A 72089-nucleotide genomic window follows, 5' to 3' on the forward strand; every position below is an offset into this window, starting at 1 on the left:
AATCCTGCTAGTGGATTAGGCGGAGAAACTAGGGGTGCAGGTGGTGGCTGGCGAGGTGCATAAACAGGTCGATCAAAAATCTCTCGCATCATGTTCCGGAGCTCTTGCATCTGTGCACGAGTTTCAGCAATCTCTTCTGTATGAGCGGCAACATGATTCTCTCCAATTGGCGGCTGACCTTGCTCACCAACTTGGTGTTCTATGGGGTTTGCAAGACGTCTTCCTCTTCTGTTTGGTGCCATTCTCTGCTTACATAAGATCAAAATTCAGAACCCCCACACAAACAAAAACTTTACTGAAACAATTCTAAACGCAAGTCGACTTCTTTTGGTCTTTTTTTTTTTTTTTTTTAGAAAGTACAAATCCCCTTTTTAAAATGCTATTAAAAAAGGTGTTTCTTTAAAAAAAAAATCATTTTAAAAAGTTAGCCTTCCGGGTCAGAACTGACTTGGCTTTAACCTAGCTCTGATACCAATTGTTACACCCAACTCCCAAAATACACCAAAAAGAAGTACAAACTTGCGTAGCTATTCACATTTCTCTCCTGACCTGAAGAAGGGAAAAGAGAAAGGGGTGAGTAAAACGAGTTTACTCAGTGAGGAGATCAACTCTGCCCACTGGTCATAGAGCAAACACGTTCTAAACATAGACACGATTACTTAGCATAAAATCAGAATGTCTAACCATCAAACAATCATCACATCGACGATATGCAACACATAACTCATTTATACTCTTCTTTATCATGCAATCATGCAACTTAAACATCACACTCAGAGCAAGGCCCTTGCGGCACAACTACTCCCACACTTAGAGCAAGGTCCTTATGGCACAACTACTCCCACACTAACATTCTCATTCTCGTTCTCTTGCATATGCTTATGCCATTCATAAACTTGTCTTAACATATATCCTTAAACATTAACATCACACTTTCAAGTTACTAACAAGCTAACTTCAACATGTAATCACAAACCACCCAAAGACTATTCTCGAACCTATACTTAGCAACTATCGAAGAATATATAAGGAAAGAGTCTGCTGCATAACCGCAAATACCACCCTCACCTGACTCTAAGCTGGCAAGAACTGGAAAGAAAGGCTGAAGCAGCTAGCAACAATCTGAAACTTGCAGCAGAAGAAAAACTGTTCAACACAGATTAGGGTTTCTAGGTTTTGACATAAGCAGATGATTTTTGACCGACAAGCAACCAACGCATAAGCTAAGGGTTACCTTTTCCGGTGATAATGATGGCTCAGGTGGCTTTCCTAACACCCCTTATATCTGTAAAAACTGTCGAACTGGCTTGAACTGCTCAGGTATCGCCGGAATTCTTCCACCAAAACCTCAAGTCGAAACTGAAAACTGATTCTAACGTTTACTTAATTTCTGGGTTCAGAAACCAATGATTTTTCACCAACTTGTTACTGCGAATGGAGTTTACCTTTTAATAAATAACCGAAAGTTACTACTTCTTCCTTGCATCATGATCTATCCAACGACACCAAAAGCGTGATTTGGGTCCTTCGGATCCGACGGTAAACGGAGCACCGAAACCCCTACTTGACAATGTTTCTGAATTCCTCTACTTCACTAAAACCAATTATGGAATCATAAATTACAATCTCAGTAACTAATAGAGCCATACTCAATGTAATAGACGATATATCCATGAAAGGTTTGCCTTACCTTAATGAAATCGGTGTTAAAAGATGAAAACGAGACGTCCGACCCTTCTCCCCGCTTAACGTGAACCGAAAAAGAAAAGGAAACACAACTTCAACTCTTGATCACTAATGATAGCGATGAAGGATTGAAACCAAGGAGATCTAATGCTTTAGGGTTTTGTGTTTGATATGCCAAGAAGCGGCTAGAGGTAGAGGGAGATATATACACCGTATATATACATTTGTACAGAAGCGCACGTAGGTTTTGCGATCAAAGTGGTTGGGCCCTTAGTGGGCTGGATTAGGTCTCACGATTCTCCCCCACTTCAAGAGAATTCGTCCCCAAATTCAACATTCTTAGCTCGGTTAGGCCTTCATCCTTAATAGGTCATGGTATCAAAACTTGTCTTATAAAAATTTTAAACGATTCAATTGACCATTAAAGAATCGAATAAAACATACGGTCTCAAAACCACTTAAAGCAGTAAATCAACTTCATAGAAATTCAATAAATAAATGGAGTAAGAACCCTAAACATATAGTCCCAAAAAGAAGAAACCGCAAAAGAAAAAGAAAAGAAAGCTTAAAGCCTGCCTCTAATGAGCTTAAATCTTCTGCTTTTAAACTTTAGTTTTTAACCTAGTCATGTTCTAGGGAAACGTTTGGGGCGACACCCTGATTTGATGTAGCAAACACTCCAGGCCCTAAAGCTTCCCTCTTCGGAGGTGGTGGAAGGTTTCCCCGATTTTGGTTTCCTTGATGCTCCCCTCTTTCAAGCATAGTACACTCTCGTGCGTAGTGGCCTTGCTTACCACACCTCCTACAGTCTCCATTTCCGATGGGGCAGTTCTTGACCAAATGATCAGTCCCCCCACACCTAATGCACGCCCCTGTGGCCTCCCAACATGTTCCACCATGCTGTCTGCCACACGTCACAAACTTTGGGAGACAGTTTCGGCCTAGGCCTGAGTCATTGTTATCCCAAATAAGCTTATGAGATTTTTCTTCCTTAGTTACCCCCTCATTAATTCTTATGAGGTGCTCAGCTTCCTCCTCAATTCCTCTTTCAATTGTAGCATCTTGCTCTACTAGCTCAACCATGCTAGTACATCCTCGAATAGAACACCGATTTTGAATATTAGCTCTTAGTCCTCTCATAAATCTACGAATTAGTTCCTGCTCTCCATACTCTCTTCCAATAAACCTCCTTAGAGGAGTGAACTCAGCATCATACTCTCTGACCGTTATTCTGCCCTGACGAAGCTCCAAAAACTCACATTCCAGCTGGACCATAGCTTCTTGAGGAAAATACTTCTTATTGAACTCCTCTCTGAAATCCTCCCAAGTAGGCACATAACCGACATGTAAGCTCCTCCCAACATTCCTCTACCAATTGTCTGCATCTCCACGTAAGTAATGCACTGCAAGATCTTTTTTAAACTCCACTGGACATCTAGCTGACATGAGATTTCTCTCTAACGTCTGCCTCCAATCGTCAGCCCGAACTTGATCATTGCCACCATTAAAGTACTCCGTGCCCATAGTACCCATGAGCTTCATTGTCTCAAAATAAGAAAACTGAAATCCTGCTAGTGGATTAGGCGGAGAAACTAGGGGTGCAGGTGGTGGCTGGCGAGGTGCATAAACAGGTCGATCAAAAATCTCTCGCATCATGTTCCGGAGCTCTTGCATCTGTGCACGAGTTTCAGCAATCTCTTCTGTATGAGCGGCAACATGATTCTCTCCAATTGGCGGCTGACCTTGCTCACCAACTTGGTTTTCTATGGGGTTTGCAAGACGTCTTCCTCTTCTGTTTGGTGCCATTCTCTGCTTACATAAGATCAAAATTCAGAACCCCCACACAAACAAAAACTTTACTGAAACAATTCTAAACGCAAGTCGACTTCTTTTGGTCTTTTTTTTTTTTTTTTTTTTTAGAAAGTACAAATCCCCTTTTTAAAATGCTATTAAAAAAGGTGTTTCTTTAAAAAAAAAATCATTTTAAAAAGTTAGCCTTCCGGGTCAGAACTGACTTGGCTTTAACCTAGCTCTGATACCAATTGTTACACCCAACTCCCAAAATACACCAAAAAGAAGTACAAACTTGCGTAGCTATTCACATTTCTCTCCTGACCTGAAGAAGGGAAAAGAGAAAGGGTGAGTAAAACGAGTTTACTCAGTGAGGAGATCAACTCTGCCCACTGGTCATAGAGCAAACACGTTCTAAACATAGACACGATTACTTAGCATAAAATCAGAATGTCTAACCATCAAACAATCATCACATCGACGATATGCAACACATAACTCATTTATACTCTTCTTTATCATGCAATCATGCAACTTAAACATCACACTCAGAGCAAGGCCCTTGCGGCACAACTACTCCCACACTTAGAGCAAGGTCCTTATGGCACAACTACTCCCACACTAACATTCTCATTCTCGTTCTCATGCATATGCTTATGCCATTCATAAACTTGTCTTAACATATATCCTTAAACATTAACATCACACTTTCAAGTTACTAACAAGCTAACTTCAACATGTAATCACAAACCACCCAAAGACTATTCTCGAACCTATACTTAGCAACTATCGAAGAATATATAAGGAAAGAGTCTGCTGCATAACCGCAAATACCACCCTCACCTGACTCTAAGCTGGCAAGAACTGGAAAGAAAGGCTGAAGCAGCTAGCAACAATCTGAAACTTGCAGCAGAAGAAAAACTGTTCAACACAGATTAGGGTTTCTAGGTTTTGACATAAGCAGATGATTTTTGACCGACAAGCAACCAACGCATAAGCTAAGGGTTACCTTTTCCGGTGATAATGATGGCTCAGGTGGCTTTCCTAACACCCCTTATATCTGTAAAAACTGTCGAACTGGCTTGAACTGCTCAGGTATCGCCGGAATTCTTCCACCAAAACCTCAAGTCGAAACTGAAAACTGATTCTAACGTTTACTTAATTTCTGGGTTCAGAAACCAATGATTTTTCACCAACTTGTAACTTGAACTGCGAATGGAGTTTACCTTGTAATAAAGAACCAAAAGTTGCTACTTCTTCCTTGCAGCAGGATCTATCCAACGACACCAAAAGCATGATCTGGGTCCTTCGGATCCGACGGTAAACAGATCACCGAACCCCTACTTGACAATGTTTCTGAATTCCTCTACTTCACTAAAACCAATTGTGGAATCATAAATTACAATCTCAGTAACTAATAGAGGCATACTCAATGGAATAGACCATATATCCATGAAAGGTTTGCCTTACCTTAATGAAACCGGTGTTAAAAGATGAAAACGAGACGTCCGACCCTTCTCCCCGCTTAACTTGAACCGAAAAAGAAAAGGAAACGCAACTTCAACTCTTGATCACTAACGATGGCGATGAAGGATTGAAACCAAGGAGATCTGATGCTTTAGGGTTTTGTGTTTGCTATGCAAAGAAGTGGCTGGAGGTAGAAGGAGATATATACACCGTATATATACATTTGTACACAAGCGCACATAGGTTTTGCGATCAAAGTGGCTGGGCCCTTAGTGGGCTGGATTAGGTCTCACAACTCCACTTCCGCTCCAGCCACATATTACAGATGGGACCTGGCTAGGCAAGCTCAAGTTGCGGCTTGCTTCTCATACCACTTCCTAAACCTTGCCTTCATCCTCGCCTCAGGCTCCCAAGTCTGCTCCTCAACACCATCACAGTCCCAAAGGACTCTCATCAAAGGAATCTTCTTCTTCCAAAGGTCCTTGATCCTTCTCCTAAGAACCCTCACTAGTTTCGCCTCCAAAGTCATGTTAGGCTGAAGATCCTCAGGAATCTTAGCCAACAACTGATCATCCTCACGGAGACACTTCTGCAACATAGACACACAGAAAACCTTATGGAATGCTCGCATAACCTTAGGTAATTCTTGTCTATATGCCACCGGCCCATATCGCTCAATCACTCTGAACGGACCCATATACCTCGGGCTCAACTTAGTCTCAGTCAATGACCTGTTCGGACCCCGCAACATAGCCATCTTGAGGTACACTCTATCTCCAACCTGAAACTCAAGATCTCTCCTCCTCCTATCGGCATAACTTCTCTGTCGATCATGAGCTTCCTTCATGTTCGGCTTGAGAACCTGAATCTTCTTCGAGGTCTCCTGAACAAAATCTGCCCCGTACATACTCCTCTCCCGCACCTGAGTCCAGCATAATGGTGTACGACACGGTCTCCCATACAAAGCCTCATAAGGTGCTATCCCGATACTCGCCTGGTAACTGTTGTTATAAGCAAACTCTACCAAGCTCAAATGATCTGCCTAATGGCCACCTCAATCAAACACACACATCCTCAGCAAATCCTCCAACGTCTGGATCGTCCTCTCTGACTGTCCGTCTGTCTGGGGATGATAAGATGTACTCATATGCACATTAGTGCTCATCTCTGCCTGAAATGCCCTCCAGAACACCGAAGTGAACTTGGAATCCCTATCAGACACAATACTCGCTAGCACCCCATGCAACCTGACTATTTCCTTCACATACTTCTTAGCCAAGACCACTGCTCCATCAGTCTTCTTAATGGCCATAAAATGTGTCGACTTAGTCAACCGGTCCACAATGACCCAAATAGCATCAAACGTCCTGGACACTGGCAAACCCACCACGAAGTCCATAGTAATCAAATCCCACTTCCACTCTGGAATGGGAAGACTCTTCAGCAAACCACCTGGTACCTGAGGCTCAGACTTCACTAGCTGACACACATCGCACCTCGCAACCCAACTAGCCACGTCCTTTTTCATCCCGACCCAGTGATAGTACCTCTTGAGATCTTGGTACATCTTAGTCGCTCCTGGATGAACAGAGAACATGCTAGCATGAGCCTCTCTCAGAATCTCCTGCCTCAACTCCTCATCCTTCGGCATACAGATCCGCCCATGCACCAAAATAGTACCATTAGCCAAAACCTGATACTCTGAATCAACATCCTTTGAGGCATTCACCAGCCCCAAATCCTTCTCCTGAGCCAACCGCACTCTGCTCAACAAGTCTGCTCTATTAGCTGCAACCAAACCCAACGGCTCTTGAGAAACCGCACACAAGCTCAACGCACTGATCTCTCCTACCAGAGAATCCATATCCTACACCTGAGCCGAAGCTGCCCGCTTCCGATTCAAAGCATCTTCAACTAAGTTAGCCTTACCAGGATGATAAGCTATCTCCATATCATAATCCGCCACCAGCTCCATCTACCGCCTCTGCCTCAAGTTCAGCTCAGGCTGAGTGAATAAGTATTTCAGGATCTTATGATCTGTAAACACCTGTACCTTTGCACCATAAAGATAAGATCTCCAAATCTTCAGGGCAAAAACTACAGCACCCATCTCCAAGTCATGAGTAGGATAGTTTTCCTCATGCTTCCGCAACTGCCGCGAAGCATAGGCAATCACCTTCCCATGCTGCATCAACACACACCCTAGACCAACTCTGGATGCATCCGTATAAACCACATAGGGTTCTCCCTGCTCAGGGAAACACAACACTGGAGCGGTCGTTAACATCTCCTTCAGGCTTGCAAAGCCCTCCTCACACTCATGTGACCAGACAAAAGGAACATCCTTCCCCGTCAACTTAGTCATGGGACGTGCTCTGCTCGTAAACCCCTGCACAAATCTCTTGTAATACCCTGCCAACCCGAGAAAACTCCTGATCTCCGTGGCATTTTGCGGTCTAGGCCAATCCCTGATAGCCTGAATCTTCTCCGGATCTATAGAAGCCCCATCTGCAGACACAATATGACCTAGAAAGCCCATCTCACGCTGCAAGAAACTACACTTGCTCAGCTTAAAAAACAACTTCTACTCCCGCAGCTTCTCCAGAACTGCCCTCAAATGCACTGCATGCTCTTTAGAACTCTTATAATAAACCAGGATGTCGTTGATGAAAATGATGACAGACACGTCCAGAAACTCCTGAAACATGCTGTTCATCAATCTCATAAACGCAGCTGGTGCGTTAGTCAACCCAAACGGCATCACCACAAACTCATAATGCCCATACCTCATCCTGAAAGCAATCTTCCTCACATATGTCTCATCTATCGGGATCTGATGTAACACGACGCTAGATCTATCTTGGAGAACCAAGTAGCACCTCTCAACTGATCCAACAACTCATCGATCCTCGGAAGAGGGTACTTGTTCTTCATAGTGACCCAGTTCAAACCCCTGTAATCAATACACAAGCGGAAATTCCCATCCTTCTTCTTAACGAATAACACCGGCACTCCCCATGGTGATACACTAGGACGGATGAATCCCTTGCTCAACAAATCCTCTAGCTGCTTCTTTAGCTCTGCCATCTCTGCTGGAGCCATCCTGTAAGGAGCCTTGGATAACGGTGTCATCCCTGGTTCCAGTTCAATCATAAAAGGATCAGACCGAGAAGGTGGTAATCCCTGCAATGACTGGAACACGTCTTCAAACTCCTCTACAACCTGAATACCGCTAACAATAGACTTCCCCACTGACTCTAGCATAGATATAGTAACCAAATAAGCCTCACGGCCCTTCTCGATCATCTCTCCAGCCTGAATGGCCGAGATCACGAGACTCCCCGAAGTCGGTCTAATCCCCTGATAAACCAACTTCCCTCCTGAGCGCTCAAAATCCACTCTAATCCGATGACAATTCAGATGAACCATATGCCGATGCAACCATTTCATCCCCAAATACATACTACTCGGTTTAATACTGCTGAACCCTATCTTGTTAGCAACTGATAGCGAGGTGATGTTGACTGAAGCTCCCAGATCGCACAAGCAATTGTTGAAAATCCTAAGGCCTATTGAACATGGCAGAGTGAAAGAAACAGGATCTAAGCACCCTTTACTCCTCAATATTGCATTCCCAATCTCTTTGACAGTTTCCTTAACCTCAATCTCTAGCTGAGCTGTCTCCTTGATGATTTCCTCTCGAAGTTCGTGTGGTGGCAAGAACTTAGGAGGTGGAGCTTTTTGCTTGGCCATACGCTCTGCAAGCGCCTCTAATTGGATGTCAAGAGCAGCATTGAACCTTTCCTCTAGTTCCCCTTCTACTCCTTCATGCAATCTAGGTTGATCTGTCATCTGAACATTTACTCTATGTATCATCCGATCACCACCATCAGGTGAGCATCGGGTTCAGCCTCGGGTAGTTCTTCAGATTGTGGTTCTCAAACCAGTGCTCGATTATCAACTCGATCATTCTCCTCGGGTGAAGGCTCGAGTTCATACTTGGACATGTAGTACTGATACTCATTCATCCCATAATGATCCATAGCCTCCCCATCTTGAACATCACTGTCTTCAGTGAGGTAGTCCTCATAATCATCATCAAGGAAAATGGCTTGAGCAGTGGCATAATCCTTTGAGTTCTGAACAGCTTTACCTGGAAGCTCGTTGATCTTTGGAGGTGGTTGGTTGTTGTGGTGGCCCTCTAGGTACCTCAGCTTAGTGTTGAGGGAATCATACTTGGCATTCAAGTCGTTGTATCCAGAATCGATCTTGTTGCTCATCTCGGCAAAACGTTTGGCATTGTCCATTGCAACCGATGCTTGACTCTGTATCATTTGTTGAATCATTCCGCATAGATCAGCTTCTTGGGATTGGTTCTGCGGACCTTGCTGTTGTTGGAAACCAGGTGGGGCGATTGGTTGATTGTAGTTGCTAGAGTACTGCTGCTTAGGAGCATAGCCTTGATTATATTGGACAACACGCTTTTGCTGGCCTTGGTTCCCTTAGACTCCGAATGGGTAGACTTGGTCTTGAGGATTAGCAACGTTGGGGTTACGGTAGGGCAGGTTCGTGTTTGGTTTGTAGTTGTTGTACCCCTTATTGTAGCCTCCTTGGTTGTTGATGTAGTTCACATCCTCAAGGTGAGCATTCTCCCCATCTTGTTGCAAAAACTGCTCTTCCTCTGAGATGGCATGGACATGCTGCTGCTGGCTTAGGAGCTTATCCAACTTGTCATTTAGGGCTTTCATGTCCCTCTTGTACTTGGCATCTTCCTCACCAGTAGATCGCACAGTGCGATCGTACTCCTCATTGTAATGCCCATCAGATTGAGCCAAGTTCTCCACTAGATCCCAACCTTCGTCGACATCCTTGTTGAGAAACTTTCCATTGCTTGTGGTGTCCAGCAACATCCGTATCTTTGGGACCACTCCTCGGTATAGTGTACTTAGAAATGAAGCATTTCTAAAACCATGATGAGGGCATCTAGTAGTGTATCCCTTGAAACGTTCCCAAGCTTCGTTGAACGTCTCATTACTCTTCTGAACAAAGCTGGAGATATCATTTCGCAGCCTTGCAGTTCTGGAGTTGGAGAATAATTTGGCTAGAAACGCCTTCTTGCATGCTTCCCAGGTAGTGATGGACTCCTTGGGGAGTGATTTCTCCCAGATGTGTGCTTTGTCTCCCAAAGAAAATGGGAAAAGCCAGAGCTTGAATCGATCTTCACTAACTCCATTTATCTTAGTTAGGCTACAGAGCCTATCAAACTCATCCAAATGGTCCAATGGGTCCTCCATTGGCAACCCATGAAACTTGTTGCTCTGTATCATCTGGATGAGACTACTCTTGATCTCAAAGTTGTTGTTCTGGACAGCAGGTGGCACAATGCCATTCCTTTGAGTGTGAGTAGATGGAGCATCTCCTGCTCCTATGTTGGTCCTCACTTGAGGAGCTGGTGGACCATTCATATCCTCCTCAATTGTTGTTGGTTGTGGTTGCTGGACTTGTTGTTGATATAGTAGCCTAGGTCTGTCGATGTTGTCGATGAAAGGACTCAAGTGTTGGCTATCTTTTGATCGTGTTTGCATGCACAAACAGTTGACCGAGTGAGTACAAGAGGGTCAACTCGATCCAGGTGATCGAGTGACGGGTTGGGTGGGTACTCGGGTTGTACCTGAAATGCAAGACAAAGAAATACGAAAGTAAACAAGTCAGTAACTAACCAAAGTAAATTATAGAACTTGATCTAGCAAGTGCTGAAATCCTAAACGTAGCAAATTAAATTCAACTAAATGGCAACGGCGCCAAATTGACAACAAGATTTTCACCCAGGGTATCAATTCCCTATGCAATTGTAGTACAAAGGGTTATCAATCCAAATGGTTGATATGCTAGCAGATAAGATGCGATCAGAACTATGCAAGTCAAGCCAAGCAATAAATGGGTTTGATCTAACAATCCTAAATTAAATAAAAGAAAGCAACTAAACAAGAATGAAACATGTTATTTTCTATGTGTGATGATGATGAATGACGGTAGAGATGATGGTTGAACAGGTGGATGCAAGGTGTTTTAATTACCCTTATGTTGTTGCAGCATAAAAGATATCAATCCATAATGGATGTGATGCAAGCACTTAGGATGTGGATACTTATCTAAGTTAAGCCAAATGTGATGAATGTTTTTATCTAGCAACTAATGATGATGAAATGCAGAATGTAAAGATACTAAAATAAAAAGCTCTGGATGGAGCTCGAGCAGACACTCGATCGGATGCTCGATCGAGTGGTTGGTCGAGTTGGTGTGTGGATGTAAAACAGAGACAAGACAACAATGAAAACAGAGTAAGACTAAAGTAAATCAAACAAGGAACAAATAACAAAGCTTGAAATAGAGAATCAATAAACAAGGAAAGGTCCTAAGGATGGATTCATGGGCTGGGCTTAAGCAATGGTTATCTAGATTGACCAACAAACCTCAATCAACAATGAGCTAATCTCTAGACAGTGATCTTCCAAGACTTGTTATTCCATTCTCATGGTAATGACAATGGAGCTTAGATACTTATAGACTAGCTCTCACTAGCTATTACATATAAAAGCAGGCATTAAAATCCAGATCACTATTGTCAAAAGTCAAACAAAACATCTAATCTCTTAGCATGCTTAATGATAATCTCTAGACTTAGCCTTATCTAGCAACTTAGACATTGGTGTGATGCTAAGAAGCTTACGATCTGTTCTTACCTTCTCAGTATAAGAACAACATAGAGCTTATCTAATCTAGAAGATATCTATAACAATAAAGCTTGGTCAATCTAAAAGCCCATAACTTTTACCCAGCCTAATCCATCCTTAAGATCCTAAGTCACTACTCACAATCACTAAACATGATGAACATAATCATAAACCCAGAAAATGATGAAACTTGCATGACTAGAAAGATGAGATAGAGATCTACAATATTGAAGAAGAAATCAAACCCAAATTCTTAATACTTAGAAAGTTATGAAACAAGCAAGTATCAAAAGATTATTGGTTTTTGGTACAAAAGCGGCTAAAAATCTTAACAAAAAGAAAGGAAAAAGTAGACAATCCCCAAAAGGGTAAAATACTAGGTTCTAGATATTATTTCTGACTCTCTCTGACTTGTGGGTGGCCATGAGGTACAAGTTACTTATATAGGAGAGAGGGGAAGTGAAACAAGTTTATATTGTGGTGTGAATGATGATGTATGCAATGGTGAGATATGAATGGAATGATGGATGGGTGTTTCAATTCCCCTTATGCTATTGCAGTACAAGAGGTATCAATCCTAAATGAGTGTTTCTGAACAATTAAGATATGCATATGAATCTAAGTTAAGATAAATGTAAAGATTGTTTTTCACTAACAATCCTAGGAAGAAAATGTAAAATGCAGAAAATAAACTACAAGAACTAACAACTAGATGCAAATGAAACTGAATGATTGAAACAGTGATAAAGCAAGAACAGAAACAGAGACTACTACTAATGAACTAATGCAAGTTAATTAATGAACTGAAAACTAAATGTATGCAACTGGAATGAAACAGGAATGAAACAAGACAAACACAAATCATAGACACAGAGTTCTGGGGATGAACTCGAGCAGCACTCGACCGAGTGTAGGTCGAGTGGGTGGTCGAGCTAGACTAGACGCAGAAACAGAGCAATGCAATAAAAACAGAGTAATGCTAAATCCAATCAAACAACAAGCAAGCAACAGGATTAAGACTAAGATTTCAATAAACAAAGAAGGTCCTGAGGATGGATTCATGGGATGGACTAATCATTGTGGTTATCTAACTTGGTCAACAAATCTCAAGCAAACTTTGAGCTAACCTCTAGACATATTAATCTAAGACAAGTTTCTCCCACTCTCATGGTCAAGAAACAATCAAACCTATGCAATTCTAGACTTGTTCTCACACAGTAAAGAATCTACACAAGCAGGCATTAAGCAATACATCTCAAACCAAACAAGACCTCTAATCTCTTAGCAAGCCTAATGGTAAGCTCTAGATCTAGCCTTATCTATGCTTCCTAAACATTGGTGTGATGCTAAGAAGCTTGAAATCAGACTCTACCATCTTAGATATAGAATCAGCATTAAGATCATCTACCCTAGAAGAGATCTACAACAATCAAGCTTGACCAAGTCACACAAACCACAAGATCAATCCATCCTAACCCATCCTCAAGATCCTAAGGAAACTACTCACAACAATACATGGTGATCAAAGTCAAAAACCCAGAAAATATTGAAACTTGCATTATTAGAAAGATTAAACAAAGATCTTCAATATTGATGAAAGGATGAAACTCAAATTCTCAATATCTTGAAAGTTATAGAACCAACAAAATATAAGAATCTAGTCTTCTTTCATAAGGAAGTACAAGATCTTAAAAATAAAAATGCAAAAGGAATAAAACTAAAAAAGGTAAAAACTAGGTTTAGGGAATATCTAAAAAGTTGCACACTTTGGTGGCTGCAGGTACAAGGCCTTATATAGGTGAGGAGGTGGAAGCCCTAAAAATAGAAAAAGTCAAAGTAGTCAACGGCTCGGTCAACTCGACCAGTGCTCGGTCGAGTCCATGGTCGAGCTGGCTTCTCTCGTGCACACTCCACTCGGTCGAGTCCATCTACCCACTCGGTCGAGTGCTTGGTCGAGTTGGACTCTGGACCTTGGTTCTTCAGCCTTAACTCTCTTGCTTTCCCTTCAAGATTGCTTCACTTCTCCTCAGGATTGTTTCCATGCTCCTTAAGCTCCAAAATCACCTGTTTATGCATTAAAAGATGCAAATGCAATGCAACTAAACTCTAATGCATGATTAGTCCTAAAGCTACCCAATAATGATGAAAATGGCTAGCAAAAGATGCAAAACATGTGAATAAACTAAGGGAAAACATGGTAAAATATATGAACATCAACACCCCCAAACTTAGTCTTTGCTTGCCCTCAAGCAAATAAACAAGACATAAGAAGGTAGATGAGGTTTGAAAGTGGGATCTCAGCTCCTAAAGCTTGCAAATAGACTATCTAGAATCAATGTCCAAGTTACTAGTACTATGATGCAAGTTGGATGAGCTATACTTAAAGACTTTAGACAAGCATAACACAACCTTCACTGATTTGAGCCTTAGACATCCACATGCATTCAAATCAACCATTTCCTTTAACATTCATTAATCAAGAACATGAATCAATTCTATGCAATGCTTAAACTCATTTGGCTTGGCAGTAAAAGGTTTAGAGACAATGATGGTCTCTTTTTAGAGTAGGGCTTATCAATATCAAGGTTCTCTCATAAAAAAATGGATTGAGCTTTAGAAGAATGCTAAAGGTAAGAACACTTAGACACATACAAGAACAAAACCTTGTCTACCCAAAGGCTCCCAAAGTGTTTATCCTATCAATCTAAACCCAATTGGTCCTAGTGCTACCCTTTAACTTCTTTTCTTCTTTTTCACCATTTTCTCTTTTGGTTTTAAAGTCTTAGGAGAGGTTTCTTATTTGATCTTTCTAGTGGAATGGGGGATTCTTACTTATTTGCTATGGTTCTCTTTTCTTCTTATTCTTAAGACATATAAGCATTTTGCTAGACTTCTTTTTTCTTTCTTTCTTTTCTTTAACTAGAACCATCTTTAAACAACCTTATTCTTCCCATTCTTTCACTAGACTTTAAATTTTCTTAAACACATTCCCCTCCTAAAGACTCTAATCTTTTCTTTCTCTTTTTCCTCTTTTCTTCTCATAATAGCCAAGTCCCAAACCCAACAAGTGAACCACCTAGTCCTATCTAGTTTGAAAAATGCAAACTAGAACTACACAAGGCTTTACTCTTGTCAGTTCAAACCTAACACTTTCTACCAAGCTCAATCCCAAAAATAGGCCTCACACACACAAGAATAAACATGGCTTGAAAGAAGGTTTGGTTAGGGGTAGGGAAACTGATTTAAAAGTGAAATCAGCTACTTGGATCAACAAGAGTGGCAAAAGGAGAAAGATGATCCAAATAAGTATATGGTATCCATGAGTTTAAAGCAATGCATACATTGATAATTAACAGTCAATATTAGGTTCTTATAGATAGGAAATGGCATCAAATCACAACATGCTTCAATTTAGACCAAATGCAATTCAGGAATTCAAGGCTTGGTTCAATCTTATGCTTCTAACCACTCAACTAGCATCAAAGTACTATTAACTTGGGCATTGATCCTAGTCTAGTGAATTAAGCAAGCTAACAAGGAAAAACTTATTATAGATCCCTAATGCAAACAGTCCTATATGCTAAACAAAACTCTTAAATATGCAATGCAAACTACATGAACACTCTTTTTTTTATAAAGATTTTTGCAAAAAATTTTCAAATTTTTATGGTTTTCCTATGCCTTAGATGATTATGCAAGTGCTAACATGATGATGATAAAAATTTGAAATAAGAAAACAAAACACAACATCAAATGCTATCTCAAACCCTCCCCCAAACTTAAATCACACAGTCCCTTGTGTGAAAGAAATTTGCTTGAGGATTCAAGACTTAAAACAAAACACAACATATGAAATGCTATGGTATATACAATGGTAAGGTGATAATGTTACCTCAAGGATTGGAGAAGAAGCTGTCCACATCCTCCTGCATACTATCAAAGGTGTAGCTGGGGTCCTGCTGGTGACTGGAGGAAGGTGATTGGGGCAGCTCGACAATGCCAATCGACCGTGACTCGGTCGAGTGCATGTCCGAGTGGGGGGTCGAGCTGGACTGCGAGTCTATTTTTCCAAGTCCAATTCTCTCCAAACCTATCTACACTCTCATTAAACAGCCTGCCCAACACAAACATAAAACAAAAATATCAAAACTACAAGGAAAATAAAGCATATGTACAATGATACCTTAGGGACTTCCTCCCTAGTGAGCTTGTTTAAAGTCACTAAGCTTGACTTTTGATGCCTTTTCAAGCTTGTTTTAGAGACCAAGGAGGTGATGAAATCCCCCCTGGTTCTATTTGGTAACCTTGGTGTTCCTTCTTGATCACTACTTCTTTAGCACTTGAACCATGTTTCTTCTTAAACTTGAGTCTTGGTCTTGCCTTCTTCAAAGACCTCTTGGTGAGCTGAACTTGAAGACCCTTCACTAAACCAGCTAACACTTGAACTGAATCCTTGAGATGTTGAACTAATTCTTCATGAGATGAGACCTTAGCTTTTGAAGTCTCTTCTTCTCTCAAAACCTCAAAATCAGCCTTATCTTCAATCTTAAATGGTTGACCTCCAATGGTTGGTTGGTTAGATGGATCTGTAATATCAAAGTTCATGGTCAAACCTTCAGCTATGTTCAACCTTATCAACCCCTCCTTAACATCAATGATTGCTCCTGCTGTGGCAAGGAATGGTCTCCCAAGCAAGATTGGATCCTCTACCTCCTTATCCATCTTTATTATGATGAAATCAGTGGGAATTCTTGCCTTGCCTATCTTGATTAGGAGGCTCTCAAATTTACAACCTACATCTTTGTGTGAACCATCAGCTAGACTTATGTAGTGGTTGCTTGGCTTGAATTCAGTGTGTCCAAGCTTTTCTGCTATAGAGTAGGGCATGACACTAACAGATGCTCCAAGATCACACAAGCATTTGTTGAAGTGAAGGTAGCTGATGGAGCAAGGTAGATTGAATGGACCTGGATCCTTAAGCTTGTTGGGATAACAGCTTTCCCAATCTCTTTTAAATCCTTCATGTCTTGGTCTTGAGCCTTCTGCTTGGATAATTCAAGAAGCATGTCCTTAAGTGCAGGATGGTGAGCATATTTTTCCAAAGGAGGTCCTCTATCTTCCTCCTTCTCCTCAATGACAACCTCTTGTTGAATGGCCAATACTTTCTCTTGTTGCAAAGCCATCATTTCCTTTCTCTCAATGATTTCCCTTAGTTCCTTCAGCTTCTGTGCCTTGAAACGTCCTGAGAATGGTAGAGGCGGTTTGTAAGCAGGAGGAATGTACTTAGCAGGCTTAACAGTTTCTGTGTCCTCAGCTCGATCGACCACTCGATCAGGCACTCGGTCGAGTGCTGGCTCGAGCAGATGGTCGAGTGCACTACCGGATTCAGTCTGCTTTGCACAAACTTCACTCTGAGCTTCAAGAAATGACCAATCCTCCCCAGCTTGAACTTCACTGTCCTCAGTGACTTCTTCATCAAGGATATGAATGGCTTTTGCAGTGAACTCCCGTGGGTTTTGACTAGCTTGTTCAGGAAATTGGTGGGGCTTAGGAGTTGAAGTAGAAGCAATGGAGCTCTCCATGTACTGGAATGTAGAGGTCAGACTTTCAAGCTTGTTACTCAGGTCATTAGAATAAGAATTCAACTTCTGGGTCAGCTCTTCAAACTGCCTTGCTTCCTCAATCTGCTTATTGGCTTGCCCAAGCAACAGCTGTTGCAGCATAGCTCTTAAGTCAGGTTGTTGGGCTTGGTAGGTCTGAAACGCTGGAGGGTGACACCATTGAGTCTGGAAACCTTGTTGATGGTGCATGGGTGCATAATGGAACTGACTGCTTTGAAACATGGTTACAGGCTCGTACGGACACTCGGTCAAGCACTGGCACGAGTTGAAGGTCGAGTAGACTGAGTTGTGAAGTCTATTTGAATCCGGCTTCTGACTCGATCAAGTACTCGATCACGCACTCGGTCGAGTGGTGGTCGAGTTGGTGGTCGAGCTGATACCTGAAACTCAATCACAGACAAGCAGTAGAAGAAACGAGATCAGTAGTGAACAAGTGGATAAACGAACTTAATCTTAGACTTCTTTTGATCCTAATTGTCACAAAAACACACTCAAATGGGCAACGACGCCAAATTGAAACAAGTTTATATTGTGGTGTGAATGATGATGTATGCAATGGTGAGATATGAATGGAATGATGGATGGGTGTTTCAATTCCCCTTATGCTATTGCAGTACAAGAGGTATCAATCCTAAATGAGTGTTTGTGAACAATTAAGATATGCATATGAATCTAAGTTAAGACAAATGTAAAGATTGTTTGTCACTAACAATCCTAGGAAGAAAATGTAAAATGCAGAAAATAAACTACAAGAACTAACAACTAGATGCAAATGAAACTGAATGATTGAAACAGTGATAAAGCAAGAACAGAAACAGAGACTACTACTAATGAACTAATGCAAGTTAATTAATGAACTGAAAACTAAATGTATGCAACTGGAATGAAACAGGAATGAAACAAGACAAACACAAATCATAGACACAGAGTTCTGGGGATGAACTCGAGCAGCACTCGACCGAGTGTAGGTCGAGTGGGTGGTCGAGCTAGACTAGACGCAGAAACAGAGCAATGCAATAAAAACAGAGTAATGCTAAATCCAATCAAACAACAAGCAAGCAACAGGATTAAGACTAAGATTTCAATAAACAAAGAAGGTCCTGAGGATGGATTCATGGGATGGACTAATCATTGTGGTTATCTAACTTGGTCAACAAATCTCAAGCAAACTTTGAGCTAACCTCTAGACATATTAATCTAAGACAAGTTTCTCCCACTCTCATGGTCAAGAAACAATCAAACCTATGCAATTCTAGACTTGTTCTCACACAGTAAAGAATCTACACAAGCAGGCATTAAGCAATACATCTCAAACCAAACAAGACCTCTAATCTCTTAGCAAGCCTAATGGTAAGCTCTAGATCTAGCCTTATCTATGCTTCCTAAACATTGGTGTGATGCTAAGAAGCTTGAAATCAGACTCTACCCTCTCAGATATAGAATCAGCATTAAGATCATCTACCCTAGAAGAGATCTACAACAATCAAGCTTGACCAAGTCACACAAACCACAAGATCAATCCATCCTAACCCATCCTCAAGATCCTAAGGAAACTACTCACAACAATACATGGTGATCAAAGTCAAAAACCCAGAAAATATTGAAACTTGCATTATTAGAAAGATTAAACAAAGATCTTCAATATTGATGAAAGGATGAAACTCAAATTCTCAATATCTTGAAAGTTATAGAACCAACAAAATATAAGAATCTAGTCTTCTTTCATAAGGAAGTACAAGATCTTAAAAATAAAAATGCAAAAGGAATAAAACTAAAAAAGGTAAAAACTAGGTTTAGGGAATATCTAAAAAGTTGCACACTTTGGTGGCTGCAGGTACAAGGCCTTATATAGGTGAGGAGGTGGAAGCCCTAAAAATAGAAAAAGTCAAAGTAGTCAACGGCTCGGTCAACTCGACCAGTGCTCGGTCGAGTCCATGGTCGAGTTGGCTTCTCTCGTGCACACTCCACTCGGTCGAGTCCATCTACCCACTCGGTCGAGTGCTTGGTCGAGTTGGACTCTGGACCTTGGTTCTTCAGCCTTAACTCTCTTGCTTTCCCTTCAAGATTGCTTCACTTCTCCTCAGGATTGTTTCCATGGTCCTTAAGCTACAAAATCACCTGTTTATGTATGAAAAGATGCAAATGCAATGCAACTAAACTCTAATGTATGATTAGTCCTAAAGCTACACAATAATGATGAAAATGGCTAGCAAAAGATGCAAAAGATGTGAATAAACTAAGGGAAAACATGGTAAAATATATGAACATCAGGAAGCCCTAAATGGCTAGAAGACAAAATAGCCAGGCGGCTCGGTCAACTCGACCAGGTGCTCGGTCGAGTACATGGTCGAGTGGTCTCCTCTTCTGCTTCTTCCAATCGATCGAGTCCCTCCTAGCACACGGTCGAGTGTCTGGTCGAGTTTGGTGGTCGAGTGGACTTGTGGACTTGGTTCCCTCTGCTATATCTCCTTGATTATCTTCACTTGGTAGCTCAAATCCTTCTCAGCATCCTTCCATACTCCTTAGGATCCAAAATCACCTGTTTATGCAAGAAACTATGCAAATGCAATGCAAAGCTACTCTAATGCATAAACTGTCCTAAAACTACTCAATAATGGCCAAACTAGATAGTTAAACATGCAAAAGATGTGAATATACTAAAGTGAAACATGGTAAAATATATGAACATCAACACCTCCAAACTTAGTCTTTGCTTGCCCTCAAGCAAATAAACAAGACATAGGAAGGAGAACTGAAATAGGTCTTTTTTGTGGGTGTGGTGATGAATGATGTATGGAATGATGACTTATGAATGAATGGATGGCAGGGTGTTTCAATTCCCCTTATGCAATTGTAGTATAAGAGGTGTCAATCCAATCTGAGTGTTTGTGATCAATCAAGATGTGCATATGAGTCTAAGTCAAGCCAGATGTGAAGGTTGTTTGTCACTAACAATCCTATGATGAAATGTAAAATGCAGAAAGTAAAACTACAAGAACTAGGAGCTAAATGCAAATGGAACAGAATGATTATGACAATTATGAAGCTAAAACAAAAATAGAAACTATGATAATGCAAGTATTGAACTAATGCAAGGTAAGTAATGAACAGGATACTAAATGAATGAAACAGGACAAACACAAATCATAAACACAAGTTCTGGGTTGGAACTCGAGCAAGCACTCGATCGAGTGCTGATCGAGTGCAGGGTCGAGCTGGACAAATACGCAAAACAGAGCAACACAAAAAAAAAAGAGCAATACCAAAACGCATCAAACAACGATCAAACAACATGATTTAAGCTAAGAAATCAATAAACAAGGAAGGTCTTGAGGAGGGATTCATGGGCTGGACTATGATTGAGGTCATCTAACTTGGTCATAAAATCTCAAACAACTTGAGCTAATCTCTAGACATATATTTCTAAGACATGTTTAATCCACTCTCATAGCAAGAAACAATTAAACTCATGCATCTCTAGTCTTGTTCTCACAAAGTAAAGAATCTACACAAGCAGGCATTAAGCAATATGTCAAAAATCAAACAAGACTTCTAATCTCTTAGCAAGCCTAATGATAGTCTCCAGATCTAGCCTTATCTATGTTCCTTAGACATTGGTGTGATGCTACGAGGCTTGAAATCAGATCCTACCCTCTCATATATAGGATCAGCATTAAGAACATCTAGCCTAGAAGAGATCTACAACAATCAAGCTTGACCAAATCAAACAAACCTCAAACACAACCCAACCTAACCCATCCTCAAGATCCTAAGCAACTACTCACAAGAACACATGATGAACAACAAAGTCATAAACCCAGAAAATACTGAAACTTGCATCATTAGGAAGATAAATCAAAGATCTACAATATTGAAGAAAGAACCAAACTCAAATTCTCAATATTAAGAAAGTTATGAAACCAACAATATTGAAGAATTTAGTCTTTTTCTCCTTTTAAAAGAAGTACAAGATCTAAGAAAATAAAAGTGCAAAATGAATTATTCTAAAAAAGGTAAAAACTAGGTTTTTGACTCTCTAAAAAACTCGACTCCCTTGGTGGCTGCAGGTACAAGCCCTTATATAGAAAAAGTAGTGGAAGCCCTAAAAACGCTAAAAGACAAAATAGCCAGGCGGCTCGACCAACTCGACCTGGTGCTCGGTCGAGTGACCGGTCGAGGTGGCTCCTCTTGTGCTCCTCCCACTCGGTCGAGTCCCTCTCAGCACACGGTCGAGTGTCTGGTCGAGTGGGCAGTCGATTTGGACTCCGGACCTTGGTTCTTCAGCCTTAGCTCTCTTGCTTTCTCCTCATGATTGCTTCACTTCTCCTCAGCATTGCTTCCATGCTCCTTAAGCTCCAAAATCACCTGTTTATGCATGAAAAGATGCAAATGCAATGCAACTAAACTCTAATGCAAGAACAATCCTAAAGCTATGCAATAATGGTCAAAATAGATAGCAAAAGATGCAAAAGATGTGAATATATTAAGGGAAAACAGGGTAAAATATATGAACATCAACACCCCCAAACTTAGTCTTTGCTTGCCCTCAAGCAAATGAACAAGACATAAGAAGGTAGGTGAGGTTTGAAAGTGGGATCTCAGCTCCTAAAGCTTGCAAATAGACCATCTAGAATCAATGTCCAAGTTACTAGTACTATGATGCAAGTTTAATGAGCTTTACTTAAAGATTTTAGACAAGTATATCACAACCTTTACTGATTTGAGCCTGAGATGTCCACATGCATTCAAATCAACCATTTCCTTTAACATTCATTAATCAAGAACATGAATCAATTATATGCAATGCTTAAACTCATTTGGCTTGGTAGTAAAAGGTTTAGAGACAATGATGGTCTCTCTTTAGAGTGGGGCTTATCAATATCAAGGTTCTCTCATAAAAATGGATTGAGCTTTAGAAGAATGCTAAAGGTAAGAACACTTAGACACATACAAGAACAAAACATTGTCTACCCAAAGGCACCCAAAGTGTTTATCCTATCAATCTAAACCCAATTGATCCTAGTGCTACCCTTTAACTTCTTCTCTTCTCTTTCACCCTTTTCTCTTTTGATTTTAAAGTCTTAGGAGAAGTTTCTTATATGATCTTTCTAGTGGAATGGGAGATTCTTACTTATTTTCTATGGTTTTCTTTACTTCTTATTCTTAAAACATCAAAGCATTTTGCTAGACTTTTCTTTTCTTTGAACAGAACCATCTTTAACAATTTCATACTTCCCATTCTTTCACTAGAGCTTATATTTACTTAAACATATTCCTCTCGTAAAGACTCTACCCTTTACTTTCTCTTTTCCCTCTTTTCTTCTCTGTTTTTAAACATACCAAGTCCCAACCAAGAATTTAAACCTCCTAGTCCTATCTAGTTTGAAAAATGCAAACTAGAACTACACAAGGTTTCATTCTTGTCAGTTCAAATCTAACACTTTCTACCAAGCTCAATCCTAAAATAGGCCTCACACACACAAGATATAACATGGCTTGAAAGAAGGGTTGGTTAAGGGTAGGGGAAACTGATTCAATAATGAATTCAGCTAATTGGATCAACAAGAGTGGTAAAAAAATTGGGAAAGATGATCCAAATATGAATAATTATCCATGAGTTTAAAGCAATGCACAAACTGATATTTAAAAGTCAATATTAGGTTCTTATAAATAGGAAATGATTTCCTATCACAACATGCTTTAGTTTAGACAGAATGCAATATAGGAATTCTAGACTTGGTTCAATCTTATGTTTCTAGCTACTCAACTAGTATCAAAGTACTATTAACTTGGGCATTGATCCTAGTTTAGTGAATTCAAGCAAGTTAACAAGGCTAAACTCATCATTGACCCCTAATGCAATATGAAACAGTCCTAACAAGATCCTAATATGCAATGCAAACTACATGAACACTCTGTTTTTTCAAAGACTTTTGTGAAAAAATTTCATTTTTTTTTGGTCTTTTCTATGCCTTAGATGAAATGCAAATACTAACATGATTGTGCTAAAAATTTGAAATAAGAAAATAGAAAACAATGTCAAATGCTATCTCAAACCCTCCCCCAAACTTAAATTACACAGTTCTTTGTGTAAGAAAAATTTGTAAGAGGATTCAAGATTGAAAAGAAAACTAAACATGAGAGGAAATGGTATTTACACTGAAATGGTGATGTTGGTACCTTATTGGTTGTGGAAGAAGGTGTCTACATACTCATTTATGCTGTCAAAGGTGTAGCTGGAGCTTGGATTTAGATTTGGAGGTGGAGGAGGCAACTCGACTGTAGCCATCAACTGGTACTTGGTCGAGTGCTCAGTCGAGTGGGGTGGTCGATTTGGCATGCGAGCTTTCTTTTCCTCTTCTAATCAGACTCCCTTGCCTTGTTAACTATAAAAACACAAAAAACAATAGATTAAAAATACCAAAAGCTCTAAACTATATAAACAGAGATACCTTAGGGACGTTCTCCCTAGTGAGCTTGTTTAAAGTCACTAAGCTTGACTTCTTTTAGGTTCTCAAGATGTAGGAGCATCCTTGAGAAACATTGTGCATTTCCCATGTTTCTCCTTTTCTCCCCAATATTTCTTAATTCTCTGACCATTAACTATAAACTCACTACCATCCTTATTGGGAAGTTTTACAGCTCCAAATGGTAGCACCTCCTTTATTTCAAAAGGACATCCCCACCTACTTTTCAATTTTCCAGGAAACAGCTTGAGCCTTGAGTTGAAAAGCAGAGCTTGGTCTCCAGCTTTTAGGTCTTTAATGATAATCTTCTTGTCATGGAAAGCTTTTGTTCTTTCCTTGTAGATTTTGGAGCTCTCATAAGCTTCCAACTTTATCTCCTCTAGCTCATGCAAATCAAGGTTTCTCTTAGCTTGTGTTGTCTCTAGATCCAGGTTCAAAAATTTGATTGCCCATAAAGCCTTGTACTCAACCTCAACTGGAAGATGGCAAGACTTTCCATAGACAAGTTGGAATGGGGTCCTTCCTATTGGTGTTTTAAAAGCTGTTCTATAAGCCCAAAGTGTTTCATCAAGTTTGTTAGACCAGTCTTTTCTTGTTGCTCCCACTATTTTTGATAAAATGGCTTTGATTTGCTTGTTTGATACTTCAGCTTGCCCACTTGTTTGAGGGTGATAAGCTGTTGACACCTTGTGTTTAACTCCATATTTCCTAAGCATTCCTTCAAATATTTTGTTGATGAAGTGTGTCCCTCCATCACTGATCACAACTCTTGGAATTCCATATCTTGGGAAGATTATGGTTTTGAAAAGTATGAGAACCACCTTGTGATCATTAGTAGGACTTGCAATAGCCTCTACCCATTTGGAGACATAGTCCACTGCTACTAATATGTAGACATTCCCATTTGAAGGTGGATTAAAAGGTCCCATGAAATCAATTCCCCATACATCAAATATCTCAACCTCCATAACTGGGTTTTGGGGCATCTCATTCCTTCTTGTTATATTCCCCATTCTTTGGCAAACATCACACTTTGTAATGAACTTGTGAGTGTCCTTGAATAATGTAGGCCACCACAAACCAACTTGTAGGACTTTGTGGGCAGTCTTGAAAGTTGCAAAATGGCCTCCATAAGCAGAACCATGACAATGTCCCAACACTCCTTCAATTTCATTCTCTGCTATGCACCTCCTAAACAGTCCATCAGTTCCCTTTTTGTACAAGTAGGGTTCATCCCAATAGTAACCATTGATGTCCTTGAGCAGTTTCTTCTTCTTGTAAGGGTCCATGTCTGCTGGGATTTCTTCACAGACTTTGTAGTTGACTATATCAGCATACCATGGCAAATCTTCATTGTCTAGTGTCATCCATTCCTCCATTTGGATCTGCTCGACCGTGTGTCCAAACATACTTGATCGAGTGTCTACTCGAGTGTTCGGTCGAGTGACCTCGAGTTGCATCAGTTTCTCTTCCGACATTGAGTCATCAATTGGTAGTTCTTCCTCTATCCTCATCCTGGATAGATGATCAGCAACTCCATTCTCTATACCCTTCTTATCAACTATTTCCATGTCAAACTCTTGGAGGAGTAGGATCCACCTTAACAACCTTGGTTTGGTGTCTTTTTTTGAGTAGATGTGCCTCAAAGCAGCATGATCATTGTACACAATAACCTTTGAACCCATTAGGTAGCTTCTAAAGTTTTCAAAGGCAAATACCACTGCATGAAGCTCCTTCTCTGTTGTTGAATATCTTTCTTGAGTTTCATCCAAGGTCCTACTTGCATAGTGAATAACATGCAGTTTCTTGTCTTTTTCCCATATTGAGCCCATGCTACTTGCTCGATCTTCACTCAGATTCTCCATCCTCCTCCACCTCTTCCACTACTCCTCACCATTTCAAATCCGCCACCATACCTACCGACGATGTCTCTAAAATATCCTTTCTTGCCGCGGATCTGTTCCGTTTTGTCAATGAAACCTACCTCTCCTCTCATCCACCGCTTCGTCTTCTCCTCCTCTCGCTAGTGTATAATATTCAGAGGTCTCGAGATCTTCAATTTCGGAAAGCTATGTAAATTGTCTTGCAATAACCTTTCCATCTAACTTTATTTTTGAATGTTGTGTTAGATTTAGGAATCAGTTTTTCATGAGATGATTGAGTGAAATATGACATAATTTTTGAGTAAATTAGTTATTCTAATATACTGGATCTTCTTATTTGTTGGATTGTTATTGCTTACAATCTTTTTAGGCATTATCATTATGATTTTTCTTTTTTTTGCAAAAATGCTTTTGTGAAGCCAATAAATTCCTAAGAAACTATCCTTCAAAACAGAAACTCAATTAATGATGGTGTCTTTGAATTGTTTCTGGAGATCTACAATTGGTTCATTTATGGAACAATGGCTAGTCTCTTGTCAACTGTATTTGTAATTACCCATCTTGTTTCGTCAATACTCTTACTTTATTCGTTCATCCATCACGTCAGCTATTGCGTCTGAAGCAAATCTGAGAATCTACCAAACCCTCCCCCTACACCTGTATATTGTTTCCACGGTAAACATCTCTTTCTCTGATTTCGTTTTTGTTGTTTTTGTTGATAGAGCTCTTTTTCTATTGCAAAGTTTGAGTAATTGCTACATCTTTGCTTCTCAATTTGTTAATTCATCTAGTGAATTTGTTATGTTGATCTCTTAGCTTACGTAGCTTGGAGTTGGACTTTGTAGTTGTGGAATCATGTCTTGTGTTAAAGAGAATTTAGACTTTGTGTTCTTGTTCCAAATGTTTTTTGTAACTTTGTGTATGCTTTTTGTCTGGTTTTATTTATATATCTAGTGGTTTTATCTATCAAAAACTGTGTGCCTGCAAATAAAGCTCGACTGATTGTATTGTTTCTCTTTGATATTACTTTCTTTCAAAATAGAGAAGCTAACTAATATAAAGGAAATATAGGGGAACTTAACTCGTTAGTCTTCTCATTTTTTTTCTTTCGGGCAAACATCTCTACTCTCTCTTAAGATATTGATTTAGTACATTCTTTCTTCAGTATAAACGGACATCAAGTTATAGAAATCATGTTCAGAAAGCTCAGCTTGTAAAGATGTGGTGCTGCCTTAAACTACTGACATTGTTTTCCCCCATTAACCTTTTGTTCATCTAAACTTTCTGGTTCATGATTTAAATTAGGAGGTGTATTTTCATCTCTAGTACTGCTATAAGTGTTGCTTTGTTCAACTGTGACTTAGCTTGACCATTGGAAATTTAAAGATTCAGACATTAAAGTGGAGTCTCTCAAATGTTATAAGCGTACCTAGAGCAAAATGCAAGCTTTTGGCTTGTAAAGAATAGGCCGATGTTTATGTTTGATTACACTTGAAGCTGAATTCTAACATTGTTACCAAATGAAAAAAGAGTAGATAAATTAATTGGTGATATATATGTTTTAACATATAAATGAATGCGTATTTTATGATCTCAAAAATAAAACTAACGTTATATTGGTGTTGCCTTTGAGGACAAAAGCAGAGGACCTTCTATTTTCTCCAATGTTGTTATGGAAAATTGAAGTAACCTCAGATTTGGTTTGTGAACCTAAATAGACTAAAAGCAGAGTAAGTTAATTATGAAAAAGTGTTTGAATAAGCTCATGAACACAACATCGAGGAATAGCTCAATACCTGAAGATGTAATACTTACTCTTTTCATATGGTGTTTATTTTGCAGAAGATAAGTGCTCGATTTTTGCTGGTGTTAGGTAGCTTCCATCATCCCTAGCAAGAAAGTTGGTAATTTTGAAGTAAGAGAACAAATCCATTAGACTGATTATTATGACTAAGAGGAGTGGAACTTGGAAGTATTGAATGTGTTTCCTCTTTGCTGTAGTTGTAGCCAATTGAAAATCTATTAGATAAGAGTCTTGATTTTTAAGTAATATTATGTTTCTTGGTGTTGGTGTTATGAGCTACGGTGATGAGCAGTATTTATAGAGCTAAGAGGAGACGATAGGGTTTAAAGTGAGATTAGAGATAATCTTGTTGACCAAGCTAAATTATAGATATGATGGAGGTAGTTTCGGGTAGTTTCTATATTGCATGTGTGATTTTGAAAATATATGGAATTAGATTTTAGAAACTAATATTGCGATTTGAATTATTTAGATATGGCGTCAAGATAGTTTGCTTTATTTTAAGAAGGTTAATTATGAATTTGATGAATATGTTATTAGATATGGTTATTTGAGGTTTGAGATGTTATATGGAGGTAATTTCGGGATTATATGATTAATGGAATAACTGATTTTGTGCAGTTTTAATGTCCAACAGATAGATTTGGTATGTACTTATTATGATGTCGTCTGGATTTGCTTATAGGTTTGGTAAGAAAACACTGTTTGGATACTCATGTAATATATCCAAGATCCGAACTGGGTAATCCCCATACACATAGATCCGCGAGTTTTGTTATGATATGATTACCTCTTTGCTCTCGATATAGTTTTTTCTTTGTTCTTTCTTTTTTTGGGCGTTGGGGCATTGTATGGCATACTTGTTTTATTGTTTTTTTATCCCAAAGTTTGCTTCCCAATTATTAGTATAGATTCATAACAGCCTCCCTTGGATGACCATTATAAAAATGTAGTCCCAAATGCGCATATGAGATGCTGCCTCATTAAAAACCTTCCCAGGAAAACCAAGTGGAAAAACCATTGTTAAAGGAAAAGAGTGCAGCGCGCTTTTATTCTCCCTCTTGAGTACATCACTTGAAATCTTCGAGATGACCAAGCCAATATGATGATGTAGCTTGTTGGAAATAGTGGTTGGAAACGCCTTGGTAAATGGTTCGCCAAATCTTCACTTGAACGAATCTGTAATATACGTGTATCGCCATTCTTCTATTGGTCATGGGTCTCGCAAGTGACTCATCTTTATCATTATTTTTGTTTCTCATAATCTCATCAATGAATTTCAAAGACTTTGAAGATGATAGTCTTTCACCATTGGAATCATAATATTCTTCTTTAGGTGTTTATCTTTCGCGTGTTCTTTTGTTGTCTCGTTAAAAACCTTTCGTGGAAAAACCGAATGGGATAAAAACCATGATAAGGGAAAAAGAGTAAAACCACGCTTATGATCATATGTATCAATTTTCTGAACTGTTATAAATAGCGCTTTCAGGTACAAACTCATATGATCATCATATATTCTCCTGGGTCATTGAACTTCAAGTCATTTGAACCCCTTTCATATAGAAAATCTTCTTTTATTACATATAATCTTCCAAACAATCATCTTATACATTGGAGTTATTATACTCTCCTTGTAAAACTTTCTCTTTCAACTCTTCTTCTTAGTATGGTACCACAAGACCATTTTTCTATGTAATATGATGTAAGCATCTTGAGATAACATCTCTTCCATCAGATATCAAATCTGTAACCACGAGAAATTTCATGAAATATTTGATCTTATACAATCTGATTTCTCCATCTTTCATGAGTAATATTTCATCAATAACTTCTCCATATATTCCTTGGTATGTGAAATCTTTACTCGAGATTAGATAACATTTTCATCATCAACATATTTGGACTTGTTCTTGTACCTTTATTTTAACAAGAACCGCTTGTAAGTGCTGAAGAGACAAGAGACACATATAATTTTTCTTTTAACGAGGTTCAACAAATGCCTACATCCTCAAACTTTCTTGAAAATATTTCTTGAACACAATTCTAGTCAGTGTTCAATCTCGGATTTACATAACTTTAAGATCTTCTCTTACCTTGTTCCCGCTCTATTTTCAACCTATTATGAGATCTCTAAGATCAACAACAATGATCAACACTCTCATAGAGATAAACTCTCACCATTTGCTCCTCAAAGGTGTCAAAAGTCTACAAAACTTTTTTCCACGAACTGTAAAATATTGCTTCTAGCAATATGATCACTTTAAGGGAAACTTCTGACAGTTTGAAAACTTCTCAATAGACTGAATCAAGTCTTACTCTTATTGTCAAACTCATAATGGATCTAGAATAGTTGCTTCCACCTCATGTTCTTATCTATGTATATGTAAAAGTGGAGGCGTAAAACGAGAATATGAGAGTCTTCAGCTTCTCGGAATGGATGAAAGCAATGGAGAAATTCAGACAAGACATGGTCGAAATTGCGAGAATCACTGTCTTTGAGCATTCTACAAGGACTACATTGATGACACCACATTGTCACCATCAAGAACTAAAACAGGTACCCCTGTTTCTGTCATTGAATGTCTTCATAGTAGTTCAGAGGCTCTACAAGAGTGGATGGTAAGCAAAGTCTGTTCTCTTTTCATTCAACTATATATATATATATATATATATATATTTAATTGTCTTTATGTGTTGTGTACTAATTGATGGGCAAAAAAAAACTATGAGCTACAGGAAGAAGTGAAGTCTGTAGAAAAATATCCTCATCTAAACTTCGTCAAAATTTTGGGTTACTGTTGTGAAGATAACAAAAAAAGTTCACTCTTGGTTTTAGAATACTTGCACAAAGGACGTTTAGATCATCACATCTTCGGAAGTTAAGATCGATCTCTTCTAATTAATGTGTCCCTTCTATAAATCGGTATAAGATAATTTTGCTATACATTCAGTTTCAGTGTTACTCTCTCAACAGAGGAAGAGGCATTGCCATGGGAAATACGGGTTAAGATTGCCATTGGAACAGCTCAAGGTCTTGCTTTTCTCCACTCGATCAAGAACAGCCTGCTACATTTATAATTTAGACCGCATAATAATATGCTTGACGAGGTAATGACTTTATTTCCATTCTTCTTCTCTGTTTGTTTTGTGATCTTAGCAACTAATATCCAGGTTTGGATTTCATCAGCAATACAATGCAAAATTGTTTTATCTTGACTAAAAAAATCAACGTTTGACATATGAGAGATTTGTGGTTGTGGGTAGAGTTGAATACATACCTCATGAATGGTTCATGTCAGGTACACCAAAATCTTTAAGTTTTGTTTTACAAATCCTGATTAATCTTTCATTGTTTAATGTTAAGACAACTGTGTAATATGTATGTAGGTTATGTGGGAATGGAGACTGATGTTTACATATTTGGCGTGATCTTGCTTGAGCTTTTAGCTGGTTCAGTAGACAGACTAACAAATTTGAAGAATCATAGCGCAGGTGCTCGGACTGGATCTTTCTTGTCTGAAAATTATAAGATTGGCGAAATAATCGATACCCGGCTTGGAATCGATTATCCTATGAAAGCGGCAAAACTGATGGGCATACTCATCCAAAGTTGCACCAAGCGGGACAAGAAGAAACGACCATTGATGCAACAAGTTTTGGATGTGCTGAATATTATTGCAGCGACTAAGTACTAATGTGAGATGTCCTTATATTGGACACAAGGACATTGATAATGCTAGGTGTTCATATGTAATAACAGAAAGAATCAGTCTAGACTGAAATTGAAAGTTGGGTGTAAACACTGAAGACATTTAAAATGAAGAAGCATGCATTAAACGGTTAAACCTTTATTGTATTGCAGATTTTTTGAAATCGAGAGTCTGCCCAAAACAAAACTCAAATATAATTTGTCACTGTAAACTATGATAAAGAGAAAAACAAAACTGGAGCCTATGAGATTCTGTAAAAAGTTTACTCTTAGATGTTTTGCTGGGATATAATTTAAGCTATTGTTGACGTTAAGATCACCAACATTGCAACGAGGGTGTGCTTGAACCCAAGAGCTCCAACATCTTATCTCCTTACACTTTCTTAGATTTCTAATGCAGTCACCCACCTGTTTATCATCAGCTTTTGGGCAGAGTTTTGCTGCTGCAAAAGGCCAACTCTGAAACCAGTGCAATGAGATCGCTTCCCATTTCTGTAACAAACCAGGAAATACAAAAATGAAAAAGTTTTGTAGTTAATTCAGTTAAAAAGCTAGGCTATAAAAGAAACAATAATATCATGGGAGTTTACTGGAGTTGGGAAGCCTGGTGTCCACTGCATTGCTTGCTTTGGTATTGGAGCAAGCACACGCACTGTTTGAAGACCTTCCGACCGCCTAACCCAAACCAGAAATCAAACATGAGAATATGTCAAAACGTGCATAATCCACAATAATGAAGTAATTTTTATCACAAATGGTTTTGCTTCTAATGTTAATACCATATGATATGATTATTAGGATTTGATATGATTATTATAATTATGGTATTATTTCTTTTTAATTAGATTTAAGGTTTTATATAATTTACTTTTAATAGAGAGATAGAGAGATAGGTCGGTGTAAGGTTCTATATAAGAACCCTCTTATGCTAATGAGAATTTAAAGCCTCCAACAATTAACCTAATTCTCTAGAAAGATACTTGGGTTAAAGGGAAGGTTTAGCTTTAATCTCTTGTTCTAGTTTCAATCACAGCTCCAATCACAAGATCCAAGTCGGCTCATATCATCTTGGTGGTATCAGAGCATGTCGGTTCAATGGGAGAAGGGGCGATGACTACATCACAGTTTGAGCAAGTTATGAAGACACTTGGAGACCTGAACAGATCGTTCGAACGTATGCAAGCTGACCTGGGTGAACTCTGCCAGACTTCAAACTCACACCAAACCGCCCTTGAGTCCATAAAAGCGGACCAGCAGGAGGAGCGAGAGCAGAATAAGTCAAGGATGGTAGAGGTTCGTGAAGAGCAAACCCATATCAGGGAAGCTATGAAAATCGATAAGAGGTCTTAGGGAAAATTCGTTTTTTGGCCTCAGTGGTGGGAGTGGAAGCAGAGGAGGTTGAAAAAGACACATCATTGGTTTCTAAAGCAGGAAAAAATATCAACACCAACGGAGGATAGGGTAAAGGCACTTCCTCCAGTGTACCTTGGGCACAATGCTCTATGGGAAGAGAACATGGAGTGGAAGCAGAGGAGAAGGAGGATAGGGTAAAGGCACTTCCTCCAGTGTACCTTGGGCACAATGCTCTATGGGAAGAGAACATGGAGTGGAAGCAGAGGAGAATGGTCGGTGAGACCCATTGGGGAACTTCCATAAGAGGAGCGATCAACTCACATGACGGGGGACTTTAGGGAACACAAGGGGGCTCTTTGGAAAAATGGAGTTGAAGTAAGAGAGAGTGGAGGAAGGGAGGCTGAGAGAATCTTAGTTCCACCGTCTAACGGTTTATGATGGATCAACGAATGATGTTGAGTGGCTGCAGAAGTGTGAAGACTATTTTGAAGATCAAGGTATATACAACGATGATGCGAAAGTGCGTCAAGCAACCTTTGTGTTGACGGATAAGGCACATCATTGGTATATCAATTTGCGAAGGTTAGTTACACATCGACTGGGTTGGAGAGAGTTTAAGAAAATCTGCAAAAGTTGATTTGGCAGAGCAGATGCAGTAAATCCTATGGGTGAGCTAAGTAACCTACGATACACAAGAACAGTAGATGAGTATTGTGAGCAGTTTGAGGAATGTTTGGTAAGGCAAACGAAGCTATCAGGTGATAAGCAGTTATGGCAGTTCTGTGTGGGTTTAACTGATTCTTTGAGAAAAGAAGTTGAGTATTTGAGGCCAAAGACAATATTTGAAGCAATGGAATATGACCGAGATAATGAATACAAGATTGATAATGACAAGCGGACACAGACGTTTGGAGGACATTTGGCACCAACAGCTCAACACTCGATCTTGTTCCCTAGGACATGAAATCGTGAGAGCTCCAAGGGTGGGAAAGACAAGGAAGCTCAGTTTCCCCGACAAACAGAAGAGAAACCAGCTCCTCAACAACTATTTTTGAAGAAATTGACCACCGCATAAATGGAAGAGCGACGAGCAAAAGGTCTTTGCTTCAACTGTGATGAATTCTTCACCCGAGGGCATGTTTGCAAACCAGTCCTTTTTCAGATCACTATAGTCAATGATGGTGCTAATCAAGACGACGAACCAATTGAAGAGGAGGACATGCCATGAAATGAAGCTTGAGGACAAGCTTCAAGTGGAAGAGGGGAATAATGATATGATTATTAGGTTTTGATATGATTATTAGAATTATGGTATTATTTCTTTTTAATTAGATTTAAGGTTTTATATAAATTACTTTTAATAGCCAGATAGAGAGATAGGTCGGTGTAAGGTTCTATATAAGAACTCTCTTATGCTAATGAGAATTTAAAGCCTCCAACAATTAACCTAATTCTCTAGAAAGAGACTTGGATTAAAGGGAAGGTTTAGCTTTAATCTCTTGTTCTAGTTTCAATCACGGCTCCAATCACTAGATCAAAGTCGGCTCATATCACATATGTAGTCAACTGTCCCCATAAAACATCTGTGATAACTGGTCACTACAGGTTCTCTGTTTTCATCCCTTGTGTTTGCTTGGCCCTAACCACAAATTTCAACAGCTTCCTATGTATATAATTTCTCAAGGAACAGAAGATAATAGGACAAAACTGTAGGAAATATATTACAATACATCCACTTCTGAGTAAGTGCTCTTCAGCTCCAGAGCATGTTCAACCGTTGTTCTCTCTGGGTCACCTGTTGCAATTGCTATCTCCATTGGAATCCAAGAGGATGGAGTATAAGTGATTTTGTCACTATTAAGAGCTTCAAACCCCTATTTAAGTGGAAGTTCATTTACAAGTTTCCATTTTTGACCCAAGTCTTCATTATAATCATGTAGCTTAGCCAAAAAGGTTTCCCCATCTTCACCTAAACTTTCTTCATCTTGCGCCCATACTACTGTTTAGTACAATGTTAAGCCATCTAGTTTCACCTCAGCCAAAGTAGTGTCAACCTTGGTGGAGAAACTAGAAGAAATATCTTGATCACTAGAACATATTTCCTCAGGAGAATGCTCTGTTTCTGATAAACCAGAACTTACCGAATGATCTGTATTCAAATCTTTTCTAGCACTGGAAGCATGTTGAGGTTCTGTATCTGATATGGTTACTGAAGAAAGATCTTAAAACATCGAGAGATTCCCGGAGACATCAGGTTTTCTGTTTTCTATTCAAAAATTACAATCTGAGGCCATATTCACGCATGGTAATACTTGGTCTGAGCTGGAGGTGGCTTTGTGACCAGCAAGAATTGTATCACCACATGGAAGATCAAATGTCTTTTTGGAGGGGGCCTTTCCAACATCTATGTTGAAGTTATTCTCCATATGAGCATTTGTGATTGAATCTGATGGTTGATCTTGATCTTCTGGAGATTTATTGGCGGACTGAAACCTGGAAAATTAGGGAGACTTATCAACCATGTTGGCAATTGCAAAAGCAGAGTAGAACCCAAAGATTCTAGAGTAAACATGGAGGTGTTAAGTTGAAAAACCAAATACATAATGATGTCGAAGAACTTAGTGAGTTCTTGCTCTACCTCGTCATATAATTTTTTGGCCTTGGTGGACGAAACTCACCAGAACCTTGCCCTGAAGCTTTGTCTCTAGCCAAACCAGACAAATCCAACTGTAGAGAGCAGCACAAGATACAATGTGAACCATATATATAATGTTACGAAATAGATGAAGGATTTGCCTAACAATGAAGCTTTACCTTCCAGTCTGAAATAAAGTTGTACAAATGACTCTACAACCAGGTGGAAGAATGTTAAGACCATGTCACAAAACAAGTTATTTTGAGTATACCAACTGGTTAAGGTAAGAGTGTCCTACCTTTAATGTACAATTGAAATCCCCACAAAGAACAACAGGCGCATCATCCCAGAGCTTTGAAACAGTTTGAGCTTTATCTAAGGGTGTCCTGACCTACGTAACAGAGATAAATATATAGATGATAAATGGAAACAGTTAAACAAACCAAGTTAAGAAGGAGGCGAAGTGTTTTGCTTCAAAAGTTTTATCGAAGACAACTAACACTTTTACATGTTCATGTGTATAGATAGAGTTAAATCAAAGAGTAAAACTGTCGTTTGGCAAAAGATTTCTACAAACTAGAATATGGCACTAAAGGAAAGTACCTGACCAAGTTTAAAGTCTCCTCTTTTAGGATTAAAAAGCATGTGAGTGTTACAAATGACAACTCGGTGGGAACCAGCAGAGCTGCAAAAAGAAATGGCAATTCACTTCAACCTACCCACAAAGTATAGCCTGTAACTGAAGAAAATCAGCCGCTTCCTAGTGAATGTCAATTATCCATCCATTAAATGATATGGTAGTAACATTTATAGATATTTTTTCCGTTATCTTTCAGGTGGAGGGGTCTCATTTTCTTTTGTACGTGAAATCAACAGTGTCTACACAGAACCGAATTTGATTTAGGGTAAAGTGGCAAATGTATGTAAGTCACTATCCCCATAAGGTATTTATATTACCTCAAGCACACAAATTTGGGCAACATTATCCCGAAGACCAAGTTATTTGAACTGGATGCTTTCCTCATGAACCAACTTGGATCTAATATGATAAAAATGAGATCCCAAACAAGATTCCAAACTGAACAACACAAGGAAGAGAAAGGGAATCAAACCTCACTACAACAAATACCCACATTGATAGCAGACGAGGATAGCTCATTTGTCTTTACTGCTATGAAAGATGTTTTTTATTTTTGGTTACTTGATAATAGCACATACAAAGCGCTATCATAGAAAAACTCTATAGCGGCAAAAGAAAATGACTTAGTTCTCCAATACTTAGCGAAATATTATTTCACTTTAGCGCCTAAGTCACTGAACAGACTCATACTTTGCAAAAGAAAATGACTTAGTCCGCCAATACTCTCTCTCGTGAAAGCAACTCAGCTCGATTTCTTCTTCCAAATTCTTACTGAAATCTCTATCAATCAATAAAAGCCCCAATTTCGCCGTCCTTGAGAAGCTCAAATCGAGGGCATGTATTTCTTCTTCTTCCTACTAATTTCATTCTTTGTTTTAAGCTGAAATGGGTGAAAACTCAGCTGCAAGAGTAAAAGATTCTTAATTAAAATCAAATATCAGCTAAGTGATTCTTCTTATTTACGTTTATAACTCTTATTTTCTCATAAAATTTTTGCAGAGTGTAAATAGAAGAGGACATCCTAAGTGTGTATTTCTTGATTGGACTGAGACGACTGATGAAAATGTTGGTGAGGGTCGTATTCTTTCTTCTGATCCCGATGACATAGTAAATGACTGTCGCCTAGGCCCTATGGATCTCAAAGTGTTAGTTGAAGCTGCATATAAACCAGATGCATTTCTATGGAGACCTGCACACAAGATCTGTAATATGAACGAAGCTGTTGGACATATAATCGCATGGCCAGCTGATAAGTGTAAACTTCTAGACAAAGACATCCAAATTGAAGACATTGCCCCTATGGTATTTTTAATTTATATAAATGTGTTAGCAATGTATTGCCCCTGTGTATCATGATAATTATTCATGCTGGATTTGTTTACTGATTGTGTTTGACAGGGTCTACAAGCAAACAAATGTAAACTATTGGATTTGTCTAAGCGTGAAGTAATTATTGCTGAGGGGCATTGGAAGACACAAGAACCAAGTGCATTGGTTAATGGACTTCCTCTTGGACCAAAAGCAGTTAAAGTATTTGTGGATTCAGTAAAGCAGCCTGATATATCACTATGGAGACCTACAACTGAAATGTCATATCTTGAGGACTGTTTGATGGCTTTGGTATCCTGGCCCCTGAGTAGAGTTGATTTTGAAAATACCTCATCTCCAACTGATATACCAGAAGCTTCTAGGTCTGCATCAAAGGCCAAGTCTGTAGACACAACTTCGAAGTATGAAGCAGAGTCCAAAACTTCAGCAACAACTTCAAAGGCTGCATCAGTGTCTAAATCTGCAGCTATGTCTTCTAAGTCTGCATCTGGCTCTGAATCTCCTATTGATGATGCAACATGTCCAAGGTCTCCAGTAAAGAATAATTTACCATCATAGTCTCCTCTCTGGAAGTCTCTAGTAAGTGTTTTCATATATTATGAAGTTGTTTTCGTTAATTATAATGACTGATGGTTTATATTGTAAACATGGCAGCGCATTAATAAAGTTATTTCCAAGGAGTATAAGAAGTGCAAGTTGATGGATTTAACTGGAAAGAATATGGTTGTGGCTGAAGGACGATGGGCAACAAATAAGCCAACACATAAGGTTCACCACACTCCCTTGGGTTCTAATGCAGTTAAAGTGTGGATAGATATTGTGAAGGTGAGCAATGTAAAAGTTTGGAGGCCATCAGATGAAATTGAAATTTTAGCAGATGCACTTAGGTCATTAAGTCTTAAACCGATGGTTTTATTGTGTAATGTACCTGATGGTTTATTTTGTTCTTAAGACTTTTCTTATGTATTTTGAATCTGAACTTATGTTTAATCAATGATTCTATAATCACATATCAGAAAATGCTGTAAAAGTACAGGTAATAGAATATGTGACATTTGAATAATGCTATGTTTTAATCATCTATCGTAGCTTTTAAAAAAACGTTATGATATAAGAACATAACATAGCACATAATTTGAGTAATTATTAAAGATGAAACAGCATTTCGCGACAGCTATATTAGAGATGTATAACATAGCACGAAAAATCAAATATTGTATAAATTATTTTAAAATTTTTAATGTGATAATACAGCCGTTTTTTAGAGCCATGTTATAAAAATATAACATAGCATACTTATCTCACGCTATTGTATGTGGGGTACATATAATAACAGTACCCTAAAACAGCGTCAATGAAAACGCTATCATAGGCCTATGATAGCGTTTTTCTCGTGATAAGAATGAACATATTTGTTGTAGTGCCTATTTGATCGCCAAAATATTGCACAGCCGTCAACAGCATTACCAGTCCGCATCTACATTTTTTTACGAAAGAGTTAGCCCCACAATTGAAGCCTAGTTCTTAGAAGCTTTGATACATACCATATAATCTTTTTTACTCCAAGAGAGTTAGTAGAGAATACAAACCTAAAACCACCATCTTTAAACAACACTAAACAATGCAGGTGATGCTGACTCATAAGAAAGATAGATAAACCCTGACTGTTTTTTCAACAAATTTAGAACATATACGTACCTTCCAAATGCCACTATATCCCCGGGGCTTCATCTCCTCCTCTAAGTCCTGAAATTTATCAACATCCTGACATATGCAAAAAACATTAGATCACTGTGCATATGATGAAAACGCAACAGAGCTTTGTCTTCTTAGTCCTTCATACAAACAATTACAAGAAGATATAGCAGAAACAATAACCTGAAGGCACATTATATCTGCAGACCATAGGCCAAGCTCGAACACTAATTTGCTCTTTCTACATCCCCAACTCAACATATTCCTCTGTATGTGAAAGTAAAGACTTCTTCAGTGATAATTTGCAAGGTAATCCGCCAAGATGTTATACGAGAGAACAACAAACTTCTCTGAACACAAAAACAAAAAAAAAGTAAATCAAATTACGAAAAAAAAATAGAAATTGGCGTGAAGTTGAATGAGATGATCAAATTTTTAGCAAAACTTACCGGAGCCAGGAGGCAGCGGCGTTTTAGCATGTTCCCATTCACGGTAATCTGAAGGTTTTGACCGTGGCCGTTAACGGAAGCTCCGTGCGGAGGCGGCCGAGACATATGTTTTGATAGAACGGAGGGGGAGGGCAAGCCGTATAGCTTTGATTGGATGGGGGATGATTAGGTTGACGGAATTGTCGCCACTGACCCCGAGACGGCGGCGGAGGTCGAAATCCGTAATTATGATTGAACGGTGGTTGCTGCCGCTGACCTAACGGAGGCTGATGTTGTCGGTAAGGTTCACCATGTCGGAATCGGAGATTGGCGTCATGAACTGACTGAAAATGCGAGTCTTCAGTAACGAACTGATCTCTTCTTCCTGCGTCGTTGTTGTACGGCCGATCGGAGACACTTCTCCCACCTCGGCCTCGTCCTCGACCACCTCTGTACTGCTCCGTAAGAAAAACAATTAATCTTCCATTAAGCGAAGCAACACAGCGAGAGTGATACAATTAGAGCATGGCTGAGGAAATTTACAGGAGCACGAGTAGACATGGTGGCGAAGATTGGAACAGAAATAGTGGAGGCGTCGGAGAAAACTTGGGCAGCAAAACGAGAACGCCGCATTGGTCAATTGGATCGAGTGAGTAAAAAAGAGCGACTCGAGGAACCGGAGCTCAATTGCAGAGGCGGAATCAATCGGATGAACGGAGATTCTTAGACAATCGTGTCGTTTTTAGAATCTAGAAGTACACAGCTCTCTGTATTCACTGTAAATTAACGGCACGCAAGCCAAAGTCATTTCTTCAACAGTTCATTATTTTCTTGAATATTTAACACTCATAACAAGAATCTTGCATCCTTACTCAAATTGATAAAACAACATTTCAGATATGGAATCTCAATTTCGAACCCCTGGAGTGGCAAGTGTACGAGTATATAAAGCTTTGAATTGCAAAGTTAAAACTTCCCCAACCAAAAAAGGTCCAAAACCAGCAAGTATATATAACCATGAATCTATAAAATTTAGAATCAATAAGAAACTTTAAGGTCAAGAAAACAAGCAAAACTCGGAAACCGACGGATCATCATAACATTAATAGATCTTGAATTGAAAAACCAAAGAAACTGGGGGAGGAATGGCTTCCCCGAGTTGGGTATTTTTCATCATTTGTTGGCTTCAGACTGAGCGAGGGACTTGCTGACAACGTAGCAATCACTTGGTTCAATGTTGATGTAATAGTTCTGTATGGTATCTGTGATATCAAACCCGAACTTCTTGTAGAACTTAATCGCGTCTTCATTGTTTGTCTGCACGTGCAAGTATATCTCACACATGTTTTGCTTGGAGCACATGTCAAGAACATGATTCAATAGCTTTGAACCTGCAAAAGACAAAGAAAACAAGATACACAAGTTATAGACAGAGTTTCCCCTTTTTTAAAGCAGGGGAATTCAATCTTAAATCTTGATATACGAGGAAGTCATTGCATAAAACCCTCAGGACTATTTCTTGGTGGTTCGAATCCCTAATTAGAGAACTACAGAATAAACATACTACAGCTAGCCTCATGTGTTAGAACGTAAGGAACAATAGAATTACGAAACAGTTTTCTACATTATTCATGTTTTGTCAGTATCAAGATTCAAGTTGGTTTCGGATAGCAGATTTACGACTTCCCAATGCCAATCCCACGGTATGGTGCAAGAACACCAAGCGCCATTATATAAATTCGCATGCCCCCACTTTCTTTCTTCTCCAGCCGACAGGCGATAGCTCCAACACATATGTCACTGTAATATGTTGAGAGAGAGAGAGTAAATCCATTATTAGAACATGAAGAACTTTCCTTTTCTCACAAATTGGAGAAAATAAACGTAACACCAAGAACATAACTATCCAGGCAACAGCAATGAAATAGTTACTGCCAAAGTTAAGATGTTGTCTACAGTCTTTAAACTTTCATAATCGCATCTTATTGTACATTTAAGAAACTGGTTACCGCAAAAAGATGTTCCAACCAAGCATTTCACACAAAGGAACACGAAGAAAATTAAGTGAATAAGTCTATCAGCAATAATGGATTACTAGGTACAAATGCTTAATATACAAAAAGCTTTGCTTAGTTAAACAAATAATGCAGTGTCCATATAGTCAAACACGTTAGAAACAATGATCAAAATGATACTTTATCCACATCTATGTCATCAATCACAAAGTGCAAACATAAATAAGTAACAACAGACAATAGAAAGCAACTAAACTCGTGGATTCAAGCATTAGAAAGAAATCTTATACCAATATTTCAAACAAAATCATCTTCTTTCTGATATCAGACACTAGTTCTGAACCTAAATAAAACACGGCTCAGTCAAGAAATTTCGCGGAACAGAACAAACAAGAAGACAAACCATAATCAAACTTTTAAAATGACCTGTGAACGGGACTAATCAGACAACCAAAGCAAAGCACGATTGCAATAGATACTTCCTTTATAGAGAGTCTACCAAGCCTAATCACAGAACAGTTCATCATAACCCCCCCCCCCCCCAAAAGCAACTAACTTTCAGGTACAATCGCTTCCGGCACATTCCCATGAAATTGTAATAGAAAAAAAGGAAGACGAACCAGGCTTGGTGAATTCGCCGGAAGCGATTGCATCAGCGTAGTACTTGTCGCTGTAGCGAACAGGGAAGAGAACCGTGTTGAGTTTCTTGAGCTGCATCAAGTTTTTTTGTCTCTGACTCCATCTAGCGATACGCTGACTTCTCTCCCAGCTCCCATCGCCGTCGAACAATCTAGCACTCGACGTCGTTCGTTCGGACAGAGAAAGGGAAAACTCGCGATTTATTTTTTTTGGGGAAAATTAAATAAACTATATGGGCGACAACAAACTATTGGGCCTAAAATTCATTTGGGCCTGGATCAAGCGCATCCACCGCCACCGGAGCTCGTTTGACGCAAGGGACCGTTTATATAAAACGAAATAGTTTTGATGGACAAAATGCCAGCTGTCTTTCTAACCGTTATAATTCTATAAAAACGACGCAGTTTTGACGCACACGCTCCTAAATTGCCATCACAGCTAGGCATGACCACGGTTACGGTTATTACGGTTAAGGTTGCTTAACCATCGGTTACGGTTAGAAATTTTGTATACGGTTACGGTTAGTAATTTTATATACGGTTAAAATGGTTACGGTTAAGTATGGTTGCAGTTAAACGGTTACGGTTATATACGGTTACGGTTTCTAATTATTATGATACGGTTAAATTTTTTAATGTGATTATAAAAAATATACTAAATATATAAACTAAGAATGAGTTGATTAACAGAAAAAGGCGGTTATTTTAAGGGTAGTAGTCCTAGTGGAGTGGATGGACACATTAAATTATTTAAGTCACAGTTGGAAATTTGGAATGAGATAACTATTTATTATTGTATTTCTGTAAAGAACATGAGTACGTAAAAAAAAACGAATACGTAAAAACATACATGCAAGCATATTTATTATGCTGATTACAATCATGTAAAAATAAAAAATATTAGTCAGTATCTTCTGATCGGATTGAAGATACATCACTATCAATGTCTTCTAACTCTTCTTCGTTGTCTCGCATGTATTCTTGTTGTCTATACACGGCTCTAGTCCAATCATCAAGACACGTTTGAGCTTCAAGAGAATCTGGAGTCATTCTTGAACGAGTTTCATCTAAAATTTGACCTCCCATGCTAAAAGCACGTTCGACAGATGTTGTAGAAACTGGTGAAGAAAAAACATCTCTTGTGATCATGGCTAGAATTGGAAAGAGAGATTGATGACACTTCCACCACTGAACGACTTGAAAGTCATTACCTGTATCTTCATCACTAAACTCAAAATTAGTGAAAAGATATTTTTCAAGTTCAGAATTGTTACCTTGTGATGGTCGTTGCCTTTTTTCTCGTCGCATCCTTTCTGCAAGACTCACCTTAGAAGTTGATGACGTATCATTTTGAAGAGATGATTCAACAACATCTGGTGTCATATTCTTATAAACTCTATAATATTCATCATATAAATTTTCTATGTCTCTTTTTGTATTTGAAATAATGCTCGAAACACTAACACTGTCAGACAAATGCAATAAATTATAATATGTGGTGAGATAATCAGATAAACCATCTACTTTAGTTCTAGGATCCAAAATTGATGCAAGCAAATTAAGAGGTGGAATTTCTTTGTAGTATTTTATCCACTTATCTCTCATAGTTTCAATGCATGATGACAACACAATATTATTTTCATGTTCATGCATCACATCAGCAATATTAACGCATTCATACACAAGTAAATGACTAGCCGGATAATAAACACCAGACAATATATATGTTGCATCATTGAAACATTTTAATAATTTCAGAAGAGCACTACATTCATCCCAATGAGTTGACCACAAAGTTAAAGAGCTACAGTTTTGTTGAATAAAAATACACAATAAATCTTTGTAACCAATAGAACCAGCAAGCATATCATATGTTGAATTTCAGCGAGTGGGAACATCTCGAGAAAACCTTTTAGGAGATACATTATGCATTTTACAAAACTCGAACCATCGTTTCATTAACTTTGGACGCCCCCATAAATAATTTAAAGCTTTTTTAATTGGTGAAAGAAGATTATTTTGAGAAACTAATAAACCATCTTGAATGCATAAATTTAAAACATGACAAATACATCGATATGAAAATATTTTCCACCTAAAATAGGACTACAATTATTTACTAATTCAGAAACAGAGGCAGCATTAGCAGATGCATTATCAAATGAAATAGAAAATATTTTCTTTGTTAAACTATATTCTTCTAAGATTATTTTTATTAATTTAAATATGTTATTAGCTGTATGCCTTTCATCGAAAACCCTAAAAGCAATAATTCTCTTTTGAATAATCCAGTTATTATCAACCCAATGACAAGTAATGCCCATATAATAATGTATCTGCCAATGATCACTCCAAATATCACAACATACTGAAACTTTATTATGAACATTAGAAAACAATTTTTCTAAATCTATTTTTGTTTTTCGATAAAGTGATTTTAGAGTACGAGTAAGAGTAGTTTGAGGATTTAAAGCATTTATGCAATAATTATTAAAACCCAATTTTTCACCAAAGCTAAATGAAAGATGATCAACCGCAACCATCTTTGCTAATTCTTGTCGATTTTTTTTATCTGAATAACGAAAAGATGAAAGACTAGAAGAAGCATTATTAGAGTTAGTTTCTACACCAAGTTTTTCAGGATGAATATGTTGCAAATGATACCTATATGATCCATATCCTGAACCCAACCTCCAAGAAAACCTTTTGTTGCAATAATTACAGCAAGCTTTCATTTCTCCATCAAATTTTTGTTTTCGAAAGTGTACCTTAAAAATATCGGAACCATTCAAACGTTGCTTTTCCAAATTTCTGCTAGCTTGTTCTTGAGTTGCACTCTCTTGAGTATTCATGGTTGGTAATGAGTTGTGGACATCTTCTCCTTGACTGTCGAAATGAAATGAGTTGGAAGACATTCTCAAATAACAAAAGAGCTCAAGACTGTGAAAAAATGAACACGTTCACGTTGGATAATGGAATAAAAGAGAAGTAGTATCTGACTCTTTGTTTCGAACAATATTTATTTATCGAGAATTTTGTTACTAAATGAATGGAACAGCTACTTTTCCACAGCTCACGCTAACAGCCTAACAGTCTAACACGTTGACTAACACTTCCCTATCATTCGGTCAATTATTTACTAGTAAATAATAATATTTAATTTATTTAATTTTTAGCATAATGAATTTAACAAAATAATTTAAATTGTGTCCCAGTTTTACAAAGAGAGTCAAACACATTTACACAAACACGATCTACATAATCTGTGATATTTTGATATTTTCATCCACAAGCATGAAGCCACTCACTTCTATTTTGTAATTTTTTCAGTAACTTACTTTCATTAGTTTCACTTTTTTAGTTTTTTTTTTAAATGAAGGAAATATATCTCATTTATTTTTTTTAAATTAGAAACTGTTAACATTAAGAAAACTCTATATTTTCTAAAACTATGTTTAATTAATACAGTTTTCTTCCTAAATATTTTAAATATTTGGATTTAGCAAAAATTTTAAATATTTAAAATTAATATTTTTAAATTTGGCCGATAAATATTTCTTATACGTAATGTTTATATAACATATTAATTAACATAAGTAATTATTTGTACAGTTTATTATATTTGGAAAACGGTTACGGTTATAATTTGACGGTTTAATTATGCGGTTAACCGACGGTTTTCATACGGTTACAGTTAATTAGCGGTTACGGTTAATAATTTTTGTAACCTTAACCAATATGATTTTACGGTTACGATTACGGTTACGTTTTTTAACCGTTTTATACGGTTACGGTTAAAAACGGTCCGGTTACTGTCCGAAATATGGTTACGGTTCAATTGTGGTCATGCCTAATCACAGCTGTCATCTCAATATTTTCTTTTTTTCTGTGCCGCTACGACGCAGTTTTTAGCAATCAGATGTGTCTATATACACAGAGACAAAGGCACAGCTTAAACACTTTTCTCAACGATTACCAAATTAGGGTTTCTGGTGAAACGATGGTCACAGGTTTAAATTTTTTCCCAATCTTCGATTCTATCGTTTTATTTCTCTGATTAGGGTTTCATAATCATCCTCCTTCTGTTTTTACTGCCGCACCAATGTTTTGATTCTTCACGACTTTTGTTAATATAAGGTTTCAGAAATCTCAGGTAAAGATTGTTCTTTTTTCAAGTAGATACTGTTCTTTCTTTTATATTTGGTTTATGAATTTAAGAATAATTGGGTTTTATTTGTCTCTTTTGTGATTAGGGTTTCATCCACAAGATCATCGTTCAAGTCTTCCGCTTGGGAAAGTTCTTCGAAGAGGTACTTACGATTCTAAAGTTCCTTTTTTTAATCGGTTACATTCTCTCCAAAGCTTGTCTTTTTTGCATATCTACTAGTAATATTGTTTTACTGTTTCGTCCTTCAAAATTTTTCTTTTGTTTTCTAAGTTTTCCGGTTCAGTTTTTGATTTTTTTTCTCTCAGATTCTTAATTATGTCTTGGATTTAAATAAATTGAATCATACGGGTTTTTTTTTCTTGAGTTTTACAACACTGTTTCTTGTTTTTTTTTTGTTCTGGTTACTTTAGGGATTTGTTTGTTTTGTCTGTCTTTTTGTTTCATCTGGTCTAGTTTGTGGTTAATTATGTTGACGGCTTTGAATTTTCTTTTGTTTTCCAAGTTTTCCCGGTTCAGTGTTTTGTTTTTTTATTCTCACATTCTAGATTATATCTTGGAGGTGAATAAGTTGAATCATACGAGTCGGTTTTTTCTTGAGTTTCACATTCTTGTTTTCTTCATCTGGTTGTGTTTGTTTCTTTTCATGTCGTTTTTTTTGTTTGTTTTGTATGTGTTATCGTTTTATGATCAAAACGAGTGTTCACCAACACATTAATGAGGTAATTTAAATTACCTCTCTAACTGTCCCGTGTGGCCTATACAAATGACTCATCTTAGTCTTATATTAATCATAAGATGAGTTTAAATTAGAGAAACGGATTGATGGTGTTGCCTAAACGATTGGTCTCTTGTTGCCTATACAAATGCCTCGGCTCAGTCTTATGTTAAACATAATACGAGTTTATAAATCAGAAACAGATTGATGGTGTTGCTTATACAAATTCCTCGGCTCAGTCTTATGATAATCATAAGATGAGTTTGTAAATGAGGAAAAGATTGGTGGTGTTGCCTAAACAATTTGTCCTTTGTTGCTTATTCAAATGCCTCGGCTCTGTCTTATCTTAATCATAAGATAAATTTATAAATTAGAAACAATTGTCCCTTGTTACCTATACAAATGTTTCGGCTCAGTCTTATGTTAATCATAAGATAAGTTTGTAAATGAAAAATGGATTGATGGTGGTGCCTGAATGAATGAGGTAATTTAATTACCTATCTAACTGTCCCTTGTAGCCTCTACAAATGCCTCAGCTTAGTCTTATGTGAATCATAAGATGAGTTTGCAAATCAGAAACAGATTGTGTTGCCTAACTTCAAATATCTCGGCTCGGTCTTATGTTATTTATAAGATGAGTTTGTAAATCAAAAATAGACTGTGTTACCTATATATCAAATGCCTCAGCTCAGTCTTATGTTATTCATAAGATGAGTTTGTAAATCAAAAACAGATTGTGTTGCCTATATAGCAAATGACTCGGCTCAGTCTTATGTTATTCATACGATGAGTTTGTAAATCAGAAACGGATTGATGTGGTGCATGAATGAATGAGGTAATTTAAATTACCTCTCTAACTGTCCCTTGTTGCCTCTACAAAAGTCTCGGCTCAGTCTTATGTTATTCATAAGATGAGTTTGTAAATCAAAAACAGGTTGTGTTGCCTATATATCAAATGTCTCGGTTCTGTCTTATGTTATTCATAATATGAGTTTGTAAATCAGAAATGGATTGATCGTGGTGCATGAATGAATGAGGTAATTTAAACTATCTCTCTAACTTTTCCTTGTTGCCTCTACAAATTCCTCGGCTCTATCTTATGTTAATCATAAGATGAGTTTGCAAATCAGAAACAAATTGTGTTCCCTAACTTCAAATGCCTCGGCGTGGTCTTATGTTTTTTATAAGATGAGTTTGTAAATCAAAAACATATTGTATTACCTATATATCAAATGCCTCGGCTCAGTGTTATGTTATTCATAAGATGAGTTTGTAAATCAAAAACGGGTTGTGTTGCCTATATATCAAATGCCTCGGCTAAGTATTATGTTATTCATAAGATGAGTTTGTAAATAAGAAACGGATTGATGCTGGTGCATGAATGAATGAGGTAATTTAAATTACATCTCTAACTGTCCCTTGTTGCCTCTACAAATGCCTCGGCTCAGTCTTATGTTAATCATAAGATGAGTTTGCAAATCAGAAACAGATTGTGTTGCCTATACTTCAAATGCCTCAGCTCAGTCTTATGTTATTCATAAGATTGAGTTTGTAAATCAAAAAGAGATTGTGTTGCCTATATATCAAATGCCTCGGCTCAGTCTTATGTTACTCATAAGATTGAGTTTGTAAATCAAAAACAGATTGTGTTGCCTATATATCAAATGTCTCGGCTCAGTTTTATGTTATTCATAAGATGAGTTTGTAAATCAAATTCGGATTGTGTTTCCTATATATCAAATGCCTCGACTCCGTCTTATGTTATTCATAAGATGACTTTGTAAATCAAAAACGGGTTGTGTTGCCTATATATCAAATGTCTCGGCTCAATCTTATGTTATTCATATGATGAGTTTGTAAATCAGAAACGGATTGATGGTGGTGCATGAATGAATGACGTAGTTTAAACTACCTCACTAACTGTCCCTTATTGCCTCTACAAATGGCTCAGCTCAGTCTTATGTTATTCATAAGATGAGTTTGTAAGACTTATTAAGTGCCTTATATCTCACGATTTCATTATTCTCATTTCTCTTTCTTACAAAGACCCACTTATGTCCAACTGGCTTTATTTCAGGTGTTGTCCTTAAGATCGGACCAAACACACTTCTCTTCCTTAAGGAGTTTAACTTCACGTCAATGGCTTCTTTCCACTTTAGCCAATCTTTACTTTGAGTGCACCCTAATATAGACGTGGGTTCATGATCCTCATTTATTTCAAGTGCTACCTTGTATGCAAATATTTCATCGATGTCGACATCTTTTCGGTTCCATTGAATTCCAGACATAATATAATTGATTGAGATCTCATTATTATCAATACCTTCAGGACCTTGAGGTTCAGCGACCCAAACCTCATTTGGTACCTTAGGATTTGCCGCGGCCATGTCTGTATTTTCCTTAACCTCGGTTTCATTTGCACCTTTTTAAGATTTCCGAGGGTTCTTACCTTTGGAACCTAATGGTCTACCTCGTTTTAAACGTGGCTTAGACTTTGTAGCAACTTTGTTATTGTGTTCCTTCTAAACATCAATACGTACTGGTGCATTACAAGCTGGTATGTACGATTTTGTTACTCTCTTTGGGTCAGCAAAGGAATCTGGCAATTGATTAGCTAGCTTCTGTAAATGAATAATTTTTTGAACCTCTGCATCACATGCTAGAGTTCGAGAATCTTGCCAATTTAAGGATGTTTGATTCCATGTTAATTCTTTAACCAGCTTGTTTGTCTCTCCACCCAACATGGGAAACTCGGATTATGTAAATTGACAGTCCGCGTATCTGGCCTTAAATAAATCTCCTGTAGTTGGCTCAAGATACTTAATAATGGTGGGAGACTCATATCCAACATATATTCCCATCTTCCTTTGAGGTCCCATCTTAGTTCTCTGTGGTGGAGCAATAGGTACATAAACGGCACACCCGAATGTTTTGAGATGGGATATGTCTGGCTCATGACCCGTTAATAGTTGGGATGGTGAATATTTGTGTTCACCAGATAGCCTGATGCGTATAAGCTCTGCTGCATGTAAAACTGCGTGTCCCCAAGCCGACACAGGAAGTTTCGATCTCATTAGCAATAGTCGACAATTAGTTGTATTGGTTTAATGAAGGATTCAGCCAATCCATTTTGTGTAGGGACATGTGCCACAGGATGTTCCACACTCACCCCATGGACATACTGTAATCATTAAATGCTTGGGATGTAAATTCACCAGCATTGTCTAGACGTATAGTCTTAAGTGGAAAATCTGGAAAATGTGCTCTTAGTCTTATAATTTGAGTCAACAGTCTAGCAAATGCTAGGTTCCTTGTGGATAACAAGCAAACGTGTGACCATCTGGTTGATGCATCGATCATAACCATAAAGTATCTAAACGGCCCACAAGGTGGGTGTATAGGTCCACAAATATCTCCTTGTATCCTTTCCAGAAAATTTAAAGTCTCTTTATGGACCTTTGCTCGTGATGGCCTTATTTTATGTTTCCCTTGTGCACATGCTACACACGTGATATTTTTAGGGATAACTTTTCTCTCTTTAAGAGTGTGCCCATTTGAGTTCTTAATCAATTTACGCATCATGTTCGAACCCGGATGGCCAAGCCGGTCATGCCATAGAGTGAACTGTTCATTGAACATTTTATTCTTTGCCAAGTTAGCTTCTATCATGTTAATCTTAGCATGGTATAAACCAGTGGCTAGTGCAGGTATAGTCTCTAGGACCTTTTTATGCCCACTCACAATTTCAGTAATGTATAGGAATTATTTGTTTCCTTCACCCTTTGTTTCAACATGATAATCATTCAATCGAATGTCTTTAAAGCTCAATAAACTTCTTTTAGAGCTGGGTGAGTACAAGGCATCACTTAGTTCAATATGTGTGCCATTAGGTAATAATATGTGAGCTTGGCCGTAGTCTTCTATTAAGCTTGCTATACCCGCAATTGTACTAACATTGACACTTTTCATTATGAGGCTTATGAAATATCTTTTGTCCTTCAATATTGTGTGGCTGGATCCACTGTCCACCACTAGTACACTCATATCCTCAGCCATTTCTATAATGACAATAATTTTGTTTTAATTTTTAATAAAACAAGCAAATATATATTGAAATAAACGCATTGAATTTAAACCAAAATAATTATCCAATACATAAACCGAAATTAAAACATAAAAGCATATAAATTAAACCAAATCCATAATTAAAACTAGTTATCTTCTTTAAGGCAATCGGAAGTCTCATAGTCTAGTGAATCATCAATCTCATGGTCGAAGTCATCTTCACCATCGAGATGCACCTAGTTGGCTTCTGGGTTTTTCTTCAAAATTTCTTGATATGCATCAATAAGATGTTTGGGTGTTCTGCAATTCTTGGCCCAATGGTTAGACATACCACATCGGTGACAAACCGATTTAGCCTTGGATTGTGGCTTAAAGGACCCACGGCCCCTACCACCACGGCTACGGCCTCCACGGCCATAACCATCAAAACGGCTAGCTTGGTACTGTCCACGACCACCACGTCCTCTGCCACCACGGCCACAACCATAGTATCTTTCTCTGTGGACATAGTTGGTCTCCTTGGGCTCTTTAGCCTCTTGAGGGTTTTTCTTTGCTAAGTCAACCTTGTGAGCTTCTGGTAATGGAGTTGTACCAGGAGGTCTCATTGCACTATTCATCATTAATAGCTCATTGTTCTGTTCAGCTAGCAGTAAACACGAGATTAGGTCTCCATAGGTTTTAAACCCCTTTTCACGGTATTGTTGCTGACGCAGTATATTGTTAGTGTGAAAAGTAGAGAATGTCTTCTCTAGGAGCTCCTTCTCGGTCACCCAGTACCACACAACCTAAGGAGTGAGACAATCCTAAAAAGCTCTGAGTTATACTCATCCACGGATTTGTAATCCTGGATCCTTAGGTTTTTCCTATCAAATTGAGTCTTTGGTAGGAGCACCGTCTGTTGGTGTCCGTATCTGCGTTTAAGCTCTTTCCAAAGGTCAAGAGGATTTTCTATGGTGAGGTACTGATTCTTGAGACTCTCAGCAAGGTGATGGCGCATATGCATAATGGCCTTGTACTTGTGCTTGTCAGTACAGTTAAAATCTTCCTCAATGCTTTCAAACAAGTCCTTTGACTTTAGCATGATCTTAGTGTCCAATGCCCATTGCAAGTAATTGTCTCCAGAAGCATTCAAGGCGGCATAGTCTAAGTTGTTGAGCCTTGCCATCTGCATAACACATAGATAGACAACCGATCATTAGCATGCGGTAATAATAGACCGATCCATGCAATATATTTTTAGGTCATGCGGTATTTGAGACCGAAACATGCCTTAGGTCATGCGGTATTTGAGACCAAAACATGCCTTGCCTTTTGCTCATTTTTTTTTCTTGTTTTGGTATGTATGGAAAACAAACAAAACTAGATAGAAACTAGCATGCGACAATTTTCTTTTCTTAAATAGTTTTGAGTTTTAGAAAATTTCCTTTTCTTAAATAGTTTTGAGTTTTAGAAAATTTCCTTTTCTTAACATTGGATAATAACAAAATATTTTTGGAAATATTTCTTAAATCTTTAATTTAATAATTATAATTAATTTAGAAATTATCCAAATTTATTTTTATGTAAACACAAAATAATTTCCGATTTTAAATTCTTAGTTTTAGGGTTTGAATTTCTCAAACACCTAAATCGGATTTAATCCTTAGAACAATTAAATTAAAATTTCTTCTATTAATTTTGGATTTAATAGTTTAGTTTTAGGGTTCTTATGCAACAAACAATCAATTCAAACAACCCTCAACTTTTAATCTTAAGTAATTTGGCTTTTAGGTTTTAGTTCTAAGGTTATTATGCAACAAGCAATCAATCAACACAATCGGATTTTAGTTATATCATAAACAGTTTAATTGCAACCAATCTAAACAACCTATAACAACTGATTTTAAATTTTAAAGTTATAGGGTTTTAGGATTTCAAAGCATAAGAATTTGTTTGTTGATTGTTTACTTGTAGTTTTAGGGTTCCAATAAATGAAGAGATCATGTTCCGATTTATAGGTTCTTAAGAGGGTTTGATCATATTTACCTTCCACCGATTTGGGGATGAAAGGATTTGAACCGGGAGCTAAAGACCTCGGTTGTACCTTGAGCTGATCCACGAACCACGAACCTCGAACAAGTTATGAATGAAAGCTTGATCATGAACAGAATCCGGACCACGAACTAGGATTGATCACGAACATGAACCGATCACCGAGAGTTTTAGACTATCGCCGGGTTTGGACGAACAAGAGGTGAAAGCGGTGGCCGTTTAGGGTTTTGATGGAAGAAGAAAGATGAACGGCGGCGGTTTAGGGTTTTAGGGTTTTCTCAGTTGGATCTCTAGAACTATCGTGCTGATAACGTGTTATGAAACTAGAGGACTCGAAGTCTAGAATCTCTCGTTCTTATTATTGATAATCGAATGAGGTTACATATATATAGTAAATACAAAGGCTTAAGCCCATAACCAACTTAGTCTAATACTTACGGCCGATGGGCCTTTGCTTCTAGCCGATGAGCTTCATGGACCGTGACTGTATATGGGCTTGGTTATGGAGTCCATCCTTAAGTGGTTAATAACAAAGATGAGTTTGTAAATTAGAAACGGATTGATGGTGGTGCATGAATGAATGACGTAGTTTAAACTACCTCTCTAACTGTCCCTTGTTGGCTCTACAAATGCCTAGGCTCACACTTATGTTATTCATAAGATGAGTTTGTAAATCCGAAACGGATTAATGGGGGTGCATGAATGAATGAGGTAATTTAATCCACCTCTCTAATTGTCCCTTGTTGCCTCTACAAATGCCTCGGCTCAGTCATGTTATTCATAAGATGAGTTTGTAAATCAAAAACGGGTTGTGTTGCCTATATATAAAATTCCTTGGCTATGTCTTATGTTATTCATAAGTTGAGTTTGTAAATCCAACTCGGATTGTGTTTCCTATATATCAAATGCCTCGGCTCAGTCTTATGTTATTCATAAGATGACTTTGTAAATCAAAAACGGGTTGTGTTCCCTATATATCAAATGCCTCGGCTCAATCTTATGTTATTCATAAGATGAGTTTATAAATCAGAAACGGATTGACGGTGGTGCATGAATGAATGACATAGTTTAAACTATCTCTCTAACTGTCCCTTGTTGCCTCTACAAATGCCTAAGCTCAGTCTTATGTTATTCATAAGATGAGTTTGTAAATCAGAAACGGATTAATGGTGGTGCATGAATGAATAAGGTAAGTTTAACTACCTCTCTAATTTTCCCTTGTTGCCTCTACAAATGCCTCGGCTCAGTGTTATGTTATTCATAAGATGAGTTTGTAAATCAAAAAAGTGTTGTGTTGCCTATATAATAGATGCCTCAGCTTTGTCTTATGTTATTCATAAGATGAGTTTGTAAATCAGAAACGGATTGATCGTGGTGCATGAATGAATGAGGTAATTAAAACTACCTCTCTAACTGTCCCTTGTTGCCTCTACAAATGTCTCGGCTCTGTCTTATGTTAATCAGAAGATGAGTTTGCAAATCAGAAACAGATTGTGTTGCCTAACTTCAAATGCCTCGGCTCGGTCTTATGTTATTTATAAGATGAGTTTGTAAATCAAAAACAGATTGTTTTACCTATATATCAAATGCCTCGACTCAGTCTTATGTTATTCATAAGTGGAGTTTGTAAATAAAAAATAGGTTGTGTTACCTATATATCAAATGCCTCGACTCAGTCTTATGTTATTCATAAGTGGTGTTTGCAAATCAGAAACAGATTGTGTTGCCTATATATCAAATGTCTCGGCTCAGTCTTATGTTATTCATAAGATTGAGTGTGTAAATCAAAAACAGATTGTGTTGCCTATATATCCAATGCCTCGGCTCAGTCTTATGTTATTCGTAAGATGAGTTTGTAAATCAAACTCGGATTGTGTTTCCTATATATCAAATGCCTCGGCTCAGTCTTATGTTATTCATGAGATTGAGTTTGTAAATCAAAAACATATTGTGTTTCCTATATATCAAATGCCTTGGCTCAGTCTTATGTTATTCATAAGATTAAGTTTGTAACTCAAAAACAGATTGTGTTACCTATATATCAAATGCCTCGGCTCAGTCTTATGTTATTCATAAGATTAGTTTGTAAATCAAAAACGGGCTATGTTACCTATATATCAAATGCCTCGGCTCAGTCTTATGTTAATCATAAGATGACTTTGCAAATCAGAAACATATTGTGTTGCATATACTTCAAATGCCTCGGCTCAGTCTTATGTTATTCATAAAATGAGTTTGTAAATCAGAAACGAGTATATGGTGGTGCATGAATGAATGAGGTAGTTTAAACTACCTCTCTAACTGTCCCTTATTGCCTCGACAAATGTCTCAGCTCAGTCTTATGTTATACATAAGATGAGTTTGTAAATCAGAAATGGATTAATCGTGGTGCATAAATGAATGAGGTAATTTAAAATACCTCTCTAATTGTCCCTTGTTGCCTCTACAAATGCCTAGGCACAGTCTTATGTTACTCATAAGATGAGTTTGCAAATCAAAAACGTGTTGTGTTGCCTATATATCAAATGCCTCGGCTTTGTCTTATGTTATTCATAAGATGAGTTTGTAAATCATAAACGGATTGATCGTGGTGCATGAATGAATAAGGTAATTAAAACTACCTCTCTAAATGTCCCTTGTTGCCTCTACAAATGTCTCGGCTCAGTCTTATGTTAATCATAAGATGAGTTTGCAAATCAGAAACAAATTGTGATGCCTAACTTCAAATGCCTCGGCTCGGTCTTATGTTATTTATAAGATGAGTTTGTAAATCAAAAACAGATTTTGTTACCTATATATCAAATGCCTCGGCTCAGTCTTATGTTATTCATAAGATGAGTTTGTAAATCAAAAACGGGCTGTGTTACCTATATATCAAATGCCTCGGCTAAGTCTTATGTTAATCATAAGATGAGTTGGCAAATCAGAAACAGATTGTGTTGCCTATATTTCAAATGTCTCGGCTCAGTCTTATGTTATTCATAAGTTTGAGTGTGTAAATCAAAAACAGATTGTGTTGCTTATATATCAAATGCCTCGGCTCAGTCTTATGTTATTCGTAAGATGAGTTTGTAAATCAAACTCGGATTGTGTTTCCTATATATCAAATGCCTCGGCTCAGTCTTATGTTATTCATGAGATTGAGTTTGTAAATCAAAAACATATTGTGTTTCCTATATATCAAATGCCTTGGCTCAGTCTTATGTTATTCATAAGATTAAGTTTGTAACTCAAAAACAGATTGTGTTACCTATATATCAAATGCCTCGGCTCAGTCTTATGTTATTCATAAGATTAGTTTGTAAATCAAAAACGGGCTATGTTACCTATATATCAAATGCCTCGGCTCAGTCTTATGTTAATCATAAGATGAGTTTGCAAATCAGAAACATATTGTGTTGCATATACTTCAAATGCCTCGGCTCAGTCTTATGTTATTCATAAGATTGAGTGTGTAAATCAAAAACAGATTGTGTTGCCTATATATCAAATGCCTCGGCTCAGTCTTATGTTATTCATAAGATGAGTTTGTAAATAAAACTCGGATTGTGTTTCCTATATATCAAATGCCTCAGCTCAGTCTTATGTTATTCATAAGATTAAGTTTGTAAATCAAAAACAGATTGTGTTGCCTATATATCAAATGCCTTGGCTCAGTCTTATGTTATTCATAAGATTGAGTTTGTAAATCAAAAACAGATTGTGGTGCCTATATATCAAATGCCTCGGCTCAGTCATATGTTATTCTTAAGATGAGTTTGTAAATCAAACTCGGATTGTGTTTCCTATATATCAAATGCTTCAGCTCAGTCTTATGTTATTCATGAGATGACTTTGTAAATCAAAAACGGGTTGTGTTGCCTATATATCAAATGCCTCGGCTCAATCTTATTTTATTCATAAGATGAGTTTATAAATCAGAAACGAATTAATGGTGGTGCATGAATGAATGACCTAGTTTAAACTACCTCTCGAAATGTCCCATATTGCCTCTACAAATGTCTCAGCTCAGTCTTATGTTATTCATAAGATGAGTTTGTAAATCAGAAATGGATTAATGGTGGTGCATGAATGAATGAGGTAATTTAAAATACCTCTCTAATTGTCCCTTGTTGCCTCTACAAATGTCTAGGCTTTGTCTTATGTTACTCATAAGATGAGTTTGTAAATCAAAAACGTGTTGTGTTGCCTATATATCAAATGCATCGGCTTTGTCTTATGTTATTCATAAGATGAGTTTGTAAATCAGAAACGGATTGATCGTGGTGCATGAATGAATGAGGTAATTAAAACTACCTCTCTAAATGTTCCTTGTTGCCTCTACAAATGTCTCGGCTCAATCTTATGCTAATCATAAGATGAGTTTGCAAATCAAAAACAAATTGTATTGCCTAACTTCAAATGCCTCGGCTCGGTCTTATGTTATTGATAAGATGAGTTTGTAAATCAAAAACAGATTGTGTTACCTATATATCAAATGTCTCGGCTTAGTCTTATGTTATTCATAAGATGAGTTTGTAAATCAAAAACGGACTGTGTTACCTATATATCAAATGCCTCAGCTCAGTGTTATGTTATTCATAAGATGAGTTTGTAAATCAAAAACGGGTTGTGTTGCCTATATATTAAATATCTCGGCTAAGTCTTATGTTATTCATAAGATGAGTTTGTAAATAAGAAACAGATTGATGGTGGTGCATGAATGAATGAGGTAATTTAAATTACCTCTCTAACTGTCCCTTGTTGCCTCGACAAATGCCTCGGCTCAGTCTTATGTTAATCATAAGATGAGTTTGCAAATAAGAAACAGATTGTGTTGCCTATACTTCAAATGCGTGAGCTCAGTCTTATGTTATTCATAAGATTGAGTTTGTAAATCAAAAATAGATTGTGTTGCCTATATATCAAATGCCTCGGCTCAGTCTTATGTTATTCATAAGATGAGTTTGTAAGTCAAACTCGGATTGTGTTTCCTATATATGAAATGCCTCGGCTCAGTCTTATGTTATTCATAAGATGAGTTTGTAAATCAAAAACGGGTTGTGTTGCCTATATATCAAATGCCTCGGCTAAGTCTTATGTTATTCATAAGATGAGTTTGCAAATTAGAAACAGATTGTGTTGCCTAACTTCAAATGCCTCGGCTCGGTCTTTTGTTATTTATAAGATGAGTTTGTAAATCAAAAACAGATTGTGTTACCTATATATCAAATGTCTCGGCTCAGTCTTATGTTATTCATAAGATGATTTTGTAAATAAAAAACGGGCTGTGTTACCTATATATTAAATGCCTCGGCTCAGTCTTATGTTATTCATAAGATGAGTTTGTAAATCAAAAACGAGTTGTGTTGCCTATATATCAAGTGCCTCGGCTAAGTCTGATGTTATTCATAAGATGAGTTTGTAAATAAGAAACAGATTGATGGTGGTGCATGAATGAATGAGGTAATTTAAATTACCTCTCTAACTGTCCGTTGTTGCCTCTACAAATGCCTCGGCTCATTCTTATGTTAATTATAAGATGAGTTTGCAAATGAGAAACATATTGTGTTGCCTATACTTCAAATGTCTCGGCTTAGTCTTATGTTATTCATAAGATTGAGTTTGTAAATCAAAAACTGATTCTGGTGCCTATATATCAAATGTCTCGGCTCAGTCTTATGTTATTCATAAGACGAGTTTGTACGTCAAACTCGGATGGTGTTTCCTATATATCAAATGCCTCAGCTCAGTCTTATGTTATTCATAAGATGACTTTGTAAATCAAAAACGGGTTGGGTTGCCTATATATCAAACGTCTCGGCTAAGTCTTATGTTATTCATAAGATGAGTTTGCAAATCAGAAACAGATTGTGTTGCCTAACTTCAAATGCCTCCGCTCGGTCTTTTGTTATTTATAAGATGAGTTTGTAAATCAAAAACAGATTGTGTTACCTATATATCAAATGCCTCGGCTCAGTCTTATGTTATTCATAAGATGAGTTTGTAAATCAAAAACGGACTGTGTTACCTATATATTAAATGCCCCGGCTCAGTCTTATGTTATTCATAAGATAAGTTTGTAAATAAGAAATGGACTGATGGTGGTGCATAAATGAATGAGGTAATTTAAATTATCTCTCTAACTGTCCCTTGTTGCCTCTACAAATGCCTCGGCTCAGTCTTATGTTAATCATAAGATGAGTTTGCAAATCAGAAACAGATTGTGTTGCCTATACTTCAAATGACTTGGCTCAGTCTTATGTTATTCATAAGATTGAGTGTGTAAATCAAAAACAGATTGTGTTGCCTATATATCAAATGCCTCGGCTCAGTCTTATGTTATTCATAAGATGAGTTTGTAAATCAAACTCGGATTGTGTTTCCTATATATCAAATGCCTCGGCTCAGTCTTATATTATTCATAAGATTATGTTTGTAAATCAAAAACAGATTATTTTGCCTATATATTAAATGCCTCGGCTAAGTCTTATGTAATTCATAAGATGAGTTTGTAAATAAGAAACGGATTGATGGTGGTGCATGAATGAATGAGGTATATTAAATTAGCTCTCTAACTTTAAATTGTTGCCTCTACAAATGCCTCGGCTCAGTCTTATGTTATTCATAAGATTGAGTTTGTAAATCAAAAACAGATTGTGTTGCCTATATATCAAATGCCTTGGCTCAGTCTTGTGTTATTCATAAGATTGAGTTTGTAAATCAAAAACAGATTTTGTTACCTATATATCAAATGCCTCGGCTCAGTCTTTTGTTATTCATAAGATGAGTTTGTAAATCAAAAACGGGTTGTGTTGCCTATATATCAAATGCCTCGGCTAAGTCTTATGTTATTCATAATATGAGTTTGTAAATAAGAAACGGTTTGATGGTGGTGCATGAATGAATGAGGTAATTTAAATTACCTCTCTAACTGTCCCTTATTGCCTCTACAAATGCCTCGGCTCAGTCTTATGTTAATCATAAGATGAGTTTTCAAATCAGAAACAGTTTGTGTTGCCTATACTTCAAATGCCTCGGCTCAGTCTTATGTTATTCATAAGTTTGAGTTTGTAAATCAAAAACAGATTGTGTTGCTTATATATCAAATTCCTCGGCTCAATCTTATGTTATTCATAAGATGAGTTTGTAAATCAAACTCGGATTGTGTTTCCTATATATCAAATGTCTCGGCTCAGTCTTATGTTATTCATAAGATTGAGTTTGTAAATCAAAAACAGATTGTGTTGCCTATATATCAAATGCCTTGGCTCAGTCTTATGTTATTCATAAGATTGAGTTTGTAAATCAAAAACAGATTGTTTTACCTATATATCAAATGCCTCGGCTCAGTGTTATGTTATTCATAAGATGAGTTTGTAAATCAAAAACGGGTTGTGTTGCCTATATATCAAATGCCTCGGCTAAGTCTTATGTTATTCATAAAATGAGTTTGTAAATAAGAAACAGATTGATGGTGGTGCATGAATGAATGAGGTAATTTAAATTACCTCTCTCACTGTCCCTTGTTGCCTCGGCAAATGCCTCGGCTCAGTCTTATGTTATTCATAAGATTGAGTTTGTAAATCAAAAACAGATTGTGTTGCCTATATATTAAATGCCTCGGCTAAGTCTTATGTTATTCATAAGATGAGTTTGTAAATAAGAAACGGATTGATGGTGGTGCGTGAATGAATGAGGTATATTAAATTAGCTCTCTAACTATCCATTGTTGCCTCTACAAATGTCTCGGCTCTGTCTTATGTTAATCATAAGATTGAGTTTGTAAATCAAATACAGATTGTGTTGCCTATATATCAAATGCCTTGGCTCAGTTTTGTGTTATTCATAAGATTGAGTTTGTAAATCAAAAACAGATTTTGTTGCCTAACTTCAAATGTCTCGGCTCTGTCTTATGTTAATCATAAGATTGAGTTTGTAAATCAAAAACAGATTGTGTTGCCTATATATCAAATGCCTTGGCTCAGTCTTATGTTATTCATAAGATTGAGTTTGTAAATCAAAAACGGATTGTGTTACCTATATATCAAATGCCTCGGCTCAGTCTTATGTTATTCATAAGATGAGTTTGTAAATCAAAAACGGGTTGTGTTGCCTATATATCAAATGCCTCGGCTAAGTCTTATGTTATTCATAAGATGAGTTTGTAAATAAGAAACGGATTGATGGTGGTGCATGAATGAATGAGGTAATTTAAATTACCTCTCTAACTGTCCCTTGTTGCCTCTACAAATGTCTCGGCTCAGTCTTATGTTAATTATAAGATGAGTTTGCAAATGAGAAACATATTGTGTTGCATATACTTCAAATGCCTCGGCTCAGTCTTATGTTATTCATAAGATTGAGTTTGTAAATCAAAAACAGATTGTGGTGCCTATATATCAAATGCCTCGGCTCAGTCTTATGTTATTCATAAGACGAGTTTGTACGTCAAACTCGGATGGTGTTTCCTATATATCAAATGCCTCGGCTCAGTCTTATGTTATTCATAAGATGACTTTGTAAATCAAAAACGGGTTGTGTTGCCTATATATCAAATGTTTCGGCTAAGTCTTATGTTATTCATAAGATGAGTTTGCAAATCAGAAACAGACTGTGTTGCCTAACTTCAAATGCCTCGGCTATGTCTTTTGTTATTTATAAGATGAGTTTGTAAATCAAAAACAGATTGTGTTACCTATATATCAAATGCCTCGGCTCAGTCTTATGTTATTCATAAGATGAGTTTGTAAATCAAAAATGGGCTGTGTTACCTATATATTAAATATCTCGGCTCAGTCTTATGTTATTCATAAGATGAGTTTGTAAATCAAAAATGGGTTGTGTTGCCTATATATCAAATGCCTCGGCTAAGTCTTATGTTATTCATAAGATGAGTTTGTAAATAAGAAACGGATTGATGGTGGTGCATGAATGAATGAGGTAATTTAAATTACCTCTCTAACTGTCCCTTGTTGCCTCTACAAATGCCTCGGATCAGTCTTATGTTAATTATAAGATGAGTTTGCAAATGAGAAACATATTGTGTTGCCTATTCTTCAAATGTCTCGGCTCAGTCTTGTGTTACTCATAAGATTGAGTTTGTAAATCAAAAACTGATTGTGGTGCCTATATATCAAATGCGTCGGCTCAGTCTTATGTTATTCATAAGATAAGTTTGTAAATCAAACTCGGATTGTGTTTCCTATATATCAAATGCCTCGTCTCAGTCTTATGTTATTCATGGGCTGACTTTGTAAATCAGAAACGGATTGATGGTGGTGCATGAATGAATGAGGTAGTTTAAACTACCTCTCTAACTCTCCCTTATTGCCTCGACAAATGTCTCAGCTCTGTCTTATGTTATTCATAAGATGAGTTTGAAAATCAGAAATGGATTAATGGTGGTGCATGAATGAATGAGGTAATTTAAACTACCTCTCTAATTGTCCCTTGTTGCCTCTACAAATGCCTCGGCTCAGTCTTATGTTAATCATAAGATGAGTTTGCAAATCAGAAACAGATTGTGTTGCCTATACTTCAAATGACTTGGCTCAGTCTTATGTTATTCATAAGATTGAGTGTGTAAATCAAAAACAGATTATGTTGCCTATATATCAAATGCCTCGGTTCCGTCTTATGTTATTCATAAGATGAGTTTGTAAATCAAACTCGGATTGTGTTTCCTATATATCAAATGCCTCGGCTCAGTCTTATGTTATTCATATGATTGAGTTTGTAAATCAAAAACAGATTGTGTTGCCTATATATCAAATGCCTTTGCTCAGTCTTATGTTATTCATAAGATTGAGTTTGTAAATCAAAAACAGATTGTGTTACCTATATATCAAATGCCTTGGCTCAGTGTTATGTTATTCATAAGATGAGTTGGTAAATCAAAAACGGGTTGTGTTGCCTATATATCAAATGCCTCGGCTAAGTCTTATGTTATTCATAAGATGAGTTTGTAAATAAGAAATGGATTGATGATGGTGCATGAATGAATGAGGTAATTTAAATTACCTCTCTAACTGTCCCTTATTGCCTCTACAAATGCCTCGGCTCAGTCTTATGTTAATCATAAGATGAGTTTTCAAATGAGAAACAGATTGTGTTGCCTATACTTCAAATGCTTCGGCTCAGTCTTATGTTATTCATAAGTTTGAGTTTGTAAATCAAAAACAGATTGTATTGCTTATATATCAAATTCCTCGGCTCAGTCATATGTTATTCATAAGATGAGTTTGTAAATCAAACTCGGATTGCGTTTCCTATATATCAAATGCCTTGGCTCAGTCTTATGTTATTCATAAGATTGAGTTTGTACATCGAAAACAGATTGTTTTACCTATATATCAAATGCCTCGGCTCAGTGTTATGTTATTCATAAGATGAGTTTGTAAATCAAAAACGGGTTGTGTTGCCTATTTATCAAATGCCTCGGCTAAGTCTTATGTTATTCATAAGATGAGTTTGTAAATAAGAAACAGATTGATGGTGGTGCATGAATGAATGAGGTAATTTAAATTACCTCTCTCACTGTCCCTTGTTGCCTCTACAAATGCCTCGGCTCAGTCTTATGTTATTCATAAGATTGAGTTTGTAAATCAAAAACTGATTGTGTTGCCTATATATTAAATGCCTCGGCTAAGTCTTATGTTATTCATAAGATGAGTTTGTAAATAAGAAACGGATTGATGGTGGTGCATGAATGAATGAGGTAATTTAAATTAGCTCTCTAACTGTCCATTGTTGCCTCTATAAATGTCTCGGCTCAGTCTTATGTTAATCATAAGATTGAGTTTGTAAATCAAAAACAGATTGTGTTGCCTATATATCAAATGCCTTGGCTCAGTCTTATGTTATTCATAAGATTGAGTTTGTAAATCAAAAACAGATTGTGTTACCTATATATCAAATGCCTCGGCTCAGTCTTATGTTATTCATAAGATGAGTTTGTAAATCAAACTCGGATTGTGTTTCCTATATATCAAATGCCTCGGCTCAGTCTTATGTTATTCATAAGATTGAGTTTGTAAATCAAAAACAGATTGTGTTGCCTATATATCAAATGCCTTTGCTCAGTCTTATGTTATTCATAAGATTGAGTTTGTAAATCAAAAACAGATTGTGTTACCTATATATCAAATGCCTTGGCTCAGTGTTATGTTATTCATAAGATGAGTTGGTAAATCAAAAACGGGTTGTGTTGCCTATATATCAAATGCCTCGGCTAAGTCTTATGTTATTCATAAGATGAGTTTGTAAATAAGAAATGGATTGATGATGGTGCATGAATGAATGAGGTAATTTAAATTACCTCTCTAACTGTCCCTTATTGCCTCTACAAATGCCTCGGCTCAGTCTTATGTTAATCATAAGATGAGTTTTCAAATGAGAAACAGATTGTGTTGCCTATACTTCAAATGCTTCGGCTCAGTCTTATGTTATTCATAAGTTTGAGTTTGTAAATCAAAAACAGATTGTATTGCTTATATATCAAATTCCTCGGCTCAGTCATATGTTATTCATAAGATGAGTTTGTAAATCAAACTCGGATTGCGTTTCCTATATATCAAATGCCTTGGCTCAGTCTTATGTTATTCATAAGATTGAGTTTGTACATCGAAAACAGATTGTTTTACCTATATATCAAATGCCTCGGCTCAGTGTTATGTTATTCATAAGATGAGTTTGTAAATCAAAAACGGGTTGTGTTGCCTATTTATCAAATGCCTCGGCTAAGTCTTATGTTATTCATAAGATGAGTTTGTAAATAAGAAACAGATTGATGGTGGTGCATGAATGAATGAGGTAATTTAAATTAGCTCTCTAACTGTCCATTGTTGCCTCTATAAATGTCTCGGCTCAGTCTTATGTTAATCATAAGATTGAGTTTGTAAATCAAAAACAGATTGTGTTGCCTATATATCAAATGCCTTGGCTCAGTCTTATGTTATTCATAAGATTGAGTTTGTAAATCAAAAACAGATTGTGTTACCTATATATCAAATGCCTCGGCTCAGTCTTATGTTATTCATAAGATGAGTTTGTAAATCAAAAACGGGTTGTGTTGCCTATATATATCAAATGCCTCGACTAAGTCTTATGTTATTCATAAGATGAGTTTGTAAATAAGAAACGGATTGATGGTGGTGCAGGAATGAATGAGGTAATTTAAATTACCTCTCTAACTGTCCCTTGTTGCCTCTACAAATGCCTCGGGTCAGTCTTATGTTAATTATAAGATGAGTTTGCAAATGAGAAACATATTGTGTTGCATATACTTCAAATGCCTCGGCTCAGTCTTATGTTATTCATAAGATTGAGTTTGTAAATAAAAAACAGATTGTGGTGCCTATATATCAAATGCCTCGGCTCAGCCTTATGTTATTCATAAGACGAGTTTGTACGTCAAACTCGGATGGTGTTTCCTATATATCAAATGCCTCGGCTCAGTCTTATGTTATTCATAAGATGACTTTGTAAATCAAAAACGGGTTGTGTTGCCTATATATCAAATGTCTCGGCTAAGTCTTATGTTATTCATAAGATGAGTTTGCAAATCAGAAACAGATTGTGTTGCCTAACTTCAAATGCCTCGGCTCGGTCTTTTGTTATTTATAAGATGAGTTTGTAAATCAAAAACAGATTGTGTTACCTATATATCAAATGCCTCGGCTCAGTCTTATGTTATTCATAAGATGAGTTTGAAAATAAAAAACGGGCTGTGTTACCTATATATTAAATGCCTCGGCTCAGTCTTATGTTATTCATAAGATGAGTTTGTAAATCAAAAACGGGTTGTGTTGCCTATATATCAAATGCCTCGGCTAAGTCTTTTGTTATTCATAAGATGAGTTGGTAAATAAGAAACGGATTAATGGTGGTGCATGAATGAATGAGGTAATTTAAATTACCTCTCTAACTGTCCCTTGTTGCCTCTACAAATTCCTCGGCTCAGTCTTATGTTAATTATAAGATGAGTTTGTAAATCAAAAACTGATTGTGGTGCCTATATATCAAATGCCTCGGCTCAGTCTTATGTTATTCATAAGACGAGTTTGTACGTCAAACTCGGATGGTGTTTCCTATATATCAAATACCTCGGCTCAGTCTTATGTTATTCATAAGATGACTTTGTAAATCAAAAACGGGTTGTGTTGTCTATATATCAAATGTCTCGGCTAAGTCTTATGTTATTCATAAGATGAGTTTGCAAATCAGAAACAGATTGTGTTGCATAACTTCAAATGCCTCCGCTCGGTCTTTTGTTATTTATAAGATGAGTTTGTAAATCAAAAACAGATTGTGTTACCTATATATCAAATGCCTCGGCTCAGTCTTATGTTATTCATAAGATGAGTTTGTAAATCAAAAACGGGCTATGTTACCTATATATTAAATGCCCCAGCTCAGTCTTATGTTATTCATAAGATAAGTTTGTAAATAAGAAACGGATTGATGGTGGTGCATAAATGAATGAGGTAATTAAATTATCTCTCTAACTGTCCCTTGTTGCCTCTACAAATGCCTCGGCTTAGTCTTATGTTAATCATAAGATGAGTTTGCAAATCAGAAACAGATTGTGTTGCCTATACTTCAAATGACTTGGCTCAGTCTTATGTTATTCATAAGATTGAGTGTGTAAATCAAAAACAGATTGTGTTGCCTATATATCAAATGCCTCGGCTCAGTCTTATGTTATTCATAAGATGAGTTTGTAAATCAAACTCGGATTGTGTTTCCTATATATCAAATGCCTCGACTCAGTCTTATGTTATTCATAAGATTATGTTTGTAAATCAAAAACAGATTGTGTTGCCTATATATCAAATGCCTTTGCTCAGTCTTATGTTATTCATAAGATTGAGTTTGTAAATCAAAAACAGATTGTGTTACCTATATATCAAATGCCTTGGCTCAGTGTTATGTTATTCATAAGATGAGTTTGTAAATCAAAAACGGGTTGTGTTGCCTATATATCAAATGCCTCGGCTAAGTCTTATGTTATTCATAAGATAAATTTGTAAATAAGAAACGGATTGATGGTGGTGCATGAATGAATGAGGTAATTTAAATTACCTCTCTAACTGTCCCTTGTTGCCTCTACAAATGCCTCGGCTCAGTCTTATGTTAATTATAAGATGAGTTTGCAAATGAGAAACATATTGTGTTGCATATACTTCAAATGCCTCGGCTCGGTCTTATGTTATTCATAAGATTGAGTTTGTAAATCAAAAACAGATTGTGGTGCCTATATATCAAATGCCTCGGCTCAGTCTTATGTTATTCATAAGATGACTTTGTAAATCAAAAACGGGTTGTGTTGCCTATATATCAAATGTCTCGGCTAAGTCTTATGTTATTCATAAGATGAGTTTGCAAATCAGAAACAGATTGTGTTGCCTAACTTCAAATGCCTCGGCTCGGTCTTTTGTTATTTCTAAGATGAGTTTGTAAATCAAAAACAGATTGTGTTACCTATATATCAAATGCCTCGGCTCAGTATTATGTTATTCATAAGATGAGTTTGAAAATAAAAAACGGGTTGTGTTACCTATATATTAAATGCCTCAGCTCAGTCTTATGTTATTCATAAGATGAGTTTGTAAATCAAAAACGGGTTGTGTTGCCTATATATCAAATGCCTCGGCTAAGTCTTTTGTTATTCATAAGATGAGTTTGTAAATAAGAAACGGATTAATGGTGGTGCATGAATGAATGAGGTAATATAAATTACCTCTCTAACTGTCCCTTGTTGCCTCTACAAATGCCTCGGCTCAGTCTTATGTTAATTATAAGATGAGTTTGCAAATGAGAAACATATTGTGTTGCCTATACTTCAAATGTCTCGGCTCAGTCTTATGTTATTCATAAGATTGAGTTTGTAAATTAAAAACTGATTGTGGTGCCTATATATCAAATGCCTCCGCTCGGTCTTTTGTTATTTATAAGATGAGTTTGTAAATCAAAAACAGATTGTGTTACCTACATATCAAATGCCTCGGCTCAGTCTTATGTTATTCATAAGATGAGTTTGTAAATCAAAAACGGGTTGTGTTACCTATATATTAAATGCCCCGGCTCAGTCTTATGTTATTCATAAGATATGTTTGTAAATAAGAAACGGATTGATGGTGGTGCATAAATGAATGAGGTAATTTAAATTATCTCTCTAACTGTCCCTTGTTGCCTCTACAAATGCCTCGGCTCAGTCTTATGTTAATCATAAGATGAGTTTGCAAATCAGAAACAGATTGTGTTGCCTATACTTCAAATGACTTGGCTCAGTCTTATGTTATTCATAAGATTGAGTGTGTAAATCAAAAACAGATTGTGTTGCCTATATATCAAATGCCTCGGCTCAGTCTTATGTTATTCATAAGATGACTTTGTAAATCAAACTCGGATTGTGTTTCCTATATATCAAATGCCTCGGCTCAGTCTTATGTTATTCATAAGATTGAGTTTGTAAATCAAAAACAGATTGTGTTGCCTATATATCAAATGCCTCGGCTCGGTCTTATGTTATTTATAAGATGAGTTTGTAAATCAAAAACAGATTGTGATACCTATATATCAAATGCCTCGGCTCAGTCTTATGTTATTCATAAGATGAGTTTGTAAATCAAAAACGGGTTGTGTTGCCTATATATCAAATGCCTCGGCTAAGTCTTATGTTATTCATAAGATGAGTTTGTAAATAAGAAACGGATTGATGGTGGTGCATGAATGAATGAGGTAATTTAAATTACCTCTCTAACTTTCCCTTGTTGCCTCTACAAATGCCTCGGCTCAGTCTTATGTTAATCATAAGATGAGTTTGCAAATCAGAAACAGATTGTGTTGCCTACACTTCAAATGCCTTGGCTCAGTCTTATGTTATTCATAAGATTGAGTGTGTAAATCAAAAACAGATTGTGTTGCCTATATATCAAATGCCTCGGCTCAGTCTTATGTTATTCATAAGATGAGTTTGTAAATCAAACTCGGATTGTGTTTCCTATATATCAAATGCCTCGGCTCAGTGTTATGTTATTCATAAGATGCGTTTGTAAATCAAAAACAGATTGTGTTGCCTATATATCAAATGCCTCAGCTAAGTCTTATGTTATTCATAAGATCAGTTTCTAAATAAGAAACGGATTGATGGTGGTGCATGAATGAATGAGGTAATTTAAATTACCTCTCTAACTGTCCCTTGTTGCCTCTACAAATGCCTCGGCTCACTCTTATGTTAATTATAAGATGAGTTTTCAAATCAGAAACAGATTGTGTTGCCTATACTTCAAATGCCTCGGCTCAGTCTTATGTTAGTCATAAGATTGAGTTTGTAAATCAAAAACAGATTATGGTGCCTATATATCAAATGCCTCGGCTCAGTCTTATGTTATTCAAAAGATGAGTTTGTAAGTCAAACTCGGATTGTGTTTCCTATATATCAAATGTCTCGACTCAGTCTTATGTTATTCATAAGATGACTTTATAAATCAAAAACGGGTTTTGTTGCCTATCGATCAAATGCCTCGGCTCAATCTTATGTTATTCATAAGATGAGTTTGTAAATCAGAAACGGATTGATGGTGGTGCATGAATGAATGACGTAGTTTAAACTACCTCTCTAATTGTCCCTTATTGCCTCTACAAATGACTCAGCTCAGTCTTATGTTATTCATAAGATGAGTTTGTAAATCAAACTCGGATTGTGTTTCCTATATATCAAATGTCTCGGCTCAGTCTTATGTTATTCATAAGATTGAGTTTGTAAATCAAAAACAGAGTTTGTTGCCTATATATCAAATGCCTTGGCTCAGTCTTATGTTATTCATAAGATTGAGTTTGTAAATCAAAAACAGATTGTGGTGCCTATATATAAAATGTCTCGGCTCAGTCTTATGTTATTCATAAGATAAGTTTGTAAATCAAACTCGGATTGTGTTTCCTATATATCAAATGCCTCGTCTCAGTCTTATGTTATTCATGGGCTGACTTTGTAAATCAGAAACGGATTGATGGTGGTGCATGAATGAATGAGGTAGTTTAAACTACCTCTCTAACTCTCCCTTATTGCCTCGACAAATGTCTCAGCTCTGTCTTATGTTATTCATAAGATGAGTTTGAAAATCAGAAATGGATTAATGGTGGTGCATGAATGAATGAGGTAATTTAAACTACCTCTCTAATTGTCCCTTGTTGCCTCTACAAATGCCTCGGCTCAATCTTATGTTATTCATAAGATGAGTTTGTAAATCAAAAACGTGTTATGTTGCATATATATCAAATGCCTCGGCTTTGTCTTATGTTATTCATAAGATGAGTTTGTAAATAAGAAACGGATTGATCGTGGTGCATGAATGAATGAGGTAATTAAAACTACCTCTCTAACTTTCCCTTGTTGCCTCTACAAATGTCTCGGCTCTGTCTTATGTTAATCATAAGATGAGTTTGCAAATCAGAAACAGATTGTGTTGCCTATACTTCAAATGCCTCTGCTCAGTCTTATGTTATTCATAAGATTGAGTGTGTAAATCAAAAACAGATTGTGTTGCCTATATATAAAATGCCTCGGCTCAGTCTTATGTTATTCATAAGATGAGTTTGTAAATCAAAAACAGATTGTGATACCTATATATCAAATGCCTCGGCTCAGTCTTATGTTATTCATAAGATGAGTTTGTAAATCAAAAACGGACTGTGTTACCTATATATCAAATGCCTCGGCTCAGTCTTATGTTATTCATAAGATAAGTTTGTAAATAAGCAACGGATTGATGGTAGTGCATAAATGAATGAGGTAATTTAAATTACCTCTCTAACTTTCCCTTGTTGCCTCTACAAATGCCTCGGCTCAGTCTTATGTTAATCATAAGATGATTTTGCAAATCAGAAACAGATTGTGTTGCCTACACTTCAAATGCCTTGGCTCAGTCTTATGTTATTCATAAGATTGAGTGTGTAAATCAAAAACAGATTGTGTTGCCTATATATCAAATGCCTCGGCTCAGTCTTATGTTATTCATAAGATGAGTTTGTAAATCAAACTCGGATTGTGTTTCCTATATATCAAATGCCTCGGCTCAGTGTTATGTTATTCATAAGATGCGTTTGTAAATCAAAAACAGATTGTGTTGCCTATATACCAAATGCCTCAGCTAAGTCTTATGTTATTCATAAGATTAGTTTCTAAATAAGAAACGGATTGATGGTGGTGCATGAATGAATGAGGTAATTTAAATTACCTCTCTAACTGTCCCTTGTTGCCTCTACAAATGCCTCGGCTCAGTCTTATGTTAATCATAAGATGAGTTTGCAAATCAGAAACAGATTGTGTTGCCTATACTTCAAATGCCTCCGCTCAGTCTTATGTTATTCATAAGATTGAGTTTGTAAATCAAAAACAGATTATGGTGCCTATATATCAAATGCCTCGGCTCAGTCTTATGTTATTCAAAAGATGAGTTTGTAAGTCAAATTCGGATTGTGTCTCCTATATATCAAATGTCTCTACTCAGTCTTATGTTATTCGTAAGATGACTTTATAAATCAAAAACGGGTTTTGTTGCCTATAGATCAAATGCCTCGGCTCAATCTTATGTTATTCATAAGATGAGTTTGTAAATCAGAAACGGATTGATGGTGGTGCATGAATGAATGACGTAGTTTAAACTACCTCTCTAATTGTCCCTTATTGCCTCTACAAATGACTTAGCTCAGTCTTATGTTATTCATAAGATGAGTTTGTAAATCAAACTCGGATTGTGTTTCCTATATATCAAATGCCTCGGCTCAGTCTTATGTTATTCATAAGATTGAGTTTGTAAATCAAAAACAGAGTTTGTTGCCTATATATCAAATGCCTTGGCTCAGTCTTATGTTATTCATAAGATTGAGTTTGTAAATCAAAAACAGATTGTGGTGCCTATATATCAAATGTCTCGGCTCAGTCTTATGTTATTCATATGATAAGTTTGTAAATCAAACTCGGATTGTGTTTCCTATATATCAAATGCCTTGTCTCAGTCTTATGTTATTCATGGGCTGACTTTGTAAATCAGAAACGGATTGATGGTGGTGCATGAATGAATGAGGTAGTTTAAACTACCTCTCTAACTCTCCCTTATTGCCTCGACAAATGTCTCAGCTCTGTCTTATGTTATTCATAAGATGAGTTTGAAAATCAGAAATGGATTAATGGTGGTGCATGAATGAATGAGGTAATTTAAACTACCTCTC

The 72089-nt window shown here is 37.1% G+C and overlaps 1 long non-coding RNA gene, 1 other non-coding gene and 5 pseudogenes across 4 annotated transcripts; 2 read left to right on the forward strand and 5 right to left on the reverse strand.

Moving 5' to 3' along the window:
• Positions 1–242, reverse strand: part of LOC147925446 (uncharacterized) — a 1185-nt pseudogene extending 943 nt beyond the window's left edge.
• Positions 243–2307: 2065 nt separating this feature from the next.
• LOC147925447 (uncharacterized) lies at positions 2308–3492 on the reverse strand (annotated as a pseudogene).
• Positions 3493–9909: 6417 nt separating this feature from the next.
• LOC147925448 (small nucleolar RNA R71) lies at positions 9910–10016 on the forward strand. The gene has a single exon (XR_015585509.1). It is a non-coding gene; the product is annotated as a small nucleolar RNA R71 (small nucleolar RNA).
• A 19847-nt stretch (positions 10017–29863) lies between these two features.
• LOC104773516 (inactive serine/threonine-protein kinase BKN1-like) lies at positions 29864–31148 on the forward strand (annotated as a pseudogene).
• Positions 31149–33921: 2773 nt separating this feature from the next.
• LOC104773515 (carbon catabolite repressor protein 4 homolog 6-like) lies at positions 33922–40013 on the reverse strand (annotated as a pseudogene). Its single transcript, XR_002037174.2, has 13 exons — positions 39786–40013; positions 39264–39697; positions 38998–39164; positions 38818–38883; positions 38544–38596; positions 36108–36189; positions 35982–36029; positions 35754–35837; positions 35449–35541; positions 35330–35362; positions 35154–35242; positions 34246–35008; positions 33922–34154 (listed from the first exon to the last, which is right to left on the reverse strand). The product of XR_002037174.2 is annotated as a carbon catabolite repressor protein 4 homolog 6-like (transcript).
• A 171-nt stretch (positions 40014–40184) lies between these two features.
• On the reverse strand, positions 40185–42098 carry LOC147925449 (uncharacterized). 2 transcript variants are annotated; one of them, XR_015585487.1, is made up of 3 exons: positions 41878–42098; positions 40923–41042; positions 40185–40633 (listed from the first exon to the last, which is right to left on the reverse strand). It is a non-coding gene; the product is annotated as an uncharacterized LOC147925449 (long non-coding RNA). The 2 variants fall into 2 exon arrangements; XR_015585486.1 differs by having other exon boundaries at positions 40867–41042.
• An 8891-nt stretch (positions 42099–50989) lies between these two features.
• Positions 50990–52008, reverse strand: LOC147925450 (uncharacterized; annotated as a pseudogene).
• Positions 52009–72089: the final 20081 nt, after the last annotated feature.

The sequence above is a fragment of the Camelina sativa genome, chromosome 16 (assembly GCF_030686135.1).
Source record: "Camelina sativa cultivar CO46 ecotype springtype chromosome 16, ASM3068613v1".
Classification (NCBI taxonomy): domain Eukaryota; kingdom Viridiplantae; phylum Streptophyta; class Magnoliopsida; order Brassicales; family Brassicaceae; genus Camelina; species Camelina sativa.